Genomic DNA, 72,089 nt, shown 5'->3' with positions numbered 1-72,089 from the left:
CAACTGTGGATTTCCTTCCTGCTCCCCGATAAGTATATTCTGCTGGAAAGTCGCCCCATGGGGACCTGTTAAGATACAAAGATCCAAACGTATAGTCATTTGTCTTACACACAAACCTGCCCGATTAGCTTTAGGGTCTTTAAATTGTCTGGAATGCAAAGATTTTCCTGTTACATTTTCATCATAGTGAATCTTAAAATGATTAAATAATGCTTGATCATTTGGTCCCATTCTAGCGTTTAAGTCCCCCCCACCCCTATAATTATTGCAGCTTTGGGGAATTTGGCTGAACAGCCAAGAATAATATCTTCTATGCTGTCCCAAATCTTGTTAATCACATTATTCTTATTAAGTGGAAGAATATAGATATTAAAAAGCAAAATCTCTACCTGTTTAAATAAGAGTAATGTAGTTACAACCCATGGCTGGAAAGGTGGCAGTGGTACACATTTAAATTGCAAGGCTGTATTAACTATTGTCACAATACCCCCTTTAGCTCTTCCCCCCCCCCCCCCACCTTGCTTGCAACAGCCGGGATTGAGTTAACCCAATAGCCATCTAACTGAATCTCTGTGGAGGCCCAGGTTTCCTGCAAGAAGAGGATGTCAAATTGTGATATATAGTAAAAAAAAAGAGTTGGTCTTTTGATGGAACAGACCAACCTGCTATATTCCAGATTATAAGGGAAAGTGGGTCAACTTTTGCAGTTCATCAGGAAACTTGATTTATACAAAGGGAAGTTCTCTGGTTGTTACCATGGATTGAGGTGTCCTCGCACACCGAATTGGCCTTTAAAAATAGGGAGGACCCGTCTAGGTCATGTGTAGACTCTTGAGGAACCTGTTCAGGGTAAGAGGTTTTAGCACCAGCTAACAGAGCTTACCATTCCGATGCCTCTTCACTGGGTGTAGGGCAAGGCGTTATTAGGCCGTCTTTCATTCTTTGAGATGGTGGCTCTGACATGGGTCGACTCTCAGCTTCTTTGTTTGGTGCTGAAGGTGTCATGGGATATTCACACAGGGATGAAAACATCTCCATCTCTACTGGGATCTCTAATACCCCCTTTGGGTCTTGGCTTCTATGTTCCATGATCTTGTATTCATGTAACCCCTTGTCCTTTGGGGGAGAAGTGAGAGGCTCAATTATTGGGGAAACCTGAGATATGTTTCAAGTTGCTTTCGCTTCCTTGACTGAAAACAGGAAGAAAATTCAAAAGTGGTTTGTTTTTTTCCAGATTATACTAAAATATTTGGTCTCTTTTCTATTTTCAGAGAAAGTCTATTAATACAAAAAGGCTCTTACAAGATTAAGGGTGTTAAACAAATTACAAAACAAAGAATTGGCCTCATAGGTTATCAAATTCCAATTGTATTTTCTAACCGTTGTTGCAGTTCAGTGTGAGGTTAACCCCAGCTATAACGTCATACACTGGGGTTTCACAAACTTTGAATCCAGAGGAAGTGTGAAGCACCTTTTAGCTGCATTGTTATTATAAATTCAGCTTTCTCAAAGCTTCAGTGTATTGTTTTCATTTTTCGTTTGTATTCATTTTGGAGTTTTGGATTTCTAGAGGAGTTGCGGCCATTAAGTTTACACTAAAGCAGACCTGGGAATTTTATGGCCCTTGGGCCACATATGGCCTTTTGGATATCTCTGTCTGGCCCGCATGAGGTCAATTAGAAGTAAGATAAAATGTAAATAAGCATGCCGCAGGGGGCAGGAGAAGAAGCTGAGTGCGCTGTTCAGTCAGCTGGTGAGATCATTTTTTTCCTGCATCTGCGGCAGAAGAGCAGCAGCTGAGTTAAAGTGAGGCCACGATCCCTCGTCCCTCAGTACATGGGCGCCGAAAGCAGAATTAATTTCAGGCTATTTGTTCGGCTCCACACAACTGTCCCAGTTTCTCAGGTGTCTCCTTGGGAAAATTAATTGCCCACTCCTGCACTCAAGGGTGGTGTGATGCAGAGGTGGGTTCCTACCAGTTCGCACCTATTCGGTAGAACCGGTTCGTCAAATCTACCAACCCGGTTAGAAGAGGTTCCACCAGTGGACCCGAAAAGCAGGACACACCTACAGAAGAGGTTCCAAAATTTTTTGAAACCCACCACTGGTCCTTGGATATGATTATTCTACACTATCATGCTCATATTTATAAAACTCAGTGCCTCTGTGAAAGGTAAGGATGACTACTGCGCTTGTGGTGCAATCAGAACATTGCGTGTGTTGAAGTTGTTTTAATGCAAACCAAAGATGCCTTTTAAAAAACAAGTTTACATCATATTCTTATGCATGCCAGTGCTGTGTGTGAGGTAATTTAAGGTGGTTCTGACAAGTGTCGTCGGTATCTTCATATCCGGTCACATGGGCGGCAAGCCACTCTGGTCACATGGGCAGCAGGCCACTCCCACAAAGGAGGCCACACCCACAGAGTAGGTTCGAACAATTTTTGAAACCCACCACTGGTGTGATGGCAAAAAGTTTAGGAACCTCACCCCTCAACTAGCAATGAGTGTAACAAAATGGTTCCCCCAATATCATTTTTAAAAAAATATATAAAATTCAAAGAAGAAAAGAAAATAGGAAATTAAGGGAGGGGAAAGGAACAGCGGAAAGGAGGTGTGAGATACAAGGGGGAAGAGAAAAAGAAAGATAAGTGGACAAAAATGGCCCCCACAATCTGTGCCTTATAGAAAATGATAATAGTTAAACACATTAATACTCTGACTTGAGAGAAAGACATGTTTTAAGAAACGTAACAGTTTGCTTCAGATGGAAAAAATATTACAGTTAAACTGGATGTCCACACAAAAATGCAATAGAAAATTAAGGGGGAAAAAGTTGCTGTGTGTTTTCAAGTTAGGAGAGGTTGAGTGCAAAAAAGCTTAGCCATATCTTTAAAACGTGTAGCCCCATTAACTTAAAAGGGAGCCCTGCTTATCTAAAAGGGGAATTCTTTCTTTGAGCTTATTTTTGAGAAAACACTAATTGGATACAAAGGTTTCGGATACAAAGAATGGGACATCCAGGGATGGTTGGAGAATTGTATTCATTCACAGTAATATTTACATTAAAGCAAATGCGGAAAAAAAGTTCATGCTATTACTTGAGAGTTTAAAATAGCAGTACCACGGGCACCAATGAATAGGACATTTTTGAATGCAATATAAACAGTTTAGAGAATCCAGGTGAATTTAATAGAGAAGGTATTTAATGAAGTTACAGTTTTTATGCAACTTAACTGGCGTTTAATTGGTGCACAGTATTCTGATAACGCAGAAGCTGTAGAAGGACATTAAATAAGTTCATGTACATGATTGTGGTTGCTTGAAATAATAACCAAAATAACCCTTTACATTCAGGAACACCCTATCATGGATACCTGATGCTGAGAATTAGGAACAAGATGAGAACAATAGCTTTGTGGGTTCTACCACAAAACCGCGGACAACAAAATCGCGGTCGACAAAATCACGTATGTGACGTCATCACAGCGCGACGAAAAATATCGAAAAATGTAAAAATAAAGCGAAAACCTTACCCTAACCCCCCCAAACCTAACCCTAAACCTAAACCTAACCCTAAACCTAACCCTTAACCTAACCCTAACCCTAACCCTAACCCTAACCCTTAACGTAACGAAAAACCTAACGCTAACCCTTAACCTAACGCTAAACGTAACGCTAACGCTCTAACCCTAACCCTTAACCTAACTCTAACCCTAACCCTTAACCTAACGCTTACCTTTATGTGAATCGGCTTGCTGTAATTTAATTTTTATTTCAATTTTTCGATCTTTTTCATCGCGTTGTGATGACGTCACATACGCGATTTCGTCGACCGCGCTTTTGTGGAACGCGGTTTTGACGGGTCACGGCTTTGTGTTGTGCCTTGCTATTAGGATTTCCAAATAGCTGGGATCTTGCATCCCACCCCCCAAACATCAACTTATATTATCACTATTCCCAACATAGACTGGTTTTTTTCCTTTGAAGAGTGTAAGCACAAACTTGCTCTGGAGTTTCCTGTTGTCATAGTAACATAGACAAAAGAAGCAAACCACTGGAAAATTACCTGCCTCTTCCAGAATTGAGGAAGGATACGGATATAATTTCTCCTTCAGTGAAATAGAAAAGAAAATGTGAGATCATTACTTAGAAAAAAAGATGTACAGCTCTCCACGGTGCTGTGCAGTAAAGGGGGAACAAGCTTGTATGTATATTTTTTTAAAAAAAAATCATGTAATTTCCTAGATTGCATTTCCTTTTTCCTCCATCTTAAATAGTTGAGGAAGTATTTTAAAGTGACATCTTGCAACTGCAGAAGGCTACTGAAATCTGCAAAATTCCATGAGACAGATTCGAAATACTAGAAAATGGGATTTGGATCCGTTCTCGGTATCTCATTATATACTAACCATGTTAGCCAAAGCAACAATATATTATACTATCACTTAATAATGTTTCTGCCATTTACCTCCCAAAGACCAATAAGATCACACAGATTGGGCCTTCTCCGGGTGCCGTCGGCCGGTCAATGTCGGTTGGCAGCTCCCCGGGAGAGGGCCTTCTCTGTACCTGCTCCGGCCCTATGGAACGATCTTCCCGTAGAGATCTGGACCCTTACTACTCTTCCGGCCTTCCGTAAAGCTACTAAGACCTGGCTGTTCCGGCAGGCCTGGGGCTGTTGATTAGTATCCAGCCCCACTCTAACAGTATGCATGGTATGAAATTTTAATAATTGTATTCTTATTTTAATTTTTATATATGTTTTGAGTCCCAAGGGAGTGGGCGGCATACAAATGTCAATAAACTCTAAACTCTAAACTCTGTAACTCTCTCCTTATTTAGTCAGTTTATATGCTGAATATATATTGAGGGAAAACGTGGTTGGAATAAGCCGGGTGTAGTTTTAAAATTGGCAGAAGAAAGATCAGTAACCGCTATGTTGATGGCATTATTGGATGGTGAGAATGCAAATGACCTGCAAGCTCTAGTAATGAAAATCAAGAAGCATTGGAAAAAAGTTTTAAGATTAAATATAAACAATCCCAAAATAATGGCAATAAATATGGTGGCCAGCCTTTGAAATGAGAATGTGGTTACTGAAGTGACAGATAGTCTCTGCCTGTTAGAATTGGCAGTCAAGAAATAAATCCTAGACTGGCAGCACTTGTCGGGATGGCAATGAAGTTCTTGGAAAACACACAGATGTTGTGTTGTCTCTATACCTACAAAGATTAGAATTGTGCATGGACAATGTTTATTTCTGTGACACCGTGGTAGCAAAAATTGGACTTTGAAAAAATGATGGGGTATGAGGCTTTCTTACTGGTGTTGGAAAAGTCTCCAGAAACTGACAGGAAAATAAATGGATGACAAAATAAAGTCATCCAGAATTCTCCCTTGAGGCAAAAGAAGAAAAAGAAGAAGAAAAAGAAGAAGAAGAAGAAGAAGAGGAAGAGGAGGAGGAGGAGGAGGAGGAGGAGGAAGAAGAAGAAGAAGAAGAAGAAGAAGAAGAAGAAGAAGAAGAAGAAGAAGAAGAAGAAGAAGAAGAAGAAGAAGAAGACGACAAGGTTCAAACTATCATCTTTTGGGCACATTATCGGAAGACAAGGCTGTTTTGAGAAGCCCATCACCCTGGGAAAGGTGGAAAGAAAATACAAGGCTCCAAGTATCATCTTTTGGGCACATTATCAGAAGACAAGGCTGCTTTGAGAAGTCCATCACCCCAGGAAAGGTGGAAAGAAAACACAAGGCTCAAAGTATCATCTTTTGGGCACATTATCAGAAGACAAGGCTGTTTTGAGAAGCCCATCACCCTGGGAAAGGTGGAAAGAAAATACAAGGCTCCAATTATCATCTTTTGGGCACATTATCAGAAGACAAGGCTGCTTTGAGAAGTCCATCACCCTGGGAAAGGTGGAAAGAAAACACAAGGCTCAAAGTATCATCTTTTGGGCACATTATCGGAAGACAAGGCTGTTTTGAGAAGTCCATCACCCCAGGAAAGGTGGAAAGAAAACACAAGGCTCAAAGTATAATCTTTTGGGCACATTATCGGAAGACAAGGCTGTTTTGAGAAGCCCATTACCCTGGGAAAGGTGGAAAGAAAACACAAGACTCAAAGTATCATCTTTTGGGCACATTATCAGAAGACAAGGCTGCTTTGAGAAGTCCATCACCCCGGGAAAGGTGGAAAGAAAATAGAAGGCTCAAAGTATCATCTTTTGGGCACATTATCAGAAGACAAGGCTGCTTTGAGAAGCCCATCACCCTGGGAAAGGTGGAAAGAAAATACAAGGCTCAAAGTATCATCTTTTGGGCACATTATCAGAAGACAAGGCTGCTTTGAGAAGTCCATCACCCCGGGAAAGGTGGAAAGAAAACACAAGGCTCAAAGTATCTTCTTTTGGGCACATTATCAGAAGACAAGGCTACTTTGAGAAGTCCATCACCCCAGGAAAGGTGGAAAGAAAATAGAAGGCTCAAAGTATCATCTTTTGAGCACATTATCAGAAGACAAGGCTGCTTTGAGAAGTCCATCACCCTGGGAAAGGTGGAAAGGAAAAGAAAAGGACGGGCAACAACAAAGTGGATGGACTCTCTCTAACCCACCGTTTCATTATCTTCATTGCCAAGTCTAAGGCAGATTGCTGGACCTCTTGTCCTTTATTATGTTACAACTTTGACTGATCCTTCTGTTGCTTGCCCACCCAATCTCGCCTGCAATATCCGGACTACCGCTAGAGGGCAGCTGAGAAACACCACAGGAAACCAACCGGCTAAAAAGGCGCCGGCGTTGCTGCGCGGCGGAAGGCGCTCAGGTCTGCAGCCGCCTCCCTTCAGCAGCTCGGCGCCGCGAGGGAGCCGGTATCGCTTCTCTGCAGCGCGCCGCGTCTTATGAATGAAAGCCGTCTGGCGAGGGGGCGGCGGACGGTGGAGAAGATCGCGGGTGCGCGCCTGGCGAGTGGAGGGAAAAGGAGGGAAAACGTGGGGAGGGTAAGTGCAATCTTCTCTTACGCGGAAAGGAGCCGGGGAACGCGCAGCCTGGTTGCCTTCGTGCAAAACGCAAGCGAGGCGGTGTGAGATTTGCAATAGCCGTTGGGTGGGAGGCATGAGAAGAAGGGCGAGAGGCTCCTCAGCTCGTGTCATCTCAGCGAACTTGGGATCTCTTGAAGCGTCGCCAGATGCGAGCTTTGAAGGGCTGGCAGCGCGATTCGGACACTTCCGCCCCCTCCCCTTCATCTGGTCGCTGGCTGATAATTTTGTTTACACCTTTATTAGGGGGAGGCGGCTTCTGTTTTGCAAAAAGGCTCCCGAGAGGTCGCACAGATGCCGCCCTGGGTTCGAAGGCGGCGGTAGGGCAGCGTATTGGTCTGCTAGGGGGGAGGTTTTGTGTGTGGACTTTAATACGGCTTGGCTTTATGCAAAGCATTCCGGCGTTAGAATAGATAGTCAATAATAATAATAACAGTAGACTTATATACCGCTTCATAGGGCTTTCAGCCCTCTCTAAGCGGTTTACAGAGTCAGCATATTGCCCCCAACAACAATCCGGGTCCTCATTTTACCCACCTCGGAAGGATGGAAGGCTGAGTCAACCTTGAGCCGGTGAGATTTGAACCGCTGAACTGCTGATCTAGCAGTCAGCCTGCAGTGCTGCATTTAACCACCGCGCCACCTTGGCTCATTTTGGGAATTCTGTCAGTTTGGGAATTCTGAGACGTAAACGAGGAAGGAAGAAATATCTCCCCATCTCTCCTGAGGTTGATCTTACCCACTCGGGCGGTGTTAGGGAAGGGGTGACTTCTCCGCGCCACTTGGTTTATAACAGTGTTTCTCAACCTTGGCAACTTGAAGATGTCCGGACTTCAACTCCCAGAATTCCCCAGTCAGCATTCGCTGGCTGGGGAATTCTGGGAGTTGAAGTCCGGACATCATCTTGGCAACTTGAAGATGTCCGGACTTCAACCCCCAGAATTCCCCAGTCAGCATTCGCTGGCTGGGGAATTCTGGGAGTTGAAGTCCGGACATCTTCTTGGCAACTTGAAGATGTCCGGACTTCAACTCCCAGAATTCTCCAGTCAGCATTCGCTGGCTGGGGAATTCTGGGAGTTGAAGTCCGGACATCTTCAAGTTGCCAAGGTTGAGAAACACTGGTTTATAAGCTGACATTGCCGCAGATTGAATTATGACAGACATTTATTTAGAATATTTTCCCGTTCTTCTGATTCTTCAAGCAGATTCTCATAGATGCATACCCCAAAAAAAGGGGTATTAAAACTATGGCATGCAGATTTAAAAAGTACATAATGCCCCCCGATTAAACAACCAAATAAAATGGGAATAATAGCAAAAAGCGAACTTAGGAAATGTTAGAGATAAAAAGCAACAGGCTACAGTTTTAAAAGAGTCAGTCAGTTAAGAAAAAGTCTTTAACTTTGCACCAGGAGTCTTTTCTGGGAACTGTCACTTCTTGTCCTCCCTTTAGAGTGAAGTGGACTTAGAAAAGAATTTTGAAGAGCTTAACAGGTGGGCTGGTTATATGGAGAACAAAAAAAATATAGCCTTTCAAGGATTCGAAGCTGTTGAGGGGATTGAATTCAGGAGCAAGTTGGTAGACAGGGTTCTTGTTTTATTGTTTTATTATTTATTGGTTTATAATATAAAATGCAAAAATAGAAAAGCTAAAAGTAGGAAAAATAAGGGATGGAAAAGGGAAGGGACAAGTATAGAAAAGAAGGGGAAAAAAGGGGGGGGGGAAAGGCCTTGATTTCCGACTCCCTCTGGTGCAGTAGAATAAGGCAGTAAGATCAAACCTCAACTTTTTACTTTTACAAAATAGTATAAACTAACCATTTCTATAACAACAAGCCTATCTTAATCAGTAAAACCCCAAATCAAAGTTTCGTTTCTTTCCACCTCAAGCACAAAGTCCAGAAGTGGTTTCCAAATAGAAACAACGTATTGATTCCTAAAAAGTTGGAAATAGTAGATGCATAAAGGTAAAGGGAAATATTCAAGATCTGGTAAAAGATATGCTGATGTGGTAATTGCTGTAATGTATTTTGTGTTTCACAGCTCTTTGTCCATCCTTTGCAGCTTTCTTTTTGGATAGCATTTTCCTTGTTCCCTTTCATATCTTGCTTCGTGGGCTTTGCTAAAGCATAAATCATAATGGCCAGACAAGCTATGTTACAGCATGATGTGGGAACTTGGCAAGAGTTGAAAAAGCCACAGCACTTTTAAAGAAGTTGAAAGACGAAATGATTTGGATCCATTTTCAGAAAGTGCAACCAGTTCTAGTTAATGTCAAACAATTTTCTTGGCATAATTCCATTTGTATTTAGTCCCTTCAAAAGAAGATAAAACAGATCAAGTGAAAACATTGAAGATATCTTCAAAATGATTCTTGAAAATATACAACAATATAGTTGTATGCTGTGCAGTCACTTATTGAAATGGGCAGCTGTATAAATGGGACTAATAAATAAATAGTTTTCCTCCTCTTTTCTGGTTTATCTGAACTCAGATAGCAATAGCAATAGCAGTTAGACTTATATACCGCTTCATAGGGCTTTCAGCCCTCTCTAAGTGGTTTACGGAGTCAGCATATTGCCCCCACAGTCTGGGTCCTCATTTCACCCACCTCGGAAGGATGGAAGGCTGAGTCAACCCTGAGCCGGTGAGATTTGAACAGCCGAACTGCAGAACTGCAGTCAGCTGAAGTAGCCTACAGTGCTGCATTTAACCACTGTGCCACCTCGGATCCTTATGGACAGAGTGCAAAATCTGGGATGCAGTGAAATTTCAAGAAATTGTATAATCCACCTAGAAGTTATAACACCTTAATTTGGTGTCAGATTATGTTGGTTTCTTACAGAAAAAAAAAATTAGAAAGCCACAAAACAGGCACTCCTAGGAGCACACAACAATGTAAAAGAAAAGAACTGGAGAGAAGGAGAAAACAAAAGGCCTGAAAAATGCTTACCAGATGTGTCTAGACTACAAATCAGATGATCCTAGGGAGTCACGCATCATATCTGGAGATCACTCGATCTGAGTGGAAGGCTGATGAACAAGATAGTGCGCCATCTGCAAAATGCAGTTTAGGCAGTGTGATTTGTTATTAGGCTCTAAACAAATTTCTTATTGCCTCAAGCAGTGTTAAAGTTACGTCCTGTTCTTTTCTGCCTCTTAAATTTGGAGAAAATTGAGGAACAATGCTTTTAAAACCTCGATTTTCTTTTTCCCCTCTCCTGGGTGCTTCCGTATAATGAGTTTATTCTGCAATGTTTGTTCCTTGACTATTTTATTGCTATGCTTTAGGTTTAGAAAGTTTCTTCCTCAGGGCCTAATTAACTCATATTGCCAGAATTTTTTCCCCCCTACAGTGGTCTTTCAGGTGACACAGAGATCTTCACGTTAACTTATAAATTTATTGCTCCTGTAACCAATATAGAATAGAATAGAGTAGAGTAGAGTAGAGTAGAGTAGAGTAGAGTAGAGTAGAGTAGAGTAGAGTAGAGTAGAATAGAATAGAATAGAATAGAATAGAATAGAATAGAATAGCTTTATTGGCCAAGTGTGATTGGACACACAAGGAATTTGTCTCCGGTGTATATGCTCTCAGCGTACATAAGGAGAATAAAATACATTCATCAAGAATAAAAAGATACAACACTTAGTGATAGTCAAGGTTACTAATAAGCTATCAAACCATACTAGGAAACAAATAAAAGAATACAAATTGAAAGATACAAGCAACATGGTTATAAGTTGGAAGAGATAGATACTAGGAAGGAAGAGAATAATAATAATAGTAATACAGTCTTAGTAAATTATTTGACAGTGTTGTATTTTCAGTTTAGTTTCACTTTCTTTCCCCCTGCTTGGTATTTGTGATGCCATTCTCAATGATGTCATACAATATGGTTTCCTAGTTTTATTCCTCCTTCAGACAGTTGGGAAAGCCTAATTCAGCCATATCGTTTGGGAATGTGTGGATCATAAATAATTTAACTAGAGGAGAATAGTGGAAATGAATTTGAAAGGTGCCTTCCTGTCTTCTAGAAGGAGCTAAACCTGAGTGTTTTATGTCAGCCAAATCTTACATTAGCAACCCCGGGAGGGCAAATTATTTCTTTGCAGAATAAGGCGAAAACCTGAAATCAATGTGGTTTGATGCTGACCTTTGATACAGAGCATCTCTAGTTTTATGCTTTATTCTGACATTGTTGCGACAGTGTTGCAGTAGGAATTGGATATGTAGAATTGTAAAAAAAAAGCTAGATAGATACCACAGACAAGGCAAAGAACAGCTCAACAAAAGTCCCCAAGAAACATCTCTTTACCTACAATTTAAGTGGATGGCAAAGTTTCCAGATATTTCCAGATGGGGCTCATAATATGACTTCATGGTATTGGATCTGGGTACTTGAGAGACCGCCTGCTGCCAATTACCTCCCACAGACCCATTAGATCTCACAGGGTTGGCCTCTTCCGGGTGCCATCTATCAGCCAATGCCACCTGGCTATTACCCGGGGGAGGGCCTTCTCTGTGGCAGCTCCGGCCCTCTGGAATGAACTCCCCGCAGGGATTCGGACCCTCACCTCTCTCCAGGCCTTCCAAAAAGCCGTCAAAACCTGGCTTTGCCGGCAGGCCTGGGGGTGATGAGTTCCCTCCCCTCTCGACATGTATGGTTGTGCGACTGTTGTCTATTTTTATTATTTGTATTTTGTCTTTTATGTTCCCCTTTTCCCCCCCCCTTGAATTGTTCGCCGCCCTGAGTCCTCCCGGAGAAGGGCGGCATACAAATAATACAATACAATACAATACAATACTTCAACCCAAATCCATAAATACTTTAATGGTCTGAACCCTGAGAGATTTGGTAACCTCATTTCTTGTGCAAAACAATTCATTTAAGATACGGGTTCTGAGCAGAGCGAACAGAAGTGGTACCATGTGAACACCTTGTACAATAAGCACGAGGAGAACATACTGTAGAGTTGCATAAGAGAACAGGAAGCTGGAATTAATTTTGTTTGGGGGATGCTTCAGGTTCTGTTCATTATCCTATAGTTCATTATCATTATCCTATATGTTCATTATCCTATAGTGCCAACAACTCAGCATCCCAAAGTACGTGAATCTGATTGTGCATTTAGAGTTGTATGTGAAAAGGAGTAAAAAACAGAACAGGATGCTATAGGAGTTTTAAATATGGTTTTAAATTAATTTAGCTGGATATAAAGGGGAAGATGAAAATATTAAGTAAAGGTAAAGGTTCCCCTCGCACATATGTGCTAATCATTCCTGACTCTAGGGGGCGGTGCTCCTCTCCATTTCAAAGCCGAAGAGCCAGCACTGTCCTAAGATGTCTCCGTGGTCATGTGGCCAGCATGACTAAACGCCAAAGGCGCACGGAATGCTGTTACCTTCCCACCAAAGGTGATTCCTATTTTTCTACTTGAATTTTTACATGCTTTTGAACTGCTAGGTTGGCAGAAGCTGAGACAAGTAATGGGAGCTCACTCCATTACGTGGTGTTAGGGATTTGAACCACCGAACTGCCAATCTTCTGATCGACAAGCTCCGTGTCTTAGCCACTGAGCCACCACTAGGTCCTGTCTAAATAAAATATCCCATCATCTTTACAGAATGGATTGGAGAAGCTTTCTCCTCACTTAGGAGCAGTGGTGGAATTTAAACTTTTTTTACTACCGGTTCTGTGGGTGTGGCTTTGTGGGCATGGCAGGGGAAGGATACGGTAAAATCTCCATTCCCTCCCCACTCCAGGGGAAGGTTACTGCAAAATCCCCATTTCCTCCTGATCAGCTGGGACTCCGGAGGAAGAGAATAGATGGGGGTAGGGCCATTCAGAGGTGGTATTTACCAGTTCTCTGAACTACTCAGAATTTCCACTACCGGTTCTCCAGAACTGGTCAGAACCTGCTGAATACCACCTGTGCTTAAGAGATTTCTACTATCTACTGTAGAGCTTGTATTTTATATTTATTTTTAAAGGTTTGCTGCTTTGGATCTTACACTATGGATACAGAACAATACTAAATACAAACATGGAAAGGATTTTTTTTTGGAAGGGGCAACATTAAAACTTTAGATAAAAAAATAACAGCTTTAGATATAAATTTAGGAAATAAAACCAGAAAGATTGGGTGAGGCAAGCTTAGCAGTGTTGACAATAGTGACATGACGCTAATTCATTTCATTTAGTTGTTTTTAAACATTTATATCCCACCTGTCCTTCTGTACAGGTTTCCAAGGCAACACGCACTTAAGCAATAATTGGATGGTGCCTTTCCCCTCCCCGTAGGTTTATCAAAAGAATGATTGCGGGTCAGAATGTTTCAAGCGTGGGTGGGAATAAATCATACATTAATGTCCATGTTTTCATCAAGACCTCAACAAATGTATTTCTAATCAGATGGGATGTAATAGCTTTATATTCTCTGGCAGAACCTACTGTGGGTGAAAAGCACTGGGGGAGGAAGCACTGGTTCTTGAATTGATTCAGCAAGGGTCAGCATGAGTTCAGGAACCAACTTTCTGTATTGCTTCATGCATCTGTTGTTGGCTGAAACAAATTAAAAATCTGAGATTATTACCTAGTTGCGTCTGTGAAACTTTCTATAGAAAATCAAACATGTTTGTGGCCAACAGTCCCAGTTTGCAGGCAAAGCAATCTTCCTTGAGCTGTTGCCCTGCAGGATTTCCAAACTGGATTGCTTTGAGAGTTGAAGTCAAATATATCTGGAGTAAATCAAATTGAGGAAGGCTGCCCTGTAACTTCAGTGGGTAGATGCTGAATCAGCAAATGGAGAAGAAACTTCTTCTATGCTTCAGCGGCTTTTCTGTCACCCAGCAAAGAAACTGAACCTCTTGTAGGTCCTTAAGTGTCAAAGAAAAGAGCTGATACTCACACATTTCAAAAATAACAGGCAGCAGCCTCTGCCAAGTGGGAGCTGCAGTGCAAGGTTCAGATCTCAGCGAAGCAATCCGAAAGGGAAATCAAGTTTAGCACCTTGGACAGCTCCACGTGAAGCTCGATTTGCTAAATCATAAAAAAAAAATATTTTAAAACGTGAACAGATTAAAGAGGCCATTATAACACTACTGGTAGCACACCCTCACAAACCAGAATATTAAAACTGAGAACAAGATACAGTTCCAGGGGGGGGGGGGGGGGAAACCAACATTTTAAAGTAAATTCAAAACAAATACCTCAAGATCAACTCATTTTATGATAGAAAGGAAATCTGTGGCTAAAGTCTGCATTTGAATAAACATATTTATCTATGGTCTGTTAGTTGCAGATTTCTACTTTTTTAATTTGAAGTATGAGATAAAATTCCATGCTCTCCCATGCCACTCATTAATTGATGAAGCGGTTGCCTTCTTTCAATAAGCTATTGTATTTTATTTAATCAACTGCAAGTTAACTATGAGTGGAAACACTATATTTCTACTTTAGAGAATTATAGTACTATACAATTAGCTGTATTATTGAATAATTTATCCAAATTAGCGGTTCACCGACAAAAGGGCGAACGACAAAAGCGTGCCCGACTAAACCGCGGTGACAAAACCGCGAGTTCTAAAGCGCGCCGACGAATGAGCGCTGAAGCGCGGCGACAACAGCGCGGCGACAGAAGCGCGCTGTAAATCTAAACCTAACCCTAACCCTAAACCTAACCCTAACCCTAACCCTAAACCTAACCCTAAACCTAACCCTTACCTTAACTTAAATCATGCTTCTGTCGCCGCACTGTTGTCGTCACATTGATGACGTTGCGGTTTTAGCGCCGCAGTTTTGTTGGCACGCTTTTGTCGTGCGCACATTTGTTGGGTCACGCAAATTAGCTACATTTCTAGACAGTCCCTTAAATCTTCAAACTTTAAGCAATAATCACATATGGAATTATACATTTAACTTAATTATATATCACTTAGGATGTCTGAGATTTTTGTTCCTGAGAAAACTGTCTAGACATCTATTCTGAACTTGCTTTCTAGATAGATACCTAAAATGTTTTCATAATGTTGCATTTCTAGGAACTAGAATAGAAGAATAGAATAGAAGAACCTACTTGATGTGTAAATTCAGAGAGGATGGAATAAACCGGGTGGGAGCACTGAATAATTTTCCGATGGGAAGGCTGGGCGAGTAATGTCAGAAATAGAATTATCTTTACTGAAGGACCTACTCAAGACTCAATTTTTCTTAAATATGTAAGACTTGTCTAATGCATATATTATTCAACAAGCGTTTCATATTTAAGAAAAAAATACTTGCATTAGACAAGTGGATATAGACTTTTAACTGTTTATTTGTATAATGGCATATCATTTGATTTTTTTGGTCCTATTTTTCAATTTCTTGTTATACCACTTTTTATGTGTAGTTTTTATTCTCTTTGACATTATCACTAGGACTCTTTATCACTATTACGTTTCTGACTTGTTTTTTATTTGCTATTAATTACAAAGCTAAATAAATAAATGAGATTTTGTTTTCCATCTTTGTCTGTTGGAGCATGTAATTGCCACCAATATTCTCTTTCATTTCTTCCTTTCCTCAACAAACTCTGCATATGTACTGAATCCCCCAAGTAGCTTCATTGAGTCTGCATCTTTAATAGTTGCCTTAACCTCTCTTTTGCATCTCCTTCCCCAAATAAATGGGCTCTTTTTTTATGCCCGGAGATTTGGCTACGAAGCTTTGAAAGATACTTTTTCATTAAAAGCTTTTTTTTATACACAGGGCTGCATCATAACTGAGCTATTACAAATGTTTCCTTATGATACGTGTTATCTTTTTTTATACCTTGATCACTGAAACTTAGCAAATTCAGCAGAAATGCTTTAGTAATTTTTGATTCATTGCAAAGAAAAAAGTGCTTTCGAAAAGGAAAGCCTCTCTAGCATTTTGGATAGCTATTTTAGGAAGAATTATTTATCCTATTCTCCGTGATGTTATTATTGCAATGTCTTCTCTCTCCCCCCTCCCTCTCCCCTCCTCTCTCCCTCTATCTACACACACACACACACACACACACACACACACACTGTTGATAAAATGGCATGGGGAGAAGTTGTTTTGGTTATCACCATCATTGGAGGGTGATGTACCATATATGCATAATTTGAATCTTTTCCTTCCTTTTAATAATCTCTATACGTAAAATTTAATGAAAACACCTATGTGGAAACAGGAAGCATTGCATTGCCAATTGTGTGAATAAACAAAATTTCAACTATTTGATTCTGTGAGTTGACCTTTCAAAGCAATCCGACCTTTTGAACATGCCAATACTTGTGAAAGATTTCATCCTGGTATATTGTTATGTTCGGCTTCCAGCTGGCTAAATTATATGAGCAAACCAGAGTCAGCCTTTAATATCACCAAATCAATTCCTCACTCCTCCCACAAGCTATGAGCCAGTTGTCCTGTTCTTTGGTCATTTAGAGAATCCAATAGAAGGTGGAAGGCAGAGAAAGTGTACACTGTGGACACAGCAATTGGATTGATTAGAAAACAACAATATTACCCTCATTAATCTTATACTGCTTAAGATCTCTGAAACAGAAATTAATTAGGTTGTTTTTAACAGGCCACTGTTTTTGCTGTCTTGAGGCAGCTTTTACACACACAAACATTGGAATTTAAAAAGAAAAACGTGATCCATAAGAAAGGGTGGCTATATATTTCAAAGCAGGAAATTGCTTTGTGATTTAAGAAGTGTTTCATGAAAAGAGTTGTAGAAGGGGGTATTTGTTGCCGAACATTTTCTGGTCTTCCTGCCTAGAGTAGTGATGACTAACCTTTTCCCGACATTTTAGCCCGGCTGCCATCCGATACGGCAGTGTAGCTTAAGCTCAGGTGCCGATTTTTATAATGGTAGCTGCTGGTAATAAAGTGTTTACTGCTTGCCGTCTGGATAATATATAGCTCTCTAACGGCCTCTGATTGTGGATGAGGAACAGAGGTGGGTTCCTACAAGTTCGCACCAGTTCGGTAGAACCGGTTCATCAAATCTACCGAACCGTTTAGAAGAGGTTCCACCAGTGGACCCGGAAAGCAGGCCATACTTACAGAAGAGGTTCCAAAAATTTTTGAAACCCACCACTGACAAACACACAAAACACACACACACACACAGACAGACTCACACAGAGAGAGAAAGAGACAGAAAGGAAGAAAGAAAGAGATAAAAAAAGAAAAAAAGAAAAAAGAGAAAAAGAAAAAAGAAAGAAAAAGTGGGAGAGAGATGAAAGAAAAAAGGAAAAAGGGACAGAGAGACAAAAGGAAGGAACGAGAGAGAGGGGGGGGGAGAACACATGGCCGGCAAGCCACTCCCACCAGGTCACATGCCGACAAGCCACTCCCACAAAGGAGGCCACACCCACAGAGTAGGTTCGAAATTTTTTTGACTCACCACTGATGAGGAATTGCCATGATTGCTAATTATTTGGTTTGGGGTAATGTTATTTTTCATCTCCTGATTAGATTCCTCACGAGTGTAAATTTCAGACTCATTCCTACCAGCTACTTCTTCCTTCTCATGCTATATGGTCCATATGCTAATTAACAAGGATTCTGTTTTGTATATACAGACAAGCACATATATACAAGGATCCTAGGATAAAATACTGGGTGCCATTAAAGGTAGCAGAAAAAAGCGGTGGACAGGTTGAGTTAATAAGACCACAACCTTAAGCAAAGGCTCTTGAGGGAATCTTATTAAAGTGGATGGGCATTTTAATGGGCAATGGAAGTAGCTATAGGAGCAGTGTAAGGCCACATGAAGGCACATCTTTATTTTGATAATTTATGTGTAGCATGTCTTCCACAATAGTTGTGCCATAGTGACGCAGATATATTTAGCAGGAAGGCTAGCAAGTTGTCATTTGGATTTCCATCATCAGATAGGATGAGTGTCTCTGTATAAGGGCAGGATATGATTAGTTGACTTTCTTTGGGGGCATATGCTTCCAACATATACAATGAAAGAAGTTGCATCAGAAGCATTGAGTGAGATGGGTGGTTCAAAAATGTGAAAAATAAGTAAAATAAATTGATTCCTACTTCGCTTGGGTATAATTTTATTCTGCAAAAATGCATTTTGTTAGAATATAAAGACACTTGTCTTTAATCCAATCTGTTCTCCTTCTTCATGTATTTTTCTCAGGTGTAGTTGAGTTGATACATAGTATTGGAGAAGACAACTAGTAACTATTCCCAAACTGCAGGTTGATATCAGATGCTATAAAACAAGGTTGGCAAAAGAGGGCAAGATAATCTTGTATATGGAGAAGTGAGATGAGGAATCAGGGAAAAGGAAAGGCTGAGATACAAGAAGTGACGATGCTGTATTAAAGAGGAAAGATGCCTGCAGAGAGGAAAACAATTCTAGATTTTTCTCCAGCACTTCCCACTGGAATGGGTTCCACTTGAACCTGTCTATAAAAACTATGGAATAGATAATGAGGCTGCATGAATGTTCTGAGATCGTGCATGTGTCAGAAACCGGAAGTTCATTTCCTGGTGTGTGCATGTCTCCTGGGCAGCTCCTCTTCCTGGTTGCGGCCCAGATCAGTGTGCGCGAAGCGCAAAGCATGCACATGTACACAAAGTTCCCCCTTTCCAGCACCTGGTGCTGGGCGTGCATGCGCACGCCCCCTTTTTGAAATTCAGTGCCAAAAAGGTTGGCCCTCACTGCTATAGGATAAAGCAGGTCGACATTGAGATTACTTCATTCTGCAAAAGCTTACCTCATTTATGTATTGTCAGGCTGGAGATGACGGAGCCTCACTATATTTCCAACAAAACATCTCAACATGCCCTATTATCTCATTCTGATTATACCTGGGAATATGAATATTATGAATATGACCCGGTTTCCTTTGAAGACCTCAAGGCTCACAAATGTAAGTCTTACCTGGATGCTTTTTGTGTCCAAATCCTCTTTTGCTCAGGTTCGCCTGGTGCACCAGTTGCGGCCCTACCTGGACCGGGAGGCACTTTGAATGGTCATTCATGCCCTCGTCACCTCTAGGCTCGATTACTGTAATGCGCTTTACATGGGGCTGCCCCTGAAAAGTGTTCGGAGACTACAGTTGGTCCAGAACGCAGCCGCACGAGCGATATCGGGTGTACCTAGATACAACCATGTTACACCTATCCTCCGCGAGCTGCACTGGCTTCCGATCGGTCTCCGTACGCGCTTCAAGGTGCTGGTCATCACCTTTAAAGCCCTACATGGCCTAGGATCTGGATATCTGAGAGACCGCCTCCTGTCACATACCTCCCAACAGCCGATAAGAACTCACAGGCTGGGCCTTCTCCGGGTGCCATCGACTGGACAATGCCGGCTGGCGACCCCTCGGGGGAGGGCTTTGTAGCTGCTCCAACCCTGTGGAACGATCTACCCATAGAGATCCAGATCCTTTCCACTCTCTCTCGGCCTTCCGAAAAGCCACTAAAATCTGGCTATTCCGGCAGGCCTGGGGCTGTTGACTTCATGAATGAGGTCCAGCCCCACCCAGATTGAGTGTATGGTGCGTTATTTTTAAATTGTTTCTCTTTTCTATTTTTAATTCCTTATTTTAATCTTCTTTCTGTAAGCCACCCGGAGTCCTACGGGATTGGGCGGCATATAAATTTATTAAAGTTAAGTTTTACTCTTTCTCAATTATAAATTTTAAGACGTCTATTTTGAATTCAGTTTCTCCCCCCCCCCTCCCACTCTCCACTATAGATTCCATTGTGATCGGATTTTGGGTCGGCCTTGCTGTCTTTGTCATTTTTATGTTCTTCGTGCTGACCTTGTTGACCAAGACTGGAGTACCACACCAAGAGTAAGTCCTGCTGCTGGCATTGAAAAATCATCATCTCTTAATTTAGCTGAGCGTTTTTGAACAAATGACTCAGGGATTTACATTGCCATGAACTAAACAGCCAACTTGTACGGCTATTTAAGAAAAGTTACAAAAAGTATACTGTTAATGCCAGAAATGCTGTGAGTTCACAATTAAATTTAAATATTTCACAACAAATGCATGTACTTTGTTCTACACGAAAATGTAAATGTGGCCCGCGTTTATTAGGATTTATTGAAACACGTTACTGATGTTGTCACAACTGAGCACGAAAGAAACTTTTTACTCAGAACACTGAGGACTGCAAATTGATAATATTTTAGAAATATTATCCATTTTCATTGTCCAGGTAGTCCTTACTTACCACCTGTAATTGGGACTGGGTATCCAGTCACTAAGCAGTGTGGTTGTAAGGCACGTCATGTTGACAATGCCGACTTAAGAGTAGTAGTAGTTCCAGCAGTCTCAGTTGTCATCATTAGGCAAATCCTGAGCAGTCAACAGTGTTCCACAGACTTGATCGCCATCTGCAATTTCCTGCTGGCTTCCCCATTGATTTTGTCAGAAGCCAACGGAAAAGTCCCAAACGATGATTGTGTGATTTCAGGGGCTCTGCAACAGCCACGACTATGAAGACCTGTGATAAGGATTTCCCATTCAGCATCATCAAATCTTTCAACAGTCTCTGAATGAGCATATGTTAAATGAGAACTACTGTTTAAAACAGCACATATTTAAGTTCATGCTCAACTGTGAAAGTTCAGTGAGTGACATTTTGGGCCAATCCTTCCATCTTAGCAGATCCTACCACAGGATTGTTGGGGGTGGAAATGAAGGGAACGTGACATGTCCGTCATGAGTTCCTGGAAGAATGGCAGTAATTCCAATTAATTCAACATTAATAAATCTGTTTTGGCATCTCCTGTTTCACATTGTGTACATAAATGACACTTACTAAATTTCTTATCCATTGTTTCTCTCTCCTTGTTTCGTAGGCGTATACATTCTTCTGAGAAAAAACTCTGCACAAACAACTTTGTAGCTGACTTTGGACAGCCACTGGATTCTGAGCGAATTTTTTCTCAGCAACTGTTTCTCCATTGCTACATCAATGAACTTGAGGACACGGATAGAACCAAGCAGTGTCCCAAGGTGCCGGTTATGGACACTAACATCCACTTCCAAGAAGTAATTGAGAACGGTAGACGACTGGGAGGGGAGCTGAACTGCCATACGAAATTCAACATTCCTAACTTTGTGAATTATGATTCTCTGGGTGAAGATGACTTATTAATTTCTGAGCCATCTATCATTCTGGAGAACAAACCAGTGAGTCAAGTCTCTTGCCAGATTCTTGACTAATTTTTTTTTTTTTAGCAAAATGTCTAAGCTTGCAGCTGGTAGCATCATTCTCTTTGGATTTCCATTAAAAGAGAATACCCCTTTTTTCTTGCATTCCCACCCCATTTACCTTTATGGGTTTCAGAACTTTGGATAATGAAGCATGCTTTAGTTTAGTGCATGACATGGAATTGGTTTCGAATGCATTTCCTTCTTAAGGTCCCACATTTCTACATTTACACATTTTATTCTCTGCTACCGAGCCTTAACCTGTTCAGAATTGGGCTGTGGAAGTGGTGGGCAAGCATACACATGCAGCTCTATTGCTCTCAACCGTCCCTTCTCCCTCTCCACCCTGGTCCTCAAAGCTGGAAAGTTTGATGATCGCTGCTTTAGAAAAACAAGTTTGAAGTTGCAGCGAGATCCTGTAAGCTCTATATGAAGAAAAGTGTTTTATCAACTTCTATAGTGTCTTTAAATTCCACAATTCTCTCATAACATATGTGCTGAATTTAAACAGGCTAATCTGAAGGTAGAAAAAAAATTCTAAAGTCAAAGAAATTGGGTGTAGTCATATTCCAAAATAAATCACCTCACCATTACCTATTTAAGCCTGTGTTAAAATGCTTGCATTCACTCTTCTGCATTGTTGCAGGTAATGTTGCAGCAAAGTAGCATTTATAAAGTACTGTCATGTGATGCGGTCAAATGTCTTTATGAAATCCGGTTTTCAATGTCTTAAGAATCATGTTCTACTTTATAGGAATAGATGGGTGTCTGTTACTGTGCTTATCACGCATTATACTGTACCAGATATTCCCAACAAGAGTGAAACTAAGAGCAATAAAACAATGATTGTATACTTATTCCGGAATACAGCTTTTGCCTTATTAAAAAAAAGAATAAGAAACTTAGATGCATAATTATAACTTATAGTATATATAACCTCTTTCTTAAGTCTGATAGCTTAAAAAATACTTGATTCTTATTTATTCTTGTAAGACTGCTCAAGCCAAACAGTATCTTAGCTTAAAGTAGGATTTGAGTTGCATTGCATTTAGCAGTTCCTAAAACACCAAGGCACTTCTGCTCATTTCTATTAATTATATTAAGGCAATGCTTTAGTTACTATGTTGGGTGAAACAGATCTCCCCCACACACAGACGCACTTATCCTCAACAGTCTGGTTCCATTTTAGGCAATGTTTCTCCTTCGACTGGTCACTTTATGGGGTTTTCAGTCAACTCCTTCCAATTTGTCACTGGTCACTATTCTGGAGATTCTGCATTGGAAAAGAAAGTTCCATATAAGCCTGAGCCCCATTGTGTTTTGTGAGGCAGTTCTCAGTCATTACATGGTTTTCTTCAACAACATTGATAAATGCTACTATGAAAAACTGATTCTTTAACTCTACTAGCAGGGTGGTGATATGTTGTCTTTTAAACCATTCACTGGTAGACAAGTGAAATTGTGATTATTTCCTTGCATGTTTACTTGTTCATCCCATCTGTTTGGAGCTGGAGTGGCTTGTTGGTTGAAGTGGCCTGGCGTTCAATTGCCTAAATCATCTGCAGCAAAGCCCTTGAGGTATGTCTATTACACAGGTCTGCAAAAAAACATTTTGTTTGAGAGCTGTTTGGGTTATTCCACATAATCTTTATGTTTTTTGGTGTGCTGAATCCGAAAATGACCCCCATTTTGTCATAGGACATCACGTTTCCTGACAATTTAGGTAACTATGTTAAATAAGGCAATACCTCAAAATAAATGGAAATAGACTTATAAAATTAAAGTTTTATTACAATATTTTCATGAAAATCCTTTTTTGAACTGAAATGAGCTCACCTACACACACTAAACTCGATTCTTCTTTGTTGTGAGGCTCCTCTTGGTGTATTTAAGCTTGTGAGTAGCATCTGGAATGTCTCTCTGAAGCATCCAAAAGTAGTCTGCCATCATTGTAATGCTCCATTTTCCCTGGTATCTCCTTTCCATCTCTTTAATGTCTTGGTGGAATCGTTCACCTTGTTCCTCACTCACAGCTCCCAAATTTTCAGGAAAGTAGTCAAGGTGGGACTGGAGGAAGTGCACTTTCAAACTCATCAGGCAACCTAAAGCTTGAAATGCTTTCAGCATTCCTCCGACAATCTTTTTGTAGTGGGGATCTTTGTTATTGCCTAAAAATTTCTGTACGACTTCTTTAAATGCAATCCACCCTTCTTTTTGAGGATCCGTCATAGTATTGACAAACTCTTGATCAACTATAAGTCTTCTAATGTCTGGTCCGATGAACACACCTTCCTTCAATTTTGCCTCTGACAGGCATGGAAACTTGGTGACCAAGTATTTGAAGCATTCTCCATCTCTTGGAAGTGATTTTACGAATTGCTTCATCAATCCCAATTTTATGTGGAGAGGTGGTAGAAGAACTTTATGGGAATGTACCAAAGTTTCTCCGAGGACATTTTTTTCACCGACTGTTAGCACCCTTGGCTGCCAACTCCTTAGTCCAGTGATTTTGTTGGTCTCGACTGTCCCATAGACACAGAAAACAAGGGTATTTGGTATACCCAGCTTGTTGCCCGAGCAGCATGCACAAGACCTTCAAGTCCCCACACACTTGCCAACCATGGTCTTCATATTTAAGTTTACGAAGAACCAATTTCAAGTTCTCGTAGGTTTCCTTCAAGTGTACGGAATGACCTACAGGTATGGAAGCGTAAAAACCATTGTGGAGTAAAACTGCTTTGAGACTTCTTTTTGAAGAATCTATAAAAAGATGCCATTGCTCTGAATCATATTGGATTTTAAATTGACCCATCAGACCTTCGACATCGATGCAATAAACCAACTTGTCTTCCTGGGCAAAGTAAGGAATGAACTCCTTTTCACGATGTCTGAACCATGAAGATGACACTCATGGCAACAATAAATTCCTGCTTTTCAGCCTTGATCCGAGTAACTCAGCGGCATCTTTGGGAAGATTAAAGTTTCTTACCAAATCATTCATCTCCTCCTGAGAAAACAATTTTGGTCTTGTATCATCTTCAAAGTCAGAACTTGATTCATCATCTGGTTCAGGTATGACTTCACCTTCATCGAAGCTAGGTATCTCTTCCAAGGTAGCAGGGGGCTTGGGTACTGGTATATCTGTGCCATGGGGGATGGGACAAATTGCTGAGTGAAGATTGGGGTATGAAATGGAATGCTTCCATTTGGAATTAAACCCTTTCACATCGCATGAACAAAAGTAACAGTCATCACTATGGTTCTTTTGCTCGCTATACCATAGGAATCCCATAACAGAATTTTTTTTTCTTACCCTTGAACAAGTTTTGGAGGTCCTCAACACACCGTTTGCACACTTTATGAGGCGCCCAAACTTTATCTTGATCTCCAGTTTTTAGTCCAAAGTATGCAAAGTATCCTTTTTTCACAAAGTCTGTAATATTCTGCTGTTGCTTCAACACTGTATATTCACCACAGATGAAACAGAAACTGTCTGGCGAATTAATACACTTTCACGGAGCCATAACATAACGGTTGAAGAATGATGAAGCTAACATGAATTGCAATGAAAAAGTGTGAACAGCCTAGAACCAAGAACCTGATGATGATTCGTGCACAAGTGTGGCATGCAGGAGAGCAGCTCTGTCTCTGTACGCGAGACGTCACAGTGCTGGCCACGCCCCCTGCACTGACCGGAGATGCTGCTATCTGCCCTGTGTCTCCCTCCCACTGGATTCTTCAGGAAAGATTAATCCCTTCTACCATTAGAAGCACAGACTTAAAACTTGCTTAGCTTATGTATATATTGCTGACCATCAGACTTACAGTGCTATATTTTTTTTACATAACTCGGACAAACCCTTTAAGGTTTTTTTTGGTATTTTATATTTTAAATGCACTTATGTAAATTAATTAATAGAAATTTGGACTTTAAATTTGGTTAAAAACCCATAATATAAAAAATACCAAAAATTAATTTTTTTTGATAAATTTGAAGACAATTTTGCATGTTGTGGCAAATCATGACGTCTAAGAGTTTTTTCAATATTTGTTTTCAGCACACCAAAATGCATGGAAATTAGATGAAAATAATCAAACAGCTTTTTAGTCTCAGACCTGTGAATTATTAACTGCTCATTCCAGAGCTCCATTGATGAAAATAAGTGGTAGAGACATACAATGAACTAAAAGCAAGGAAATGGAGGGAAAGAAGACGGGGTGATTGGTGATGGTGGGAATGGGAGGGCAGGGTCCTCTGTGGGTGTTTAGTGTCAGGTGTGAAAAACCAGATCAATACACGGAGGCTCAAATGAACAGATTTATTGCCAAATAAATCTTATGAACAGGAAACTTCTCAAACAAAGGTCAGCACGCTTGTGGCTATGTAATGATTTTTAACTGAGGCCTCTTTTAACTTCTCCCCCTGGCTCTGCTAGCCCTTCTCCCACGGTACAATCTCCTGTGGAAAAAGTATAGCAAGGAACAAACCAACCCCAAATCTTTTCCTAACAACAGAAAACAAAAAATAAGAAAACAAAAGAACATTGAAGTTCTTTGTCAATTTTTCATGTTTTTATTGTATTGTAAGCTGCCAAAATGAATAGCATATTAAATGAATAAACAAACAAATAAGAGGAATAATTCTTCTCCCCTCCCTTCTCTCGACACTATAAATGGATACTGGACTTCCAGATTAGAATCCTGTTGTTTTTGGCTTGTTGGCATTCTCTTGGTGCCGGGGTGTCAAACTCCCAGCCTGTGGACCGGATGCGTCATGCACTGGCCATGCCCATGTCCAGTTTAGTGAAGGGGAAAAGTTGTGATACGTCTTCTTACAAGAAAGTCCAGTTGCCTCTTTAAAAAGCACCTTTGGGATAACCATGATCTGGATGACTGAGAATCTCCATAGACACTGAGCTAAAGAATCAAGATTGGGACCAAGGTAACTGTGGGTAGACAGAAGACCTGGCAGGCATTGCTGCCATACTTCATAATCAGGCAGTGGTAAGTCTGGTTTCATATCCATCTGGCATCAACCCAGTAGACAAGGAGAAAAATGCTACACTGTAGAATTGCCCTAAGGCTACAAACTAGTGGAAGACAATGACACTGCCTTGGGAATGTGGTACTTACGTTGATTAAATAACATGCCCAGAACTCTGATCAATAATGAAATATGTCACATTTAGTCTGTTAGGAATATAAGTCTAACAGTTGGGTTGGCAATATATAAATCATGTAACAATGCCATGCCTGTTTCTTTAAATCATACTGTAAAATGTGATTGGTTGCTGTTTTCCTCAATTGGCCATAAGAGGGAGCCAGAATGATTGTTAGCTCTCTGTTTCGTTAGATGCTGGGCTGATCTGATCTGAGTGTTTTGGAAGCTGGCTGTTAGAAAGTGCCATGAGCTATTGTAAGTTTTGCAACTGCTAGCAAACTTTTGAGTACTGACCTGATTATATGATACTGGACTATGTTATTTGGATTATCCCTTAACTGAAAGACGTTGATGACTGACTGTCTTATCCGTGTATGACTTGGACTGTTTGATGGACTCTGATACCTCTATTTCCACGAAAGTAAAAGCCTATTTAAACTGCAATGTCTCTGTATGCTGGTTTGTGTGTTCTCCAACACAACTCTCACAACGCTTCGCTGAACGTACTCGCTCTCCCAACAGGGAGCTTACCTAACATAGTCATTACAAAAAAGGAATGTAGCTAGACCAGAAAGATGGTGGTTGCACTTGGCTCTCAACATCAAACAGGTCTGAATGCCAGAACTTGTTGGGAGATTGTAATTCAACACACATTAGAAGGACAAGAGCTTCATTGCAGATTGCTTCACATGTGCTCTTTGATGATGTGTCATCAAGTCATTTTTGATCCCTAGTGACTGCATAGATTTTCTCAAAGACAACCTGTCCCTAATCCATCCTTTCAGGTCCGTTAATGGTATCACCACTGTAACTGAGCCAACTGACAGAATTTCTTTCAGACGTTGGAAGCGTTTGCTGAACTGAACCCCTTGTCACTGAGGCAGTTTCTAAATCCTAAAACACCTACCTATTTCCCTTAAGGTTGTGTTGGCTGTTGCTGCTTCTATGCAACAACTGGATGAGTTTCGTTGATCAACACCGTCTGGCCATATTTCAGTCCTAATATAATTTCTTTCTCATTTGATGAGAATGCTGCTTGCGGTTAGCCATACTCAGAATCTTTCCATGAATCTCTTCCCTTCCCTTGTGTTACTCCATCTCTCTCGCCAATGGACCAAGGGGGCAGGAACTGAATTCTTCTTTTCTAAAGAGACAGTGGCCATGTCCTCCCTGAAGGGTTCTCTCTCTCCTCGTCTACCATTGGAGGCAATGGGTTGCTTTTCTCTAAGAGGGAGATCCCAGATTGCAAGATGGGGCCAAGAAAGGGCTTCCTTCTAAAAGAACATGAAGAAACGCCAGGCTCAGCTCTGCTTTCACACTTGAAGAAAAACCACCTGGAAGTAAGAGACTGACAATGCTGTTATTAAAAGTAAAGAGAGAGCTATGAAACATCAGCATAATCAACAAGGGAATGAACGGTAAATGGAAAATTTGTGTCTCAGGAGAGCAGGTATAAAGAAAGCTGATGTTTTGTTGTTGAAGAACATAAGCCAACACAACAGTTTTCAAATATTTTATAAAAGCCAAATAAGATTCTAGAATATTCTACGAATTACTCTTATGCTGACTATTTGCTCAGAATGAAATACACAGTTTATTTATATGACATTTTTGATAGTAACAATCTTAAAATGGCTTAGCCCTACTCAGTAGACTTTGACTGTAATAATTGTTTCTATCTTGAATGAGCTGTTTTATGTTACATAATTTTACATAGTTGGTCTTTGACTATAAAGGTCTACGGTCATGCAATTAATAAGGGAAGATATTCTATTCTTCCTCCAAATCCACTCAGAATACCACATCAAGTGCTCTAATTGGACAGTAGATTAGGCCAGTGTTTCTCAACCTTGGCAACTTGAAGATGTCTGGACTTCAACTCCCAGAATACCCCAGCCAGCGAATGCTGGCTGGGGAATTCTGGGAGTTGAAGTCCGGACATCTTCAAGTTGCCAAGGTTGAGAAACACTGGATTAGGCCACAATCAGCTAAGATATTGGGTATTTAGCAATATTTCATGGGACAAGAATCCAATTAGAGATTATAAAACTGAGTAGGTTTTTTTTTTACTAACTATTTTCACAAATAAAAATGATGCCCAGAGATTTTACTGCAATTGTTGGAAATAACTATCATTTTTTGCTGACTAAAATAAAAAAAGCAGGACTGGTGAAAAACAACCATTATGTTCTGTCCCTATGGTTACCAGTGCCTCATCATCTCCAACTGCTGTGTCATCCAAGTTTCCCAGAACTCTTGTGAGGTAAAAAAAAAACTGGTAATGTTTACAAAAATCTAATCAAATTTACTAAAATGTTTAGTAAAATACATTTATTTTAAAATGTGAAAAAATTTAAAGGATTAAAAAAAATCAGATTTAAATTCCAGATTTAACTCCATTTTTACAGAAGAAATTTGGATCGAGTCACAAACACTAACCAGTAAGCTTTACAGAATTTCAGCTTATTTCTATTTTTATTAGAGCTCTCAGTCTCTGATTAGCTCAGATGTTCAAATTTTCCAATAATTTTCTGGCATATTTGAGCTACTTGGTGTTATAACAACGCCTTGCTTCTGCAACTGCCGTAGGACATCTAACATTGAATCTAGTTCAATGCGGAATTTTTCCAGTTCTTGATTCTTCAACAGAGCAAGTTTCTTCCATTTCTCGGTTTCCCGAAACTGTTCGACTTCTGCACTGTATCGTGTTTGTTGTATTACCTGTACAGCATGAGAACAGTTATTGCAAAACACATGCCCATCAATATCTCCAAGTCTGTTTTATTCTTAGAGCATTTACAGCAACAATTACGGCAAAATGTAATAGAAAAAAATTATTGCACTAAGGGATATGCTTCACGGTACCAGTCCACGGGGTTTAAGGTAAACTCTTGTTAAGTGTTTGTTATTCAGATGTTTCTCTGAAAAAAAATCTCCCATGGCTTGTAATAAATTCAGTTCATGAGTACCAATATTGCCCACAAGTATCTTTGCAAAATTAAAAAGATGGGATGGCCCACTGATTCTAGAAGAATGGCGACTTGGCAACGTGAAATGGCCTTGAAAAGTAATTCCGAGACCTAATTCTTCATGTAAAAATTCTATGAAACAGTCTTTGAATTGATTAAAAGCCCTTAATTCTAGACTCTTCATTATGAGGAGAACCTACAAAAATTTGACAGGGGAAAAAGTGTATTGGCAAATTTAAAACAGTTGCCACAAATGACTTGTTTTCTTGCCTTTAAAAAAAATGATAGCTTCAGAAGCTAGAACTGAGAAAAGACTACACTAGCAAGGAGAGGGAAGGGAGGCTTTCTTTCCTGGCTTCTGACCTCTCACCTGGAAAGGCCTTAATTCCCTTGTGTCCAAATCTTTACTCTAGTGTCCTTGGAGGAGGTAGGGGAGGATTAAGAAAACACCTTTTTGAATTCACCCTACTGCAAGGGCAGATGCTGATTCACAGGAGCTTGGCAACACTTTTTTAGTCATTTAGTCCTTTTTCAGAATCCAGTGCTGCAGGCTATCTGTAACTGAATATTTTTACCTTTGTATTACTGTATTTTTCGGAGTGTAAGACGCACCAAGATTTTGAAGAGGCAAATTAAAAGAAAAGTTTTTGCACTCTGCAGACCTCCCAAAAACGGCCTGTTTTTTTGCAAAATCGCCCATTTTTTTGTCAAAAAAAAAAGAGGGTATGAATAGCCTTGGGGGGGGGGGACAAGCAAAAAAACGCCCGTTTTCCACTCATTTTTGCCCTCCCCGGACCCCAGGAGCATCTGGAAGCTTCCTAAAGGCTATATACAGCCATTTTTGCAAAGGGGGCGGGGTTTTGGGAGGCAAAAAATGCTGTATTCAGTGTATAAGACGCACCCAGATTTTCACCCTTTTTTTTGAGGAAAAAAGGTGCATTTTATACTCTGAAAAATACAGTAAATCAAAGAACCAGAAGGGACTTGCAGCATCCTTCATCCAAGCTGCGTTTTTAAATAACAATTTGACTACTTCTTACTGTCTGGAAGTATATTACATAGACACCAGAGAAGTCTGTAATGAAACCAGTCTTCTTTTGCTGCATGGGAGTACTCAAGTGTGATACTGATAACCTCCCATTTTTCCTTGACTTTTCTCCCACAGCTACCTTGGGAGTTTTCCAAACTGTCTAAAGCAAATTTACAGGCTTCATCTTGGGAGATGAAGAATGGAAGAGGGAGCAACACTTTTCCACTACATTGATGGAAGGAATTCTACTAGTAAGAACAGTTTATTGCATATCGCTGTAAACCCATAATGTTTATAATGATTTTTCAACATACAAATTAATGACATCTGCATGCTTTCACAACAGATTAGAATCCCAAAGCCAGAAAATATTTACTGGGATTCTGAAAGGCTTATAAACTATTTACGTTTTAAGATTAATAATTCCTTGTTTTCTTACCTGCTGAAGTTCTTGCTCTCTCTGTTCATAACTGGTTTCTAATTGTTTTATTTTTCGTTCCAGATATGAAAAGCGTTTCAACTCCGGATTCTGATTCTCTCTAGCTACTTTGAGCTCTTCCAATAACTTTGCCACCTGGAAGGCAATTTATGTAATGATACAGCATTTAATTAAGCTGATTAACCAGTATTAATTCAATTATTTAACCTATACAAACATACATCAACCACATAAAAGCATGATTTTATTTGTGGGAGAATAAAGGATGCAACATTTATAGAGGTTTTTTTTTTTTGGTGTTCCTCTATGTTATCAGCATAATTGGATGTTACTAAACCTATCCTAGATATACACAGGTAGATCTCATTTAAGGATGGTCATTTGGAGCCAGCAACTCAATCGCTAAGCATTGTGGTCATACAGTGAGACAATATAACTGTGACATTCTAAAATGGCAGTTGCACTAATCACAGTTGCCACTGTTAAGCATATCTTGCATGATTGTAGCAACTTGCAGTCACATGATTGCCATTTGTGACTTCCTGCTGGCTTCCCCATTGACTTTGCTTATTGGAAACTGGCAACGGAAGTCACAAATGGTGAATACGTGACTGTGGCACACTGCAGCGTTGTAACTGAGACCTGACGGCCAAGCGCCTGAATCATGATCCTGTGATCACGCACCAATTCACAAATTGCTGTAGTAATTTTAGAACACTTTAGATTTCAATTTACCTCCTTCTGAAGAATGGCCTCCCTCCTTTGTGAAACCACAAGGGCTCCTTCCTCCTTTTGCAGCTCATGAACCTGCTGCTGAAGGTACTTAATAAGGCTCTACGGAAAGGCATAAATAATCTCAATGATCAGATTATTCTAAGTTTTCAACATGACATATTTTAATTTTATCATAAAAATATGGTGGTGTGTAGCCACTTCCACATTAGTAGTAAGAATCTGCATTGATTAGGACTGGAAAGAGTATTGTGTTACCTTAGCTGTTCTACTTAAAAAGCAGATAACATGCAAAGAATTATTTCAATTCCATATTTTTAATGTAATTTTTATTGAAGAAATGTTTAACAAGATTAAAATGAAACAAATATTAGAAAATAAACAAAATAAGAATACTGAATAAAAAAAAGAACAGAAAAGGAAAAAAGAAAAGGAAAAGAAAGAAAAGATTATAAAGAAATGACTACTAATCTTTTTGATAATAGTTATAAATACGTTTATATATTTTACAAATATATAAATACGTTTATATATTTTACAAATATATAAATACGTTTATATATTTTCCTCTAAGGCTACATCATAATTTCTTTCCCCCCCATAAATTATCCTTTCTAATCCTCAAACCCCAGACAATGCTCAATCTCATATCATTTTTTTTAAAAAATGGGATGAAGATGATATAGAGACAGAAATTGATAAAATCTATAGAATCAATACACAAATCATAGGTTCATTTTTCTCCTTTCTCAACAAAAAATCCATAAGGGATTTCCAGTCACTGATAAATGTTATTGATATTTCTGTAATCAAACAAATTACTTTTGCCATCTCTGCTAGTTCTGTTAACCTCACAAACCATTCTCCCATTGTGGGTGTTTAAGTCTATTGGTGAAATGCTGCTATAAAACATGAGGTATGCTGTTCTTTCTGACAAAGTGCAAAGAATATCTCTTGGTATATTTCTTACCTTTGCAAATTGTGTAAGCACAAAATTTACACAAACATGGCATTCAGAAAAATATAGTACAGAGGTTTCTATGCCAGATCATGGAATGAAAAAATTACTTGCTGTAATGGCAAGTATGTACGAAAGATACAATACGCCGTGAGCTTTATGCTAATGTTGATGCCTATGTGTGCCTGTTTGTATCTGTAGGGTTGTGATGTGGCATGTGTGTGTGTCTATCTCTCTCTAGCCAATTTTACCTCTTGAGATGAAATCTTGCTGTTCAGTTCTGCTGCTTTGGAAGTAGAATATTCTATTGCTTGCTGGCATAGAATCCTCTCCAGCTCCTTCTGGTGCGATACTTTAAGAGTAGCAATATGACCTTGTAACTCTTCTTTTGCCCTATAAGAACAGTGAAAAAATAACACTCCCTGTTGTACTAGTAGTTTCTGCAGCTGTAAACTCAACCATAATTGTTCTCCCCATTGTTCTTTTTTTTTACACCACTCTTATATATGAGGAATAGGGGACAGAGAAGAGAAAAAGACGTCCGTTTTAGGACCAATCTTAAGAGGGCAGTTTAAATCTTTAGTTCTAATAAAGCAAACAAAAGATTCATCATCAATGTCATTGGAAAAAGGACCAAGGCAGAGCCAAAAAAAAAGAAAAGAAAAAGAAATGAACCATACCATTTCTATCAATCACAATTTAAATAAACAAGCATAATTTACAAAATGAAATAATTTATGCCCTAAACAAAGTTCTTAGGAAATTATGCATAGTATGGAAAAACAATGTACGTATGATTTCTATTCTCATTAAATAGACCCCTTTAAAAGATTCGCTCTAATACTAGCTGACCAAAAATACTTGTCTAATTAAAAAAAAAAAACATTTAAAAAAAACCCTGTGTGTTTGACCTAGTGGTCCAAATGACTGCAAGTACCACATGTTAACCTCCATAATTTATTTAAGACTAGAATTGTAATTTAGATTGTATTTGTAATTCACATCACTGCATGAAAAGTCAACTGATGTCATGGGAAACTTGACTTAAACTGCAAGGGAAAGCTTTGATTTAGTCTCGCCCTGCTGAGGAGTGTTCCTTCTAATGGACAGAGACTGCCATTTTTTCTTGGGGTTAGGGTTAAGGTTATTAGGGTTAGCAGTCATTATTACTCCAAGGAATGAGTGGCCCTAAGTAATAGTGTAATAGTGTGTTAAAGATTGTAGATAATAAAAATACTACCTTCTCATAAGTTCTTCAGCATTTGCCAAAGCTGCTTGAGATGATATCCTTTCCCCGCTTAGTTCTAGTTTCAACTTTTCCAATTCTTCTTTCAGGAGGGCGTTTTCTTGTTGGACTTCTGAAATGTGAGCGTCAGCAAAGACATTGGGCTGGTATATCTTATCTTTGAGATTATCAGGGGAAAAAACGGGATTCCTGGGGACCTTTTTCTCAGGGCTCACAGTGTCTTTTTCCAGCATTCCTTTTTTATCGAGTCTTCTTCCAGAATTTGTACCGGAGAGCATCCTCCTCCTCTCTTTTTGAAGCCTTTCCACAGTTTTGGTGAGGTCTTTTATCTCCCGGTTTTTGGCAATCATCTCCTGATTGAGCCGAACCAACTGGGCCTTTGCACGAGCCTGCTCCACCTGATATTCTAGTGACTGCAGATCTGTGTCGTCATCTCGTGGGTTCTTCTGTCTTTCTAGCTGAGCTACCTGGCTTCGGAGGGAATCGATTTCAGCCTGAAGATTCTGCACAGTCTCCTGGTGGGCTTCATTGACCTGACACAGCTCCCGATCAAAGCTGGATGACTTGTCTTGAAGCTTCTGAGGCTCATTGAGCAGTTTATATGCCAGCAGTTGTTCAAGTTCCTCAATTCTTTTCTCATATTGAAGCTGTAAAGACAGATTGCAGGAAGTAAAGATCCACCTATATTTGGTTTTACTTGCTCTGAATTTCAAAGGAGGGTGAATTCATGGTTCCGTAACAACCCATGACTGTGTTTCCTAAATAATCACCAGGGTGGATCCAGACAAATATCCAACTATGGCACTTTGCATACCAACCTAATAAGTGTATTATCTGCCATCTTTCCTAGATGTAAGCCACCAAGCCATATTCCTATAGGAGTACCAGTGCTATGAACAGAGGTTCAATGAAGTATGGTAGAACACATTATTTTCCTACTGCTTTGACAACACTCATTTTAAAAAAGACTCTAACACCAATAACTAAGAGTGAAAATATTTTAAAAATACAGTTTGTTGAGTAGCATAAATAACCCAAATAACAATTACGTGCAAGTGTTTGTACACATCTTTCTAGGAAAGTTAAAAGTCAACTTGTGATGCTAAAGTGACAAAGTAGGGCCACTTACATGCATGATTTAGCTTACATAAATGTAAAATGAAATACAAGTATTGGATTTTGTGAAATTGTACCGGGGAACTTTAAGGAAAATGTGATAATGTGGATCAGTGTGATGGAGAAGAAATTTTGTAGGGATTTTGGAAAGGAATAACCTAGGTGTCAGCCAGTAATTTCCCAGCATTATCTTCTGGACATGGCCTGATTGAGAGAATTGGAATCATTGGAAAACAAGGCCCAATCCTGCCAGAAGATTCAAAAGCATACTATGATTTATTTCTTTATTGTAATGCTGTCCATCTTTAATTGATTCTGGCTCACAGCATAAAACAACAAAGTAAAAAAAAAAATACGTAAAAACAAACAACATCTTGAATCCTATCAGCAACAATGTATCATACATGCAAGAAGGAGTTCCAACCAGCTATGTCCAAAGCCTAGGAGAAGAGCCAGATTTAAAAGTCTATCCAAGATGCATCAGAGTATTAGATATACCCAGAAAAGCAACCAGAACCATGGCCCTGCAAGCCAGTTTTCAGCGTAACTCATGGTTACCAAAGTGATCAAACAATTTTAGTACATCTTGCCAGAAAGACCAATTGAAATGGGCCTAGATAATTAGTGCTCAGAGTTCTTAATCAACTTTCTCAGAATATAATGCTTGAGACAGGTTTATAATTGCCAAGATCTTCTGCATCAAAGGTTTCTGCTGAAGCCCTGGCTCATCTTCACCAGTGTTTTTATAGAAAAGCAATAATCACTCTGTTCTGTTCAGATCAAACGGAAGCAAGTAATGCATTCCTTATTATTTCTACTAGTACAGAGTAGATTGCAATTTGCAATGGTTTCATCCATACCAAGAGGCCTTTCACTTGCAGTCAAATTGGCCAGTTTCATTCTTCTCAGCTGTCAGCTAGTAGATTTTAAAAGAAGCATTTAAAACATTAGCGAAGTAGGTCACCTTTATTTTTTGAAACTGCTGTTCCATGGCACGGAGACTTTTTTTGGCTTCGTCATCTTTACCCTCCAGTTCAGTTTGTAACTTTTTCACTCTTCTTTCAAGAAATTCCACTGTATTATTTTTTGGTGAAGCATCACCGTCTCCCTCAGAAGCTGCAGCAGCAGCAGCGTATATCAAAGCTGGCAAAGAATTAGGATATCTTCTCTTCAGAATCCCTTCCATTTCCTTAACCTTTCAAAAGACACATTAAATTCAATTAAAATAAAAAACCACTTAGGACAGTGGGTCTCAACCTTCCTAATGCCACGACCCTTTAATACAGTTCCTCATGTTGAGGTGACCTCCCAACCATAAGATTATTTTATGTTTTCCGTATTTTTTCAAAAATATGTTTTCCAATGGTCTTAGCGACCCCTGTGAAAGGGTCATTCAACCCCCAAAGGGGTCCTGACCCACAGGTTGAGAACCACTGACTTAGGAGATAAAAAGGTTTAGAGGAAAGGAATTTTAATTTTACATTTTCAGTGATAGAAAAACGTATCTGACAATATTTACACTGAAATATTAAACACACCTAAGGATGTTTGTTTCATAGTTGAACAGTACAAATGATGCAGACGATGCCATTAATAAGCTAAAGGTAGAATCCTAGGAGTATACTGAATAGAACTAGTGGGATTTATAATTGACAGTTCAAGTTATAATTTAGAATTAACAATTTAACTATAATCAATATTTGACACATGCTTTCTCACAAGCCTCAGTTGTGAAAATGACTTACTTAATGAAAAGAAAGAAAAAAAGAACTCGGGGGCAAAAAAAAATATTTTGCATGCTAAAAATATCAGAATAATCCTTTTAATAGTTCCATCTAAATTTGGGATAGATAGACATGCATGCCCATAGATCGTTTCCCAAAACCTGTATGTTAAAAAACATACATTTCAGGCATCTAGGGAAAGAGCAATGAAAAGGCATAGATATATAATTTTTTTAGATTCTCTGCCTCAGAAAGCGACTGAAATATCTGAATTACTGTACATCAGGGCTGTCAAACTCGTGGTGTCACGATGTCGTCATGTGATATATTTCGACTCCCCCCCTTTTGCTAAAACAAGGGTGGGCATGGTGAGTGCATGACGCAACCAGCCTGTGGGCTGGGAGTTTGACATCCCTGATGTACATGAACTAAACATCCTTCCTTGGACATTATTTTAGTATGAAGATTATTTGGCTTTAATTCCCTATTCCCACTCTGGAAACTTATTTAACAATTTTCTCCCCGGAAAAGAGATTTAAAGCAAACACGGTTAAACCACCATTCTAATTATTAATGAAAGTAGATACTAATATAATACAGGAAAAAGGACTGCATTGCATACCTGCCGTTCAAGATCTTGAATTCGTTTAGCATCTGCTGCCCTATTTTTTAGCCGTGTCCTTTGCTGGGCAGAATGATGTCCAGCTTCATTTCTAAGTTTTTCAACCTGTGCAATACAAATAAAAAGTATACTAAACAATCCATTCAACATTCCCGTAATACAAAGCATTTTCATTTTTTTTTTAATGGAAGACTTTTCTTAACAAAAACAGGAGGACTGGAACCTTGACATTGAATTTTCTCAGTAATAGCTGGAATAGCTTGATGTTAGGTGTGCCTTGCTCTGATGATGTATCAGGAAATAGCAAGTCATCCTCTCTATGATAGCATTCACATTAACAAATAATTTCTCTGTCTTCAATAGATCTTTACTGTTTTTTGTTTTAAAAAACTCTTAGTATTTGACCTTTACAGCAATAATTTTAAAGCCTGATAGTCAACATACAAGTTGCTTTTCATTCTGTCAATTCCATATCAACGTGGGACTCTTTTATCAATTTGACTGAGATTATAGGTTGGATTGTAAGTACAATATCACTAATAAATAATTTCAATGTATGTACTTGTGCAACTAATTTGACTTCTAAAATTCTATTTTTTTATGTATTTGGGTTACCAACTAGCTCTATTAGCTAATAATGCTAATAAAAATAAAGGAGATGATATACTTGTCTTGTGTCTCTCTTGTTTTATACATACAAAATATTTAATATTGCATACTGCATTATTTAATTTATATTTAATTTTGTATATTGCAAATTACAATTAGAGGAATAGGAAGGAAGGAAGGAAGGAAGGAAGGAAGGAAGGAAGGAAGGAAGGAAGAAAGGAAGGAAGAAGTTGATATGAACAATGAACCTGAAATTCTACCTTCCTTTTTATTGAACTTGTAGAAATGTTACATGTGACAGAGAAATCATCACAAAAATGATAGATGAAGGAACAGTTTATTTATAGAAGTTGATCTCACTCATTCACACTTCTGTGTGAATGAATGTTGTAACCTGACATTCTCAAACTATAAAATTTCAACATATTTAGGGCACACTGATTATGCAATGGCCATATTACTGGCCAGCCAACCAGTAAAAGAGAGCATTGTAGATGGAGTCAGTTTGCATTCCAAGCCTCCAACCATGCATTTTCTGGGCTACTTCTCAAAAGAGAAATCTAAAACTCTAAAATATAGAACAGTTTTATGCCAGGGTACAAATCACACTGTCTCTTAAACTTAAGATCTCGGGATGTCAAGCAGAAATCCAGGCTGATTCCATCACCTAGGTCTGGTTAGAAGAGAAACTGCAGCAAAAGTAGCCACCTCTGTTTATATGCTAACAGGCTGGAACAGTGCCACTAAAACTCCAATTGCTTATCTAGGGCCCATCTCTCTCCTCCCTCCCCCCATTTGTTTTGGCAGATTATATACTTACAATGAGAAGCAAGATGTCACCATTACTGCAGCCCACCAAGAAGTCAGGCAATAGATTCCCCCCTCCCCACTAAATACATGAACTTCAGGCTACATGATACTCTATCTAAGGGGGTAATTAGGAGATCTGGCACTTGATGCCTTTGCTTTGCATTGGTTTAGTTCTAGTGATGCTTGATACTACAATCACCTCTACTTTCAGCTTATCGATTTCTTCTTTTGCTCCCCTGAGGCGAGCTGCATCCTTATCCAAAAGTTCCTGATTTTCTGCATACCACTGGAGTCTTTTTTGTAAGCGATTAATTTCACCTTTGTAGGACTCTTCCATAATTTTCATTTCATACGATTTCTCACCTAGGAGATAAAACGACTCATGCTTAATCCTTTTAGAAGCATCATTGTTATTTAAACTGTGAGCTAATTTTGTATATAAAAACTTACTTACTTATTTCCCACCTTAATTATTTTTACAAATAGCTCAAGGTGGCAAACATATCCAACACACCTTCTTCCCCCTATTTTCCTTACAACAAATTTGTGAGGTGGGTTGGACTGAGAGTAAGTGACTACCTCAAAATCATCCCACTGGCTTTCATGGTTAAGGCAGGACTTCCAAATGCAATAGTGATATTATTTGGGTTTCTTTTTTTTATAATGAAAAGAAAGCAATACAGGTGTTTTGCAATGCATGGGACCTTAAAAGAGCACATTTTCCTCTAATCTTTAAAGCAGCTGCATTTCTTGCAAAACTGTTTCTGAGGTGTCATGTAAGCCTTACTAAAGAAGTGGCTGCTTTAATCTTTTGTTTACAACCAGTATCGTGCCCAGGAACAGAATAATAGAGTTGGAAGGAACCTTGGATGTCTTCCAAGGTCCAACCCCCTGCTCAGGCAGGTAACCTTATACCATTTCAGTTAAGTGTCCAATCTCTTCTTAAAAACCTCCAATGTGGGAGCACCCACCATTTCTGGAGGCAAGTCACTCCACTGATTAATTGTTCCAACTGTCAGGAAATTTCTCCTTAGTTCTAGATTGCTTCTCTCCTTGATGAGTTTCCATCCATTGCTTCTTGTCCTGGCTTCAGGTGCTTTGGGGAATAGGTTGAGCCCCACTTCTTTGTGGCAGCCACTGAGATATTGGAACACTGCTAGCACCTCATCCCTAGTGCTTTTAAATGGAACATTCTGGCTAGCAAAATGTCTCATACTAAAATGCCAAAGTCACTGCCTCCTCTTGAAGACTCAGTGTGACTGTTGTCTACATATGTGTATATATATATATGCCTGGAGGACACTTAAGCTGGAGCTGCACTATTTCTCAAAGGCATCCCTTGCAGAAACACACTGAATATTAAAACAGAGGTAATATTTTCCATTTTTAAGAACACAACAAAACAGCAATCGTATTCACTGGAAAATAGTCTTCTTAAAACAGGATGTTACCTGAGGCCGAAACAATCTGGGCTCTTGCCAAATCTCGCTCTTTCTTCATTTGTGCCAAATCAACTTCAAGGGCTTGTTTATCTTGCTTTAATTGCTTTCTCTCTTCAAGCAAATTGGCTTCTGCAGCCTTCGTTTCCCACCCATCCCAGCGCAGGGATATCAGAGAAAAGAGACAGACAAAACACGTTATTAACCATTGAACTGAGCCTTCTGTACAGTGTAGAATAATGATAGATCTATCCAAAGATCTATGCCACCGACATACGCCATATTCTCTTTATCAAGAAACCGAGTCTGTCCAAGTGCCCAGGTGAAATTACCACTTAATTATTTATTTACAGCTGCCATTCCCACCAATTCAAGGTAATGTAGATCACAGTTTAGTCTTATGGTAGGAAAGCAAACAAAAAATTAATTTGCAATTTCAGTTCATGATTGGGCAAGTCATAGTGGCTCTATTTTGTAAGTGTTACATGGAAAATAAAGTGAATCTCAACAATAAAATCTGTCAAAAATTGCCCAGCTGTTAAGGGCATCAGCAAGAAAAAAACTGGTCCCTAGCCATAAACTAAAGTTTTCTTTGGATAAAGAAGGCTCCTGAAATTTGGTGGATTGTTAGATTGCGGACTTGGAATGGAAAAGGGTGATCATCTGGTCACAAAGAAACAAAAAGTATTGAACAGAAAATTTTCTGTGTTGATCTGTTAAATCAGAGTAGTATATTTTATCAGCCCAATATAGTGTTTATTTAGAAGGTAAAATAGAGATATTACAACATTATTCACATGCCTATATATTGATGGTATGAACCTGTTGGCAATATTTTAAATATTAAAGCAAAAATTGCAAAAAGGCCTACCTTGGCTGCTCGAAGTTCTGAAATCAAGTCTGTGAAATTCTGATTCTCAGATGGTTTATCATTCTGCACTCCAAGTGATAAAACATTATTGTTTTCCAGCTTCTGCCTATTATAAATTTAAAAAATTTTCACTTTTGTACAATTTTATATTTAAGATAGAAAGTATCTCTATTTTGGATATGTCCTGCAAATGAATCTAACTTTTATATGTATATGCATACTCTATTGCTGACTTCTTTGTTTATTGCAAATGACAAGAATATCTGAAGAATAATTTAGATGGTACTCCTTCTGAGCAGAATAAGGTTTTTTTATTTTTATATTGTGATTTCTTGAATAACTTCCTTTTTGAAGCTATTCAATTTGACTAGCAAGATGATGAGATTCAGAACTTTAGATTAGGTGGCTTATTTACAAACTTAATAAGAAATCTGTCCTGACTCAAGCTACCGTATTTTCAGAGTATAAGACGCACCCTTTTTCCTCAAAAAAAAAAAGAGGCTGAAAATCTGGGTGCATATTATACACTGAATACAGCATTTTTTGCCTCCCGAAGCCCTAAACCCTTCACCAAAATGGCCGTGCATACCCTTATAGAGGCTTTCAGAGGGTTCCACCACAAAACCGCGGTAGACTAAAGCGCGTGTGACTAAAGCGCGGTGACAAAACCGCACCGTCAAAACCGCGCGACAACAGCGCGCTGACAACAGCGCGCTGACAGAAGCGCGCTGTAACATAACCCTAAAAATAACCCTAAACCTAACCCTAAACTTAACGCTAAACCTACCCTAAACCTAACCCTAAACCTAACCCTAAACCTAACCCCAAACCTTACCTTAAGTTAAATCGCGCTTCTGTCGGCGCGGTGTTGTGGCCGCGGTGTTGTGGGTGCGCTTTTGACATCGCGGTTTTAGCACCGCGGTGTTATCGGCGCGCTTTAGTCTACCGCGGTTATGTCGTGCCACGCTTTCAGAGAGCTCCTGGGGGCTGGAAAGGACAGAAATGAGCAAAAAATGGGCCGTTCCCCCCCTCCCCCGGCAGCACTCTATAAGCCTCCATAAGGCTATGCAATTTTTCTGACAAAAAACAGGCCAATTTCCAAGAAAAAGGGGCCGTTTTTTGCTCGTTTTTGCCCACCCCCACAGAACACTCTGCAAGTCCCTCCAAGGCAATTCATGCCTTTTTTGGAAAAAAATGGGGCCATTTTTGCAAACATTTTGGGGAGGTTTGCAGAGTGCAAAACCTTTTTTTCCCCCTTTTGGAAAGCTCTTTAACTGATTGATGAGACTTACATTGATCAAGTGCTGTGCCAGCAGAAACAAAGTCTTAGGTGCTGCAGATTGTCAGCGATTTCCTTCTCTACTACATGGATAAATACACCTGGAAATATCTACCTACCTACCCACCTACTCTATCTCCCTTCCTCCCTCCTCTTTTTTCTCTCTCTCTCCCTCTACTTACCTACCTACCTACTCTCTTTCTCTCCCTATCTACTGTATTTCTTTCTCCCCCCTCTATCTACCTATGTACCTACCTACTCTCTCTCTCTCCCCCTACCTATCTACTGTACTTCTCTCTCTCTCTATTTCTCTCTCTCTATTCCCTCTACCTACCAACCTACCTACTCTCTATCTCTCCCTACCTATCTATTGTATTTCTCTCTCTATCATTTTATCTACCTACCTACCTAACTACTCTCTCCCTCCCTCCTTCCCTACTGTATTTCTCTCTCTTTCTCCCCTTCTCAATCCCTCTATCTACCTACCAATTTGCCTCTTCAAAACCTTGGTGCGTCTTATACTTCAAAAATACGGTACTTCTCTAAAATCGTTTTTTTAATCTACAAAATCTTTTCAAAAGTATTAAGTTAAAAAAGGGCACATTTATCAATAGAATTCTACCCACTTTGTACAGTTTAGAAATGAGGCAATACTTGGAAGGCAACTCTTATCTAACTACCACCCAATATTAGAATGCCACTTAAAACCATTGATTTTGGTGGGAATGGTTACAACTGATTTGTAAGCTAAAACTCAATTAGACATAGCACAATTATAATCACGTTTATTTAGAAGTAAGTCCTACATGTTCAAAAAGAATTACATCGAGATAAACGACACATTTCTTTATTTACTTTAGCTCAGAAATAATAATTTATGCAACCTTATAGATTTTGCCATACATTTGAATAAACTCACTGTAAAGCTGCTAATTGAGTCATCAAACGCTGATTCTCTTTAAACATAATTTCCTCATTTGTTTTGTTATTTAGCTGAAGCTCCTTAACTTGCTTATATAATCTTTCATTCTCCTTAATTAAAAAAAGAACAATTAGTTACTATGGGTTCATGTGAAAAAATGTGCATCGGTATCTGTAGTTTCTAATTCCCAGATCAACAGTAGTTTGTTACATAAAATCAAAATATTGTTGACAGATCTCATCCAACATTCTCCCTGGCTCAGAACATTTATATCACAACAAACAGATTAGGTTGCTTCCCAGGGTTTCATTTTCTGAATCAATAATCAAACCCCAGGAACCTTATCTCTGAATAAATGTGCAAATAAAAAAAAACCTGTGTTTAAAGCAATTCAAATCTAACAATTCCTTGTTACTTTATAGGTCAAAAGTGAAATGTTTCAGAATTTGAATGGGAATCTATTAAATGAATAATGTTGCATGGATAGCAGCACAGAAACTATGGACTTCTGCATATAATTAAATACAGGTAGATTAAAGTGTTACATTGCATTGACATTTTGGTGTGTGTATCACTTGTAGTTTTAAAGTGGCTGTATGTTAAATTATATTACATAAGATGATAAAATTTGGGAGGAAGACGGGGCAAAACTAGTCCTTAAGTCTCATTTCAAAAGTTGCTTCAATGAAAGAACATATGCTGATTGCTGGAGAAACAGCTGGAAGTTTCATTTCTGCTCAACAAGAGGATCATCAACAGAATAGGATGACTAGAACCAATTACAGTAAAAAATTGGCAGGAGGATATACTTATTTCCTGATGCAAATTATGCAAATATTGTCTTCACATATGATATTATGAAATGAAAAAATTTACTAAGAATTTTCAAATTTAGAAATTTGGACTGGACTTGCCATACTAAGTACGCACAAAAAAATAATGTAGATTTCTGTATGCAAATTTATTTACTTCTTAAGAATCGAGTTCATTTGCAATCAGTTATTAATTTGAAACATCAAAAGGTGTCCTTTTTTCCCTCAGGAACAAGGCATTAAAAAGGCAGTAAGATATTAAGATATCTTACTAGAATTGAGGCGGCTGGGTTGAAATCTATTTTTAATATTAAAATACTAGATGCTTTGACGAAGTGATTTCTCAGTTCAAATAAATGCATGGAAATAAATCTAACAAATGACAAACAAATAAATACTGGTAAGGCTTCAAACTGAATTTTCCAAAAATAAGTTATTTTGCTCCAGATTTCTTCACCTTCTTGTTCTGCCAAGAAAAATACTGCTACAATCGGAACCTCTAACACATTTGGTAGGCAGGACAAAAAGCCCAGTATCACAATATTGCTCAGAGTCACAATATGATCTTTACCTGGTGGTATCCTTGGAGAAGAATCTCTTGATTTTGCATTTCTTTTTGGATTTCTTTCAACGTTTCTTCATCGTTAGGATTTTTCTCCCGAATATTTGACCACATTGTTCCTTTTTTTAGGTCCTTCATATTATTTAGCTATGAAGAAAATGCCTAAGCATTAAGCGCATCTTATAAAAATGCTGAGAAAAAAGTAATTTTACATCTAAACTGAATACGTATATAATTGAGAAACGGAATGTAGGTATCATTAGTCAAGTAAATAACATTCATTTATTGAAATGTTATTAACACAAAGAATCATATCTATATTCTGCTTTTCCACCAAGTAGCTGATGTGTTGGATATGGCTTTATCTGCTTTTATAAAAGTGTCCCATATTTCTGTCACTATTAGGAATTGAATAGTAGTTTTTTTTCTTGTTTAGTAACATACATTTCAATACATTAAAACTGGATAAGAAGACAATCTTGCATGGTTGAGTTGCACCTCCAAAAATATGAGCAAGCTGGGTAGTTTCATGGACATTTTTATCAAATGTAAGATAAATGTTGTTTTAATGGAATATACCAAAAGAGATGCTATTTATTAAACAGAATATAAAGAATATAAAAAAAAACATAAGATGGTACCTGTGTTTGAAGGACATAATTTTCTTGGCTTAATTGAGACAGTTCCTTATCTTGCTGCACTTTCATTTCCAGAATCTTTGCCTCCATTTCCTTCTCTCTTTGAAGGGAGGTGGTTTTCAGACGTTCAATGACAGTATTGGCTACAGTCAATTTTTCCTCTGCTTCCTGCGCTCTTTTTAGTAAATAAAGCTCTCTTTCACTATGAAACGAGGAAATTGGGGCTACCTGACGACAAATACATACAATATGGAGTACAGAATCAAATTCAATTGCTAATTTTCTTTTCATTTTTTTTACATATAAAAATGAAATGTTTAATGTTTTCCAAGCCTGTTCTAGTTTGCAAAATATTCCAATACTGTAGAGAGAAATGAAAACACTGCTGTTCATTAGGAAAATGCATTGTTTTATCCAAATTAATTCAAGTACCTAAAATAGAGACAAATAAGTGCTATGCTCAAGGAAACATTTGAATGCATCCACATTAATTTTAATTCAAATGAATAAGTAGAAAGATGGGAAAACACAAGAGCTGCCTAAGCTCCCCGAAGCAAAGATGGGGAATCTATTATTCCTCCAGCTATCTGCACAACCCTCAGAATTTTTAGCAATAGTCATAACGGTTTAGGCTGCTGGGAATTGTAATTCAACATTTCCCAAATTTGTTTTATAAAAAATAAGGCTATAAATAAGACAAGCAATATTACTATACTGTATCTCTTTTTCAGACAAGCCTCCTATGTTGGAATTCCAATCTATCCCGTTTGCAAGAAGGACCATGTACAAAATGAGACTCCCCCTCCTCCTCCTGTATCACCTCACATCCTGTCTCTGCATCAAAAATAAGGTATTGTTGCAGGAGCCGTTGGAGCTGCCACCAGACTCCGACAGCAAGGGGCCCTATGAGTTGGCCCTGGAGGATGTGGAGGACCCTGGACAGGGTTCCGACTCCGAGCAGGGCGCAGAGAGACTGGTTGGCCACCAGATGGCGCCTGAGCCTTGGATCAGTGGGGAGGAGACAAGGGAGTGAGCCAGAAACCAACTGAGAGTTGTTCCGGGATGCACGCTGTTGAAAGGCTACTCGGCGTCAAGAACTACTACATAATTACAGGAGGTAATTACGCTCAGCTGATGGTCATTAAGCTCCTCTCCAGACTATAAAAGAGACTGCTTGTGCCACACCCTTCTTGCAGAAGTCAACACTTTGACTAAAGAGAAACAAACTTGGCAGGCTGGATTGCTGCCAGAGTTTGTCTGAATTGCTGCCAAAGTTTGTCGGCCTTGCTGCCAAGGTCCTTATCTGTTTGTTTATTTGGCTTTCAGCTACCGAGATTCTGGTCTTGTTATTATTAGGAGATTCCATTTTACGCTTGTCTCAGCTTTCATTACTGGACAGAGGAGGGGGTCAGAACAGATATTGAGTAAACTGAGGGACTGCAGATTGAGGAAAGTCAAAATTACCCTTTTGCCTTTCCTTGAAGTTATGAGTTCCATTAATGGAATCCAATTCACATATTATAAATCCATTGAGTAGTAGTTGTCTGTGGTATCACAAGAATTCTTTAAAACAAAAAAAAATGTACTTTTTGTGCTATGGCTTGGGCTCACTGTATATAAGCATAATGCCAAACTGGGTGTTGATTTTCCTTTCACACATCTGAGGAGCGTATACAGGTAGTCCTCATTTAGCAACTACAATTGGAACCAGCAACTCAGTCAATAAGTCAAGTGGTCGCTGAGTGAAATGACAAAGGTGCTTATTATCTTACTTCAGCTTTCTTTTGCTTTACAAAAAAGTAAACTCCTGCTTTACAGCGAAGGTTGTAAAAATGAAGCTTGGTAATAAAGTTACTTCTTCATCACCGTGGTAACTGCAAACAGTTGCTCAATGAGGACATGCTGTATGTGAGTGACATTAAGAATACTTCAAATGAAAAACCTTCCTCTTATTCTGCATTTTCATTTCTTGAACATTATCTTATTTTTTGTGTGTGTCAAAATAGTTCTAGTTTACCACCAAATTCTTGTCTAGCCTAATGTATACCCCTCCCTCCCTCCCCCTCCCCCCAACCCCCCTCCCCCTCGACTTCCCAGAACCCGTACACGGTATGGATTTTTAACAAACACAGTCTAAAATCTATTGAGAATAAAGAAATAAATGACATCTCTACATTGATCTTAGCTTCTTCTTGCTGAGCTAACTTTAAACAATTTAAATCATTTCTGATCTTAAGCAAAGGCTAACTGGAATTTCTTGGTCCCGTATTTATTTTGTATATAGTCAATCCATTTTTTCCAGTCTCGTTTATATCTCTCATTTGAGTGATCTTTAAGATATGCCGATATTTTAGCCATCTCGGCTAAGTTTGTAACTTTCAATGTCCATTCTTGAATTGTAGGCAAATCTTCCTTCTTCCAGTATTCCGCCACCAACAGTCTTGCTGCCGTTATTAGGTGCAGAATCAAGTTAATCTCTACCACTGTAACATGAACATTCTCCTTTAAAAAAAAAAACCTGTCAAAGAACAGTGGCTGTATCACTAACCTTGTAACCCTGACTGTCATTTTCTTTAGGCTCTGGTAGAAATCCACCTGGAGATAGTTGTCCAACATCAGCAGAATCATTTCTTTTGTGTGAGAGTGAATGGGGTTTTGTGTGAGTTACTTTAGTCATTGATGTGTCTTTGAAAGGAAAACAATCAATTACAGGTAGTTCTCAACTTACAACAGTTCATTAGTGACTGTACAAAGTTACAACAGCTAGTGACTTATGATCATTTTTCACTTACTGCCTTTATAGATCAAAATTCAGATAGTTGGCAACTGGTTCATACTTATGACTGTTGCAGTGTCCTGGGGTCATGTGATCCCTTTTGGTGACAAGCAAAGTTCATGGGGAAGCCAGGTTCACTTAACAACCGTGTTACTAACTTATCAACTTCAGTGATTCACTTAACAACTGTGGCAGGAAAAATCTTAAAATGGGCCAAAACTCATTTAACAAATGTTTCATTTAAGAACAGAAAATGTGGGTTAAATTGTGGTCGTAAGTTGAAGACTGCCTGTATGTCTTTTTTTTAAAAAAAAATTGCAATAAGGACTATATAATTTTTTATATAAATATATTTCTTGGAATAATTATTATTTGCCAAAAAGATCAGTTATTGTGACTTTTAATAGTTTCTTTATACATATATTAACATACTATATCATATCATATCGTATCAATATTAAATGTTTTATAAATATACCTTTTTGCTTTGGAGGAGATTTAACTTTCAGAAGTGGATTTTTGTTGCTTTCCTTCAATGTCTTCTCGTTAACTGTAGGAAAGTGCTTTAACGAAGAATTGGGTTTTCCATATCCAGAGCTTCTAACAGAACTATGTGATCCAGCCAAATGTTTCTTTCTATGAATAGTCATTGTGTTTTTACTGCTCTTATACATTACTTGTTTATTTGGTACTAAGTTTGGATTTTCTTTATTCCAAGTGTTGGGTTGATGCACCTGTAAACAAAACATACATGTATGTTATTGACTAGTTTGGTTTCAGAATGTAAAATAAAGGCTCAATATTTAAAATAAGGTTATGTAATCACTGAATTATTATTTTATAGAATAGCAAGATAAACTTTTAACTCTAATTCTACCAAATAAATTCTACCAAAATTATATTAGTTTGATTATATCACAAATAAACAACTCAAACATCATATCTAATATTAACCAGTGGAACAACTAGCTTCCAGAAGTTGTGAATTCTCCAACACTGGAAGTTTCTAAGAAGACATTGGACAACTATTTTTCTGAAATAGTTTAGGGTTTCCTGCCAGAGCAGGGATTCTATTCTATTCCATTCCTCTCCTCATGGAAACAGTTGATAGTCAGCTGCCTAAGCAGTAACATAACCATAGTGGTCAACAGGTGTCCCTTGAAAGATATTTCACAATCCTAGAAATCATCTGTTTCAAGAAATATGAGGAAAGTGGAAGATAAGTAGGAAATAGGGAGTATAGGTTGGAAGAATAGGATCAGATTTCAACCAGCAAAATATGCACCCAAGTATTAAACTCTGTTACTAAGCCAGATGTTTTTGAGTCTTCACTGATGGCTTCTTATTGACAGGCAAAGACTTATTTTTTAAATTTTGGGATTATGAAATAGATTTGTCCTGCTGATGATTGGTTCCTTTATTTTGAAAGGTTACCTTTTGTTTAATGGCTTATTTTGGACTATAGAAGTCCAAAATAGCTGTAGAAGAATAAAACTCTTTTATTACTTTCCTGCTTCTTTCTGCCTTAAGTATGACAAGGAAAAGCTGCTCACCTGTCCAGATTTCCTCTCCTGATAAAGTGTTGGACAATTTGAGAGGCTGGTTAATTTTATAACATTATGTTTAATTTTATTAGCTAATTTCTCCTTGATAACTTCCAGATGAGGACTATCTTTGCTACTTTCATTTGCAACTTCTAAAACTGAAGTATTTTCTTGTTCACCAGGATGGTTTAAAAGACAGCCAATGTTTTGGGATTCCACGGCTTCATTAGACGACTTCATTAATGCATCTGCGTGATCTTGTGTGACTTTCACAGGACTATGAGATGGAAGGGAAAGAAAGCCATATATGAAAAGGTTTGTTGTTAATAATAGCTTAGTAAAAAATATATGGACATTTGATACTGAATTGCACACTAGTTTTATATAATTGTTCACAAACTGCAGTAAAACAATTACCTGATCCTGCAGGACAGGATTAAGCAATAACAGACTAACAACAGATTGCTTTGTAGTGGTTATAAAGAAGTATCTCATATTTGGTCGAGTAAAGGAGAAATGTTATTTCCCATATACTCAAAAACTCCTTGACTATAAAAAAAACTATACCCAATACAGTAAAAATGAACCCTATTTATTTATTTTAGTTTTATATATTAGTATACAACAAACCAGAAAAATAAGCAACACTCATAAAAATATTCTGTCTCCTGCAGAGGGCACAAAAAATTAGTAAACTAAGTTGGCTGATCACTTTATGAAGGCGGAAGGGATAAAGTGTAATCAGATGTGGCTTTATGATTTCAAGATTTATGATTTGGTGGGCATGCACTATTAAGATAGGTTATGTTTTAGATAATAGGGTTATAGTTATTGTAGGGTCCATAAGCACCCCTTTGAAATTCAGTCAAGGTTTGTCTTCTGAATATGGGGATCTTGCTTGTGGGGATTCTTTCCCATACATATCTTAACTCTTCTATTTTACAGGTAGTCCTCAACTTACAACCATTTGTTTAATGTCCATCTGAAGTTCTAATGGCACTGAAAGAAATGATTTAGGACTGTTTTTTACACTTATGACCATTGCAGAATCTCATGGTCACAAAATTTGGACCTGTTATGACTCCCCTGGATGCATCCCCATATGCTAGTTCAGAGCAAGATGAGTTGGCAGCTGAGGGCTATGAGGCAGGAATGTAGGGGTTAAGCACAGGAGAGCGACCAGATGAGCTGCTGGCTGAGCTAGGGACAGGAGAGGCTAAGCTGCAGCTGGAAAGCCCAGAGGCCTTGGGTGGAGAGGGCACACAGCTGTAGCTGGTCAGTGAAAATAAAGAACTACCTCCTCCTCCAGGTCTGAGAGCATGTAGGGCTGAGAGGAGGCAGGCACAAAGAAGGTGCCAGGCTACTCGCCGGGAGGTAGCCTCGCCCCTGTTGATGAGCTGCACCAGGAAGCTTTTAGCTCAGCAAGGGGAGTGAAATGATACTGGGAACAACGTTTTCCTTTTTTTGCTGTGTATTCTTGCCCTGAACTTTGGTTCGTGCCTCTTTAGCTGTGGCCTTGCCCTGACTTGCTTTGTGGCCTTTCCTTTCCCTATGGGGAAATCCCTCTTGTGGATTTGCCTTTGTCTTGTGGACTTGCTTTTTCTAGCGGACTTGCCTTTGTCTTGAAATTTGCCTTTGCCTTGGGCACTTGCTTTTGCCTAGTGCACTGGATTTGCCTTTGCCTTGAGGACTAGTGTTGGCTTCATTTGAGTAGCTTGTTTGAGCTGGTGCCAGCACAGGGAATTACTGGGGAATACCAATTCAGGCTCGGAAGCATTAAGAGAGATTCCTTACACCTGTGGTGTGTGTGTGTGTGTGAGAGAGAGAGAGAGCAGGACAGCACAGGACCCTACTGGCTTGTATTTATGGTTGCAGTGCTCTAGGATCATGTGATCACCTTTTGCAACTTTGGATAAGCAAAATCAATGGAAAGTCAAATTCACATAATAACCATGCTACTAAACAGCAATGATTCATCTCCCAATTGTTTCAAGAAAGGTTGTGGCAAATGGAGCACAACTCAATTAACCATCTTGCTTAGCAATGGAAATTTAGAGCTCAATTGTGGTCGTAAATCAAGGACTACCTGAACTTAATTCTGCCAGCAATAGGACTGAGCAAACAGATACCATTTTAAGGTTGAAAGCTTTCAGCTTCAATTCTTCGCTCCAATTATTGATTAAACAGATGTTAGCAGCAAAGGTATATTTAAATCTTATGAATAATATACTCAAGGAGCAAATGATATCCTACTAACACTACAGTAGTAATATATTCATTTTAAAAAGGGTTAAAGAAAAAAGATATGAAAAATGTCATTGGCCATGTCACACATTTTCCAGAATGAATACCTAATAGGCTCTAATTCAAATCCCCTGACAAAAGATGAATCTGCTCTGATAGGTTTCATCAGTTCTTCTATAGTGGGCAAATCTAGATAGAAGGAAAAACAAGACACTTATTATTACTTCTGCAGCAAAAGTATTTTCAAATAAAATCTGAATGAAATTTCATTTTTTGGTCAGAAATTACTAAAAGATTGGCATAAACTATATCTGATTATATTGGGATTGGGTTGTTTTGTCCATCTAATTACATTCTACAGTGATTAATGCAGTGTATTAGCCATTGATTTTAAACTGTTTTGAATAGCTTTGGTTTTACATTTTATTGTACATTTCTAGGAGACATTGGCTATCTACACAGTAGGAATACTAAACTAAACTAAACTAAAAACAAGCATTACTTTCAGCTTTTCTTCTTTGAGATAATTTGTGACTTCCCAATTACAACCTACTGAAGCTTAATTTTTTTATAACCATAGTTTACTTCAATCTTTCATATATTTATTTTCTACAGCAGCCTTCCTATTCTTTACTATTTTGCAAAGCCCAAATACTAGGCATGAAACAGTGAGATCAAATTTCAGCCACACAGTATAATGGGTGATTTAGGGAAATTGTTACTTCTGCGCTCAAGCTTCCTCATAACTGTGAGAATACAATTATAGCTTTCAAAAGTGTCATTTTGTGCTCCTGGAGGAAAGGGAGGATAGAAACTTAATAAATAATAACAAATTTGAAGTAATTCTCTAAATTATGACTTTTTAGTGATTGTTGATTTGGTTAGTGAAGAATGCTACTGAATGGTATTAGACTGAAATTATATATTTAATTAACAATAATATGCCATATGTTAACAATCATATAATATCTTTTATTCAGGGTCTTATAGCAATAGCACTTAGACTTATATACTGCTTCACAGTGCTTTACAGCTCTCTCTAAGTGGTTTACAGAGTTAGCATATTGCCCCCAACAACCTGGGCCCTCATTTTACCCACCTCGGAAGGATGGAAGGCTGAGTCAACCTTGAGCAGGTCAGGATCGAACTCCTGGAGTTAGCAATGATTTAGTCTGCAAAACTGCATTCTAACCACTGCACCAACACAGCTCTTAAAGTGGTATAGCCTATTTTTCCTACAGTAACAACCTTGCATGATAAGTTGAGTTGAGAAACAATGACTGGTCACAAATCACATAGTGAGTTTCTGTGCATTGCAGGTTTCAATATTTTAATCACTATAGCACATTAGTTTTATATTGTTAGCTCTATTTAAGAGATCAACCAAATGTATAATTTATTGGAATGCTAGGCCAACATCAGATCACACTGAATAACTGAGCAGCCATTAAGATTATAAATCCGCTGGCTAACTAAGGAATTACTCATTTTGTTTGGATGTCAAATAAATATCCTGAAAACTGAGGAAAGAACTTACAATAATCAGATAGTCAACCAGGATAAGCAATCAAGATACAAAGTGTAGCTTTCAATATAATAGATTTCCTCGGATGTCTAGACTGGGCTTCTAAAGCGTTTCCATATGCTAGAAAACTACACCAACAATTATGCTGGTCTGCATTACAGTATTACATCTATCTTTAAGTGACTTCTAGATTGGTGCTAATACAATCACAAAATTCAAAAGGTGACTTACTAAAGATGGAAGGGCATGAATGAACTGCCACTGTTTAGTTCTGTTTTTTCAATGTCTTGAACTTTATACAGAAATTTAATTTTCTTACCAACAGAGTATGTTATACTTCCTTTGATATATTTAAAAAAAACACTAAAGGAAAACATTTCCCTCTTTCAGTTTCAGTCAAATTTGTAAAACCTTTTGCATTCTACAAGTAGAACATGTTTCTTCTTTGAGAAACTTCATGAAAGACATTTCATGAAATGTCTATTATCTATGAAAGAAACAATCTGCACAATGGCTACAATATAAGAACATGAATTGCCATCCTATTCACAGAGACCTTAAAAGGGTGGGGAAACCCTATAATATTGGCTTTGGGCATGAATAATAAAACTACAATTGTAGGAGTCAGACTCAATGACACAAATCTCTTTCCCGTGAAATAATTGACTGCCCTCCTAGAAAAATGATAGTCTGATAGGAAAGTCATGTAATTAGCTTCATTAGCACAATTTTGGAAATCAGCGACATGATGCAGTCACGTGGGATTGCAATTCACAGAAGTGGGTTCGGCACTTTCTCTGACGCAAACAGTGATGGCATCAGAGATAAAGCAGAAGCAGCAATGGCAATGGAAATTTTAGTATTATCATGGAAGGAGCTATTTATATCTTCTTTGGAGGGGACCATGATTGAGAACACAGTCCAGCGATCGGAACATGTTTTATTTAAGTGCAAACAATCTTGGGAAGTACCAGAATTTACCAGAATTAGTAATGGAAGTATTTTGGGGGCAGCTTTCTTTATTTTGTGAAGTGTCATTGACTAAGCTCTCTTCCACTTCCATTTTCTCATCATTCTGCTCATCTGTAGCTCCTAAAGACTGTTCAACATGACGGTAAGCTTGCTGCAAGGCTTCAAGGTCACTGTTTGTTCTCCCACTGGAAATACCTGTAAGGAGAAAAATGAAATGTTTCCAGATGAAAATAAAGTATTTATGAGGAAGAAAGCAGTAAAATAACAGCACTAGTAACCTAGTGTGACACTAGCAAAATTCCAATGTCACACAGGGCCAAAGCTTGATCAGGCAACAACAGGACTTTTAACCCATTGCAGGCACTCAATTCAGCTCAGGATTTTTCAGGCTCAGAGCAGATTTTATGAGTGAGCAAAGGGAAAGGGAAATCCCTGATTCTTTCCATTGTTAGGAACTCCTGACAAAGGCAGTTTTGTCCATGGCAACAGGCTGTTGGACCCTTTCATTGCAATCCCATATATATTTTTATTATAAAGCATCTTCTGCTGAGATTCAAATCCAAACGTATCTAGTAATGAGTTTCATCACGTTCAATAGGATTATTTCCAATAAATACATTTAGGATTGAAATGTAATTAGGTCAGATTGTAGCAGCAGATTCTAACCAACCAGTAAGCACTAATGTAAAAAATGTAAATTATATTTTACAGACAGTACTATAACTTAAATTCATTAGCTAGTAAGACAAAGAACAGAAAAATAGCATCCCGTGCTTTTTCTTGAATTTTCTTTCTTCTCAAAACTAGATTCAGAATATAGGGCTAGAGGTAGTCTGCTTGATCATGTGGAAAAAAAGCAACACAGTATTTAAGCTACGGTTGCATACTTTAAGGCCCTTTGATTTTAAATACTGGGTTTTCTGCCACTAAAATCAATGGAAAGTCAGTGGGAAGTTTTGTTTTGCTTAGATGGATACTTACAGTAATTACAGTAAAGTAATTTTAATAAGTCCAAATGGAATGAGACAGACTACTCCTGCCTCACATCAGTTCAGAGCAGGGGTGTCAAACTGGATTTCTTCGAGGACTGTATCAGCATTGTAGTTCTTTGCGGGCTTGCTGGGGGTGGCGAGATGGAATGGATGCCTCCTGCCAACCAAAACGGGGTGGGGGAACGTGCACATGCCCCCATGCCCCATTTTGGCCAGCAGGATGTCCAGGTCGAAAACGGGGTGTGGGAGGGCCACATGGGACCCCGTATCCCATTTTGGCTGCCAGAGGCACTGCGGGCCAGTCCTTTATTATTTCCATGCCAGCCCCACGGGCCAGATTTAAGCACCGTGGGCTGGATCCAGCCTGCAGGCTTTGAGTTTGACACCCCTGGTTTAGAGCATGATCAATAGAAGGAATAATTAACAAACAAAAAGTAGCCTTACCTGTTCCAGTCATTTCTTCTGCAGTAATTTCTCGAGCTGTATGTTGTTCTACCACAGCTGCATCTTGTTGTTCATTGGCTTTAGGAGTTTCTAAAACTGACTCTTGGGAATCCAGAAGAACTACAAAGAAAGAAGAATTGTATCTTCTCTACATTAGTGTAGATGAAGAAAAGGTAATGCCAACCTTACACTCAATCTGTAACACTGGAATGGGCAACATGCAGTAAAGTTAAATATATAGACATTCTAAAAATCGTTTAGATAAGAAACTTTAAGATAACACAGTAAATATTTAATAAATATATTAAAATATAAAACGCTTTAAATAAGAAAATGAAAAAGATGTAAAATTATGTATAAAATGATAAATCATTCACAATCATAAATTATATGCAACAAAATGTTAAAATACAAACAACGGTTCTTGCTTATGCAACAATAGGATCTAACCATTCCTCATGCTTGCAGGAGGTGGTTGGGGAAAAGACTGCAATATCAAGTATTCTAATTAGGTAGAAAGCTGTGTCACTCAATGGGACTTCTTAAGTAAGCATACATACAAAGGGAAAGCACTTTTTCCCAGTATGTAGTATGCTTTTCTTTTGTAGTGAGACTAATGGGTGCTGTACTGAATCTTGCCTCTAATTTTAAAGTATACAATTCCAATATATATTCATACATTTTTATTATTTTAAACTTTATATTATTTCCAAAATTTAAAAAAAATAAATGTTGATGTCAATTGTTCGTTGCCATTTTTATTTTTGACCAGTCTTTGAAGACAAAGTTAGTTGTATAATACAAATCTGTAAATCTTTCGTTTTCTAGTTACGGTGACTGATATGAGTACTGTTGACATCAAAGTATTCCTGTAATCTTTTCTAATAAAATTCAGGAATACTACTACTACTACTACTACTACTACTACTACTACTACTACTACTACTACTAATGATTGGTTTTATTTCATGGGAAAGCCAGCACTATGATAAGTAGAATTAAAGGTAATGGGCCTGTTATGTTTGATTATTTATCTCTCAAATTCAGAAAGATCCAACTCATTTTATACTATATAATTTCACATTATATGAATCTGATACCTTTGGCCAGCATGCCTGTCCCTTCCTCCTAGAAAATAAAATAATATACATATATATATAAATCTCATTCTTGTAAAAAAATATTTTGAATATGAAATAGGAAACTTTCTTGAAATAATTTACCATTTTACAACTTAAAATTTTGATGTTTTGATGTTTTTCACTTACATAAAATATTTCACTTACATAAAATTTAAGTAGCATCAAGTCAAAAGCTACACACTACTAGTTAAAAAAAAATCAAAATCTTAATACTTTTAAGTATTATTTGCATTTAATGCATGTGCAAATCATTCCAATCATTGTGCCTTTCTCCTCCAAATTCTGTTCTGGTCATAAGAATTCTAATATGTACTGATTTCCAGTAGCCAAAAGATTAAGAGTCATGTTGGTGCAATGATTAGACTGCAGTATTGGTTCAAGGTTGACTCAGTGTTCCATCCTTCCAAAGTTGGTAAAATGAGGAGCCAGATTGTTTGGGGGTAGTGTGCTGACACTTGCAAACCAATCAGAGAATGCTGCAAAGCACAATTGAGTGGTATATAGGTTTAAGTGCTATTGCTATCCCTTGAATGATTTTGGTGAAGAAAACTGATTAATATGTTCAGTACTTTTAAACCAGCCCTTTTACTGAACAGAATGCTTCATCTACACTGGATATACATCAGAGTACACATGAAAATACAAATCAGAAAAGATAGCTAGGAATACAAGGAAACTTAAGATGGTACTATTTTATACTATTGGATTAGAATATATTATTTATTTGCAATCCTATACACACCCATTTGTTCATTTTTTAGATGTTTCATACATAATTTTTAATGTTGTACAGATTGATAATATCATTATTATATAATTTAAATATAAGAATCCTGATTCAGCTTTTATTAAATCAGGAACATATGCCCTTGGAAATAATATTCCTTGCTCTACCATTATAGGATCCTGTGATTTCCAAATCTGTTTTAAAAATATATTAAAAACAGTATGTATGTCTCAAGAGAGTTATGTTTGGCATCAAGATCTTTAATCATATCATATGATTTTGGCATTGATGCTGAGCCCTTATTGTTCTTTTATCCTTCCGATAGTTTTGCTTTGTAGTGGTAATCTATCTTTTTGACGACTCCAGAAGTATAAATTGCCTGAAGAGCTCTGAACATAATTAGATGCCAGCTATGAAATGTTACAAGCTATATGTATCATCAGGAGCAAAGCCAGTAAATGCACTAAAAATCAACTGTAGGGCACATTTCTATCTTTGAACATTTGGGGTTTCAGGGCATAACATCTCATGACTGCTCACCTGGATGCATAGTCCACTGAGCTCAGTGGTCCCTACATCTCAAAAAGCAAGTTTTAGACAGCACTGTAAATAACTAGGTAAGCCCAGAGTCAGATAAAACATTGAAACCACAAAATTTAAAACCCTTAAAATAGGAAGTGATTGTACTTATCACAAATGCTCACAGTAGCTTCAGACGTGATCACCTGTTCAGCTTTGTTGTCTTCATTACACTCTGAATTTTCCTCAAAATCCTCACTATAATCACCTGAATGTTCGGAGGAAAGTCTGTGTTTAGTTCTTCAAAAGAAATAAGAGAAACACTGCTATTTTCCTTCCCAAGGATCTATTTCAGTGTTGGCGAACCTTTAAACAAACGAGAGCGTGCGCGCGGGAGACCACTGGAAACCGGAAGAACAGCTCCCCAGTGTGAACGTGCCGGAAACCGGAAGAGCAGTTCCCTGATGCACATGTGCGCACTGGGAAGCTGAGCTTCCATGGTTTCTGGCGCTCCCGTGTGTATGAAGACCAGCTGTTCGGCGCGCATGTGCACACCAGAACCCAGAAGAGCAATGGGCTATGCCTGGAAGAATGGTCTGTGTGCCATAGATTCGCCATCACGGATCTATTTCATCCTTTTATTGGAACAGTTATGTTCTTCTTCCAGCACAGGGTTGTTAAAGTCTCTCCCTGTGGGCCGGATACACCAAATTCTGGCCACGCCCAGTTTAGCGAAGTGGGGGAAAGTCCTGAAAAAGTGTCACGTGTCACTGCCATAATGACGTGAGCTTGACACCCCTGTTCCAGCAGAATAGCCAGCTACGTAATTGTGCTTAGAAATTGAATAATGTTACAGGAGTAACAGAAATGTGCTGTTTCTCACTGAATTGTAATGGTGCAAGCAAGCATTAAGACATTCTTTCTATTCAAACTGTGTCCAGTTCTGACTTAAAGTATATATGCAGATACTGGGAAAAAAAACCCCAAACCTATTCTACAATCACTCGTTGCATAAAGTCTTCACATTCTGTTGCAATGTAACAGATTCTCTGAATCAGACTCAATGGCCTAATGGCAATAATATTTTCTTATTTGTCTTATGTAACTTTTGACTTATGAGGACCTGCCGTTTAAATTAATATAATATCTCATGACTGCCTTTCATAGATCTGTACGATGAAATAATAAATTGACAACATCCTTTGGAAATTAATACCATGTAAGTAAATAGTCATTAAACGTAGGTTACTAAGCAAATTGTTTGAAATTACCAAATTTTTCATGACTCATACATTCACTGTCATTTTCTTCTTTTATCTCTTTCACTTGAAGCTGGTTGCTGCAAAATATTAGGAATGACAAAATATTTTTCTCTTCACTTGATTGAGGCTATTCATTCTAATGCTATGCTGTTCTAACAGCAAAAATATTCCTTTCAACCACCCCCAAATTTTTCCTAAGCAACTAAAGGCAAGCAGAATGGGCAGAAGTAGTCTGTGAATATCCATGTCAAAAAAAGATTTTAAGATACAGAATCTGTATTTAAAAGAAAAAGAAGAAGCTATAACCACCAATTTTGCTTTAATTATATTTATAGATATACAATTGAAAAATATTTTAGTCCCTGAAGTATTTAATAGTGAAAATTCCTTTGCTAATAAATCTCAGTCTAGTCTAGTATTCAATTACAATTACTCCTAGATTGTATCTGCATTAATCCTAGTTTGGACCTAAGAAAAATACTGTAAAAATACAGATGGCCACTGAACATTTATTTATTTATTCCTTTTATTGGCCCCCATCTTACCACAGGGTAACTCTAATCATAAAAAGTAGCTGGCAGAGCAAGGTCTTTAGGCTCTTACAAAAAGTCAGGAGGGTTGGATTTTTTTCAATATATTTATGTCTTATTTATGTTAACATTGTGAGGGGAACATTTTCATAAATGAACAGAATCACAAATAGTAAGGCATTTTTCTAGTCTATCCATAAATACCTGCTTGTTTCCCATTTCCAATCTCACTTTCACTTTGTTATCCATAAGGTGTCACTTTCTACTCTATAGCTTCCACCCTACTTTTCAATGCTACCATACAGTATGAATATTTATTTAGCACAATTTGTTTTCACGTTTGTTATATTTCCAAACTACTGCAATTCAACATATAACTACCATTGTTAAATTTGTTTACTTTACCATAAAAATGTTGGCAGGATTTCAGAATTATTAGAATCTAGTTCCTTATTTAATTTTGAGTAGTCGATGGTAGAGCATGCGCCTTTCTCAAGGTCAGCAAAAAACTTCTCCTTTTCTTCTTCTTCTTCCAAAGTATCCAATCCATCTCCCAAAATATTCTCACTGGGTCCCAAAGCAACAACTGAATCTAAATGATAAAAGAATCAGAATATAGATAACCATATGAGTTTATACCTTAGTACTGTAATTGCCAAATGACATTCAGACATTTTAAATAAGAAAACAAGAATATTAGCATATGGTTCTAAATTCCCATTTGTTTAAACATAGGAAGTAAATTCAAGACTACAAAGGAATGTGTGGGCAGACTGGTTCCCAGTGGGGAAAAAAAGAGAAAAAAAGAGACATGCTTTTGTCTCTGTATAGCAGGATAGATTTGTGAGCTCATATGGTTTGAATGAACCATTGGACTGGGGCAATTATACAACTAGTACAGAAACATAAAGCCCGTGTATTTTCTAGAGCTGAGTTGTAAAACACTCCTTGAATCAATCACAGTGCGTTTTAAATTGTGGCACCAGGGTAAAAATAAATATATAACATTGTTTTGAAGTGACCATTTCATTTCTTCAGAACTATGCAACATAAAAACCACTTTAAAAAAAATAAGCAGTCTATACGTCCAATGTATTTGTTAGCAAATTCTTAAAATATAGTATAACAAAAGAGACTTTTAATATCAGAAGCACTTTTACCATTTGATTCCAAACTATCTTTGCTTAAAGAGACAGAAACACCATGAAGCTGCGGGAGCTGGAGGTCTTCTCCAAAATCTTCATCTACTTCCTCAATAGAAGGAGCAAGCTTCCGTGATTTCAGAAAGCTATTGCAGGTCTCACGTATACCTTAAAACATAGCCGGGGGGAGGGGGGGGGAGAGGAGAAGCATGGAATGAATATTGATAAATCTATACTCAAACACAGAAATACATTGAATGATGGGTTCAAGTGCTTTGCCTACTTAAAATCTCCATTTTCAAAACAGTTTACATATTGCATTTGGTCTAAAAAGTCATATTACCAATGTATGCTTCCCACAGAAGACATTGGATTTTAATGCAATTAAATTTGTTAGCACAACAAAATGACGACCCTATTTTCTAGATTATTGTTAACAATCAAATATCCAGTTCTCATTTGTTTCATTGATAATTTAAAAAACAAAAAACTAGATTCACACTACAGAACCTAGGATCTACTTATCTTATAAATGTAATGTATTTAAGGATAAATTATGTTACTGAAAAATATTTCATATTTAAATAGTTCCATACAACAGATTTACTACAAAACATAAATTTTTAAAAGGTTGCATTATATATATTGTTTTGAACTGAATGCAAATTCAACTGCAGTACAGAGGGAATAATTCTTTAGCTGCTCCATGAATCCTAAATATACAAGTGAATAAATCACTTTTATAAATCTAATTAGAATATAATTTTGCTAAAAATTACACAGAATATTTACCAAAATATTTCAACAGAACTCAACACATTTTGCAACAGAAGGTCAATCATTTAGATGAAGAACCAACAATGCACACAGCTACTTTATAGCACTAGTTTTACAAATGTAGCCTTCACAATATGAGCTCTTATTTGACTGACTGCCCATGAAGAAATCAAATATCTCATATGCTTGTCATTACCTTAATTTGAATCACAGCAGGATTTTTGTAATTTTTCAAAATGGTGCATTTAAACATTAACTTAATTCATATTGGAAAGTCTTTTAACAATGGCTTATTACATGGCTTGATTCAAAACCAATTTACAGAATTAAATATTTCATAAAAACACAGGAACTTTCCACCTAGCTCTTTACTGACTGGTGCTTAAGTTTTAGAAAAGACTCACCTAAAAGGCAGTACAGGAGTAAATAGAATTAAATACCCTGATTCGTAGCAATTCAATAGAGTTTCAGATTAAAAAATATTTTCAATTCTGCTTCTAGATGACATATTAATTAATCTTATATATATGCAAATTTGCACCCTCATTTTAGCAAGTTCACTCCACTTGAGATTATAATTGGCAACAACTCACACTTACTTGATCAGAAAAATTAGTAACAAAGTAAAAGCATAGTTACTAAAAATAAATTAATTTTGAGTCACAACACATCATAGCTAACATCAAACATTGGCATTTATAAACAGGAAATCCAGTACCAGGCTCATTATCTGAAAATGATACCCTCTTTTCACAATCTTCAGCCACTGCATCTGTTCTTTGCATAAGTTTCTTCTCATTCCCTTTTGATAAACTTTTGATAAACTTGCTCTTTTTTGGAACTTTGGAAATTCAAGAAAATAACAGAAAAGATTGCAACAGTGAGTGAAAAGTAAAATCAAACCACCAAGAATAAAAAAAAGCATAGTACAGATAGTGTTGATTTCTAGACATGCCAGGTATGAAAGTTTGGAAACAGAAAAGATTTTCATTTAAAAATAATAGCACCCAAGGGCTCTAATCATTTGCTCTAATTAATAATATATGAGATAATTTCCTCAAACTGTAGAAAACACTGCTAAATCGAAGGAGAGAAATTGCAACGCGCTAGCAAGCATGTATGTAGATGGTTTTGTTTGTTTTATTTAGAGTTGCATTTAAAGTTAAATGTCGCAAATCTAACTTTTCTCAAGTAACAATAAAATAACAAAAATAATAATTTCTACTTCTAAGCATTATTTCATTTGACTGCATTTCTGGATGGTTTACTTTCTCTTATAACTGAGGTAATGCTTTAACAGATATTTCAAGATAAACAATCTATTTTGAATTATACACAGCTTATATATTACCTTTCTATTTTTGAAATTATTGCAAGAAAAGTATCACATTTCAATAATAATAATAATCATAATAATAATGTCTTCTGCAAAAAATCCCAGAAGCATTAACATTAAACAAGCATTCTGATTCTTAGACTATGTAGTCCCAAAACCTTAATAGCTATAATTGAATTAATGTAACATTGAAAACCTCAAATTTGCAAATCACATACTTATTAACAATCTAAAATTGTATAAACTTACGTAATGGGATTCCAAAAACTGATGAGGTAACTCCTGCTCCCACTGGCATAAGTGTAATGATTTATCTTTTCCACTCTAGTCCCCTGCTCTCCTAAAATGTCTGGACTTATACGGGAAAGGACATTTGGTAAAAAATAATCTCTCTGCTTATTGTGATTGGAGAATCCTTCCATTTGCAGAATTGCAAATCTAGATCCCGCTTACTAAAAATAAGGCTAAATAACTGAATTTGCTTTTATCATCTCATTGCTAAATATTTTTTTTCTTGTACTTTTCATCAGAAAGAATACTTCAAAGTATCTGTTTTGAAATGGTAGCTTAAGAGCTATAAATATTATAATAGTTTTTTTTTTCTTTACAAATGTTTTATATTAAAAACAGGGCACTGAATTAGGAATTTTCATTGCAAACTTAACTCTTCACAAAACTGAAATACTTTACAGTTCATTAAGCTTTACTACTATCTACAAAATTTTATCCAATAGTAATCTTATTATTTTATTATCACCCATTTCAGAAAGTATATTGATCTTCACGTTGCTTCTTTCAACTAAGTTTCATTAGAGGACAGGCAACAGAATAAATGATTTATGATTAAAGTACAATGTTATATAAAAATCCCAAACTACATTATTTATACGACAGTGTCATATGAACAAATGAGGAAATTTGCCAGATCCAAATATTTGGGTATTTAGTTGGAAATAATGTTCTGTTCCTGTACAATGTGCGTTACAGTTTAATAATTAATTTCTCACTGAACATATGAAAAACCTTAACAATACAATCCCTTGAATATTTATTTGGAATGGTACTTGATCTCTAATATATATGATTAAGAATGTAAATTTGACTTCCAATATCTACTTCTGAATCTTATTTGTTTATGTAAATATGGAGACAATACCACAGTGCTTTGAAATGTTATAAAAAGAATGAACTTATTTATAGTTGCTCATATAATCAGTTTATTAAATGATTAGCAAAAAATATAGGTAGAATATAGCACAATACAGCTTCAAGCAATTCCTGAAACAGCTACCCAAACTCAGAAAAAGACATTATGCTTAACACTGTTAAGCACCTCATTAAAAAAAATAGTCCTACAATTTCTATTTCATTTTCTCTCCTCTGTCTCCTTCTCATATACACACATAAACACCCCATCTCTATACATAGGAATAAAATTCAGCTTGAATCAATCCGCTTCAGATTGAAATCATGCTCATTGGAGGTAATTTACATGCAGGTTTAGTATGAGTTGTTATGTATCCTAATTCCCAGGCTAGGCAAGAGAGACAAGTACTCGCCCAAAATTTACACACAGTCATGTATATATAGACACAAATAACAGTACAAAAGTGATTCACTGACACCTTGTGGCAGAGTTGTTACACAGACTAAATTTCAGTACCATACCATCATCTGAATCATCTTCTATTATCCACCATGGCACAGGAGGCTTTTTATTTTTAGACTGCTCAACCGATTCAGAAATAACATTTTGATTTTGTTCATTTCCAAGTGAATCATCTGAAAGAGACTGAATAAAAAGAGAGGCTACTATTTATTTACTGCTTCATTTTTATGAGCCAGCCATGTTTAAGCATGTTTAAACTGTTACTGATTTCAAAGAAGGTTAACTCTGTGCTTAAAATATAGCAGTTCTTAAAATAAAATTTTGCACTGAACATGTCTGTAATAAATTGTTGGACGAGCAGGTCACATTTGTATGATGAAGTGTAGTATTTATACGATGCTACTAGCTATTCGTCCAACAGTAATTATACTACAGATTCATCTCTGATTATTTTCCAGATTCTATTTTCGATCATTTTAAATTCCAGCAATGTGTGGTTCTTCTTCAAGCCTTTTTTTTTAAATTGGAAAAAAAGATGCAAGAAAACATCTGTACAGATTTTCTAGAATACAGTTCATGTATAACAGTCTGGGAGCACAGGAGATAAAATTTGCAGGGTAGAAAGGGTATTATAACTGAAAATTATTCGATTATATCTGTGGAAATTCAACATTTTGGGGCAACATATTTTAATTTCTGCTTAGATTTTGTCATGTTCATCAAATTAACACTGTCCTCATTTTAGAGTTATGTATGCCAATTTTCAGACTTTCCAATCACTAGAGTTCCTAAAGAGCACATAATATCCTTATTGAATCCTTAAAGATCTCTATGTTTACGTCATGAAGATTAATGTCCACAGAACAACACAAATGTATTTGTAGATCCTTTTACTTTAGTGAAAGTGAATTCACTCATACGAATTATGAAAATAATTCTTCTGATAAACCATGCAGTTTAATTATTATGTTCTTCTTTGCCAATACTGGAAGAACCAAAGTAGCAGCCAATCTAATTTGAAACACACTTTGATATTAAAAGTGGTACTCTGATCTGTTTTGTTTAGTGCTTGTAGCAGAACCTGGGAGATTTTTTTCAAAGTGAAGACACAAATGGCCAGGTCAAATTAATCCTTAATGTAAGTGAATTTTTTCACTTACTAATGAAAACAATTACTAATCAAAACAAGCCATTTCAAAGCTTGCATAAATCCTGATAATTGATAATTTATTACACACACACACACACACGCTATTATATAATAGATTATAAAAAAGCACTGGAGATTATATGGCACAATGGTTGAACTTTTATAATAACTTTTTGTTCGCATGTACTGTATGAATATATAGGAGCAAGGGTATATGTAATGGAGGCCTTCAGCTTATCCTGCAAGATTTGTCTGAAGAGAGAATCAAAGGCATACTAGAAATTGACAAATGCCTAATACAGCACTGCTTGGGGTTCTCTAGAGTAGTGGTACCAACCTTTTGGGCACCAGGGCCCCGGGGGGAGGGGGGGCATGGTTTTACATGCTACCTATATCTTGCACTTGTGCAGATGAAGCTTTCCTTGCTTGTGCAGCCCAGTTCCAGATAGCCTTGCTTTAATATAAATTAATATAAATATGAATTGATGTCAGGATAAGACATTTAACAATATTATAGAAAAGGGCACAATATTCTACTGTTACATTGAAAACAGACAAATAAAAATATATCTGTACCTCTTTTAAAAACTGCTCAAACTTTTCATCTAGATCTTTAATTGAAAACCGGTGAGCCATAGTTAGCAATAGAGTTCAACTTCCCAAGTCACTGGAGTGGTCAACTGATCCTGAAATGAAAAAGGAGCATATAATTATTGTGGGCAGATTTTAAATTTATTACTTTCTATACTTACATTATAACACTTAACTTGGCCTATAATGAGGGTGGACTATACATTTTTCCAAATGCATCACCAAATTTAAGTTCTTGTTACGCTGTGGCAAGGAATGCAAAATCCATATAAGTTTAAAACACTCTTAGATTAAACTATGACTGTTTCAACAACCTCCAAAGAAACATCCTAATTTAAATTGGTACTTTGTTCACATGCATGATATGGCATTTTGCACTGATGGTGCTTCCACTATAGTTCTCAATTCATCTATTAATAATGCTTACTATTCATCTTTGCTTACTCTTCTTCTTCTTCCACATAACCACATATGGTAGATAGTTAGCAATTGTTTTTGTATTCTGTGTAGCTGTAGATAGCAATTTTGTATATTGTTATACAACAATATACAGGTAGACCTTGACTTACGATCACAATTGAGCCCAAATTTTTTGTCCTTAAGTGCAATGTTTGTTAAATGAGTTTTGCCCCATTTTACGACCTTTCTTGCCCCAGTTGTTAAGTGAATCACTGATAAGTTAGTAACCTGGTTGTTAAGTGAATCAGGCTTTTCAGAAGGTTGCAAAAGGTGATCATATGACCCTGGGTTATAAGTTATAATAGTTATAAGTATGAACCAGTCGCTAAGCATCTGAATTTTGATCACATGATCATGGGGATGCTTCAAAGATTGTGTGAAAAATTAACATAAATCACTTTTTTCAGGGCTGATATAACTTTGAAGGGTCACTCAATGAACTGTTGTTAAGTCAAAGACTATCTGTACAGGCTTGTAAGGCTGTTGGTTTTCCAGCTGATAAACCCAGCATCTTAACCGCTAAGCCATATACTGCCCTATAGATGTAGATAGCCATTTTTTATAATATGTTATATATTCAATATTAATTGAAAAGTGCCTTCAAATCAGTTTTGGGGTAGTTATGAATAGAATGATTCCTACATTCTAATTCTGTAGTAACAGAATAGACTTTCTTCTGCGGTAGCCCCTCCCCATTTCTCATCCAAAGCTGTTCTGTATTTTGAGACACTTTCAAAACGGTGGTGGGAATATGGCTGTAGGGTGAAGTGATATCTGTATCCTTTCTATCACCACCTGATGAAGAAAGCACTGGATTCCATCTGTTTACTTATAAGCATTTATGCAAGAGACACAACCATTACATTAATACCAGTTCACAAAGGCTTTAGTTTTGAGATGGACTATACAGTCCTTGCGATGAGGACATGTGTTTTATTAATATTACTCACTAAAGCATACTAATGGACTCAAATAAACTTTCAAAACTAATTATAACCAGAAAACTATTAATTCAATACATATTTTAAAAACATTTGTTATGCTGATTTCTAAATACCATTATTTCAAAATATTAAGCTGTTTGTCTCTCTTTATTTTTAAATATGCAATGTTCATACAGACATCAATAATATTTTTACACCAAATTTAAATAAAAATATTATTGACTCATGCTAACCAGACAATGATCCAATTCTATATTCTTGATTCAACACAAGTGGACAGCCACATTACAAGACTTTGTTGAAATAATTTAAAATCCATCAATGTGTATTGTTAATGAAAAAGAAAGTGTTTGCGGAATAATTTCTAATATAAATAAATGTTTTAAGCTCTTTAGGTATAGCAACCAATTTCAAAATTATTTATATTCCATTATTTTCTTAGTAATCCCTAACACCCAACTAACTCATATTCTGACATACTAATTCTGTGATCTTTATGTCATAATGTATCCAACAACTGTACCTAATTTAATCTTCTGCATGGAACAGTTAAGCAAGATCAGGCCTGATTAGTACAGCACTTGGATCAGGAAACACTAGGCTACACTAGGAAAATGGTACAGTTTCATATTGTTGGAAAGAAAACATGACTGAATGCCAGGAGTCAAACTCGAATGGAGTAAGACTACATTTTAATCAATTTCATTAGATCTTGTCTTTTATACTGTAAAGGAGCTCAAGGCAGCATATACAGTGCTTCCTCCTAGTATTTTGCCCCACTTATCATCCCCTTATGAGATAGATTGGATTTAAGAGGGAATAACTGGCTCAAAGTCACCCAGTATGCTTATGGCTGTGATATACAGCCTGGATCTCCCAAGGTCTCCAATACTTCAATCACTACATCTATCAGCCTCATTACATTTACAAACTTCAAATTTATCTATGTCTGATTGCAATTTAAATACAGCAAGGAGCAAGACTCATAGAACCCAGCAGTATTAAATAAGCAGAGTTTGGATGACATTTTCTGTCTTTCCTATTTTCTACCAGTTTAGACAGATTCTTTCAGAACTCATCAATGTGTCTTTCTTGCATTTTAGCATTTTCAGTGAAAACCACTACCATGAGATTAGACTGTTGGTCCATTATGAAAATACTCTGCTAGTCACCAAACTCAATAGGTAATATAGGTAGTCCTCAACTTATGATCACAATTGAGCCCAAAATTTATGTTGCTAAGTGAGAAATTTGTTAAATGGGTTTTGCTCCATTTTACGATTTTCCTTGCCACATTTGTTAAGTGAATCACACTGCAGTTAAATTAGTCACACGGCTGTTAAGTGAATTGGTCTTCCCCATTGATTTTGTTTGTCAGAAGGTTGCAAAAGGAGATAACCTGACCAAGGGACGCTGCAAAGTGTCATAATTATGACTTGGTTGTCAAGTTTCCGAATATCCATTGCGTGACGATGGGACGCTACAATGCTTGTTGTGTGAAAAATGGTCACAAGCCACTCTTTTCAATGCCGTTGTATACTTTGAACGGTCACTAAATGAACTATTGTGAGTCGAAGACTACCTGTACTGAAACATTCACTGTCTTTCAGCCTATAAACCTCAAAGGCTTTTAAGAAAGCCTTTCAAAAGACTTTAATTAACCCTTTAATTAACCCTTTTGTTTCCTCCACGCAGGAAATCCATTCAACAGGGGATGCTTAAAACCCAAGGCAAGACATGCAAGATAAGGATGAGCAGACAATTTCAGATCACTTTTTGGTTGACTTTATGGTAAGCCTGATAAAAGGCTCTCTCTGATCAGACAGGGTGGCAAAATATGGGTGATCTTTAAGGGATAGTAAAGAATTCCTGGCAAGTAGATGGTGAAGAAATGGAGGTAGTGACAGATTTTATTTTCCTGGGCTCCAAGATCAATGCAGATGGGGACTACAGCCAAGAAATTAAAAAAACACTTGCTCCTGGGGAGGAAAGCTATGTCAAATCTAGACAGCATATTAAAAAAGCAGAGACCTCACCTTGCCAACTAAAGTGCGTATAGTCAAGGCTATGGTTTTCCCAGTTGCAATGTATGGCTGTGTAAGTTGGACCATAAGAAAAGCTGAGTGCCAAAGAATTGAGGCCTTTGAACTATGGTGCTGGAGAAGACTCCTGCGAGTCCCTTGGACTGCAAGGCCATCAAACCGGTCAGTCCTAGAGGAGATCAACCCTGGCTGCTCAGAAGGCCAGATCCTATAATGAAACTCAAATACTTTGGCCACCTATTGAGAAGGAAGGACTCGCTAGAGAAGAGGCTAATGCTGGGAAAGATTGAGGGCAAAAGAAGAAGGGGACGACAGAGAATGAGGTGGCTGGATGGAGTCACTGAAACAGTCAGCCTGAGCTTAAACGGACTCCGGGGGGTGGTAGAGGGCAGGAAGGCCTGGAGGAACGTTGTCCATGGGGTCGTGATGGGTTGGACACGACTTCGCAACTAACAACAAAAAAGAATTGGAGGGTCTCCTCTCTCTCTCTGCTACCCCCCCCCCCCGGCTTATGCTATGCATACGCCTCCTGCGCGCCCATTTCTTCTTGGAGCATCTAGGCGAATATCAATGGGGGGGGGGGAGCGGAATCTGGAAGCGAAGCCGAATATAGTATCGCGAAAGCGGGAATCGCAACTAGCAGGGAATTAATTACCCCTCGATCAACCCCTCTGCAGGCCTTCCTACCGAGGGCTGAGGGGACGTAGAGCCACGCCGCTCCGGCCCCGCGCAGTTGCTGCGCCAGCCGCCCCCTTCAGGAGGCAGTGAGGGGAAGGAGGTCAGGGGCGCCGACTAAGTTCACCTGCGGAGGAGGAAGAATCGGCCAAGGGACAATCCGTTAGACTGAAGAAAGTTCCGGGCATCGGCGGAGGGGGGAGTGTTACCTAGGCAACCAACTGAACCCGTGCGGCCGCCGTAGCGCAAAAAGCCGGCGCTCAGTGCCGTCATAGGTTACGTGACGGTGATGTAGATACGGAGAAGGCTTATGGAAAAAAAAAGTCTACTTTTCCGTCTCCCCGTGGTCACGTGACGCAAACAGAACGCGTTATCTAAAAAGGCGGGAAGGGATTTGATTGGGCGGCGGCGAAGGAAGGCATTGAAGTGGGTTTTGCTTCAGTCTGCGGATTTTGCGCCTTGATAGTTTTCCATTGAAGGGGAAAAATGGCTCCGAGCTTCGGCGACTTTTCGGCGGCAGGCCCATTATTACCTTCTCTCGGACGCACAACAACAGTGCGTCCCAGAAAACGTCGCGGTATATCCTGCCAAAGGCAGGGCAAGTTGCTAGTCCTCTGGGAAGCTCGTTATCGAGAGGCTGCCCCTAAGGACGGAGAAAGCCTCCCTATCTGGATCCTGGGATAGTTCCCAAAACTGGACTGCAAAAATCTATATGATCTTAAAAGGCGTGGATGGCCAAGACGAAATTTCCCCGCTTCTTTTTTTACGATCATCCGGATATTGGCAGCCCGGTTTTGGGGACTAGCCCAGGACCCAGATAGGGCAGCTTTCTCCATCCTTAGGGCCAGCCACTTGATGCCATTCAGATTACTGAATTTATTTTAAGCTCTTGAGATTGCTTGGTGATAAAAAAAAGAGCTACCTGTGAATCCGAAAGGTGTTTTTTCAGGAGGCAGCTGGATTTTCTTGTTTTTCTTTGAAGACATTTTGCTTCTCATCCAAGAAACTGGCTTCTGATACCGAAGAAGCTTCTTGGATGAGAAGCGAAATGTTTCTTCAAAGAAAAACAAAATCCAGTTGCTTCCTGAAAAAGCACCTTTGGGACAACCATGGCCTGGATGACTGAGAATCTCCACAGACTTTTAAACTACCTGTGAAGTTGTGCCTTGTCCTGAATATGTCGTCTCTGTATAGTATTTTGTTTGTGTGGAAAAGATGGCGATATCGAAGCTGGAGGGGCATCATGTAGACCTCTAAATGATTCCCTCTCGGGGCCAGAATCCAGTTTAAAGCATCCCTGACTGATGGTTTGGGAAGAAGTGTTACAACTAGTGTTATCCATATATGGAGTTAAACATTCCTTTCACAAGAGCTTTTAATAATGCAAATGATCTGTGTAAGAGGAAAGTTTGGAAACTACTGATTTGGTGCATTGTATGAATCCTGCCATTGTAACTAATTTATGGTTCGATGTACTATTAATTTCAAAGCTAAGG

The 72,089-nt window shown here is 38.0% G+C and overlaps 2 protein-coding genes across 8 annotated transcripts; one reads left to right on the top strand and one right to left on the bottom strand.

Moving 5' to 3' along the window:
* The first annotated feature begins 6,915 nt into the window (after nt 1-6,915).
* Nucleotides 6,916-23,370, top strand: MRAP2 (melanocortin 2 receptor accessory protein 2). The gene is made up of 4 exons (XM_014055112.2): nt 6,916-6,995; nt 18,815-18,951; nt 19,782-19,881; nt 20,898-23,370. The coding sequence occupies exons 2-4, from the start codon at nt 18,822-18,824 to the stop codon at nt 21,262-21,264; spliced, it is 597 nt and encodes a 198-aa protein (XP_013910587.1). The 5' UTR covers nt 6,916-6,995; nt 18,815-18,821; the 3' UTR covers nt 21,265-23,370.
* Nucleotides 23,371-28,729: 5,359 nt separating this feature from the next.
* Nucleotides 28,730-70,800, bottom strand: CEP162 (centrosomal protein 162). Of its 7 annotated transcripts, none has more exons than XM_014055117.2 (28): nt 70,721-70,800; nt 66,459-66,568; nt 64,792-64,915; nt 62,506-62,628; nt 61,029-61,178; nt 60,274-60,460; nt 59,348-59,415; nt 58,262-58,344; nt 56,789-56,816; nt 55,689-55,808; nt 54,262-54,447; nt 51,863-51,944; nt 49,521-49,788; nt 48,446-48,701; nt 47,740-47,876; nt 45,195-45,419; nt 44,563-44,700; nt 43,177-43,289; nt 40,979-41,084; nt 40,120-40,246; nt 38,868-39,031; nt 37,250-37,354; nt 35,868-36,098; nt 33,782-34,434; nt 32,793-32,934; nt 31,587-31,685; nt 30,852-30,986; nt 28,730-29,134 (listed from the first exon to the last, which is right to left on the bottom strand). In XM_014055117.2, the coding sequence occupies exons 2-28, from the start codon at nt 66,516-66,518 to the stop codon at nt 28,925-28,927; spliced, it is 4,320 nt and encodes a 1,439-aa protein (XP_013910592.2). In that variant the 5' UTR covers nt 66,519-66,568; nt 70,721-70,800; the 3' UTR covers nt 28,730-28,924. The 7 variants fall into 7 exon arrangements, 5 of the variants coding, with proteins under 5 accessions (XP_013910592.2, XP_087574926.1, XP_013910591.2 ...); XM_087718800.1 differs by having other exon boundaries at nt 58,283-58,344; XM_014055116.2 differs by lacking the exon at nt 70,721-70,800 and adding an exon at nt 70,606-70,709.
* Between the last annotated feature and the right edge of the window lie 1,289 nt (nt 70,801-72,089).

Source organism: Thamnophis sirtalis, unplaced genomic scaffold (assembly GCF_051295495.1).
Source record: "Thamnophis sirtalis isolate CommonGarterSnake01/CBP01778 unplaced genomic scaffold, rThaSir2_p1.2 scaffold_6, whole genome shotgun sequence".
NCBI classification, from domain to species: Eukaryota; Metazoa; Chordata; class Lepidosauria; order Squamata; family Natricidae; genus Thamnophis; species Thamnophis sirtalis.
This window is presented reverse-complemented; position numbering and strand designations above follow the sequence as displayed.

Coding starts and splice junctions, on each gene's coding strand:
- MRAP2 (XM_014055112.2), top strand. CDS start 18,822: ATGACGGAGCCTCACTATATTTCCAACAAAACATCTCAACATGCCCTA. Junction 18,952..19,781: donor AGACCTCAAGGCTCACAAAT/GTAAGTCTTACC, acceptor TCTCCACTATAG/ATTCCATTGTGATCGGATTT. Junction 19,882..20,897: donor ACTGGAGTACCACACCAAGA/GTAAGTCCTGCT, acceptor CTTGTTTCGTAG/GCGTATACATTCTTCTGAGA.
- CEP162 (XM_014055117.2), bottom strand. CDS start 66,518: ATGGCTCACCGGTTTTCAATTAAAGATCTAGATGAAAAGTTTGAGCAG. Junction 60,461..61,028: donor AGATAGTTTGGAATCAAATG/GTAAAAGTGCTT, acceptor TTTATCATTTAG/ATTCAGTTGTTGCTTTGGGA. Junction 41,085..43,176: donor ACTCAATTAGCAGCTTTACA/GTGAGTTTATTC, acceptor AATTTATAATAG/GCAGAAGCTGGAAAACAATA.